This window comes from Dendropsophus ebraccatus, chromosome 5 (genome assembly GCF_027789765.1).
Source record: "Dendropsophus ebraccatus isolate aDenEbr1 chromosome 5, aDenEbr1.pat, whole genome shotgun sequence".
In the NCBI taxonomy this organism is placed as follows: domain Eukaryota; kingdom Metazoa; phylum Chordata; class Amphibia; order Anura; family Hylidae; genus Dendropsophus; species Dendropsophus ebraccatus.
Genome location: NC_091458.1, coordinates 95,076,155 through 95,148,243, shown reverse-complemented (window position 1 = coordinate 95,148,243; position 72,089 = coordinate 95,076,155). Strand labels below are relative to the sequence as shown.

General features: G+C 40.2%; 1 long non-coding RNA gene across 2 annotated transcripts; it reads left to right on the top strand.

Annotated features, from left to right (window-relative positions):
- The first annotated feature begins 15,119 nt into the window (after positions 1 to 15,119).
- On the top strand, positions 15,120 to 44,362 carry LOC138793683 (uncharacterized). 2 transcript variants are annotated; one of them, XR_011363316.1, is made up of 5 exons: positions 15,120 to 15,181; positions 23,198 to 23,322; positions 38,686 to 38,722; positions 41,854 to 41,927; positions 44,173 to 44,362. It is a non-coding gene; the product is annotated as an uncharacterized lncRNA (long non-coding RNA). The 2 variants fall into 2 exon arrangements; XR_011363315.1 differs by having other exon boundaries at positions 41,854 to 41,976.
- The last annotated feature ends 27,727 nt before the right edge of the window (positions 44,363 to 72,089 follow it).

Here is a 72,089-nt window from a genome sequence, read left to right as displayed (position 1 = left end):
GTAGCACATAAATTAGTTACTAAGTCACATTACCAATATGTCTTCTTTATTCTGGCATAATTTGGAAAACATATTTTACTTTTTTAGGGTGTTATGGGGCTTAGAAATTTATCAGCAAATTATCACATTTTCGTGAAAGTTTCCAAAACTGATTTTTTTAGGGACCAGTTCTTTTTTTAAATGGATTTAGAAGTCTGGTATCCTGAAAACCCCCATAAGTGACCCCATTTTGGAAACTACACACCTTAAAGAATTAATCTAGGGGTATAATGAGCATTTTAACCCTACAGGGGCTGGAGGAAAGTATTCACAATTAGGCAGTAAAAAAATTGAAAATTAAAATTTTCCAAAAATATATATGTTTAGATTAAAGTTTCTCATTTTCAAAAGGACATGAGACAAGCACCGCAAAATTTGTAATGCAGGTTCTCTTGAGTACAACGGTACCCCATATGTGGGCGTAAACCACTGTATGGGCACACAGCGGGGCTCAGAAGGGAAGGAGCGCCAATTAGCTTTTCCAATGCAAATTTTGCTGAAGAAGTTTCTGAGCGCCAGCTGCGTTTGCAGTGCCCCTGTAGTGTCAGCAGACAGAAAACCCCCCATAAGTCACCCAATTTTGGAAAGTGCACCCCTCAAAGAATTCATCTTCTGCTTCTAAAAAAAAGAACGTCGTAGCACATAAATTAGTTACTAAGTCACATTACCAATATGTCTTCTTTATTCTGGCATAATTTGGTAAACATATTTTACTTTTTTAGGGTGTTATGGGGCTTAGAAATTTATCAGCAAATTATCACATTTTCGTGAAAGTTTCCAAAACTGATTTTTTTTAGGGACCAGTTCTTTTTTTAAATGGATTTAGAAGTCTGGTATCCTGAAAACCCCCATAAGTGACCCCATTTTGGAAACTACACACCTTAAAGAATTAATCTAGGGGTATAATGAGCATTTTAACCCTACAGGGGCTGGAGGAATGTATTCACAATTAGGCAGTAAAAAAATGGAAAATTAAAATTTTCCAAAAATATATATGTTTAGATTAAAGTTTCTCATTTTCAAAAGGACATGAGACAAGCACCGCAAAATTTGTAATGCAGGTTCTCTTGAGTACAACGGTACCCCATATGTGGGCGTAAACCACTGTATGGGCACACAGCGGGGCTCAGAAGGGAAGGAGCGCCAATTAGCTTTTCCAATGCAAATTTTGCTGAAGAATTTTCTGAGCGCCAGCTGCGTTTGCAGTGCCCCTGTAGTGTCAGCAGACAGAAAACCCCCCATAAGTCACCCAATTTTGGAAAGTGCACCCCTCAAAGAATTCATCTTGGTGTGTGGTGACCATTTTGACCCCACAGGTATTACAGGAAAGTATTCAAAAGAAGACAGTAAAAATGAAAAACTCGATTTCTTCCAATAATATGTTCGTTTAGTTTGAAATTTCTCAATTTCACGAGGAACAATAGGAAAAAAGTACCCCAAAATTTGTAACGCAGGTTCTCCTGAGTACAATGGTACCCCATATGTGGGTGTAAACCACTGTATGGGCACACAGGAGGGCTCAGAAGGAAAGGAGCGCCAATTAGCTTTTTCAATGCAGATTTTGCTGAAGAAGTTTCCGAGCGCCAGGTGCGTTTGCAGTGCCCCTGTAATGCCAGCGGAGTAAAATCTCCCAATAAGTCACTCCATTTTGGAAAGTGCACCCCTCAAAGAATTCATTTTGGGGTGTGGTGAGCATTTTGACCCCACAGGTATTAGAGGAAAGTATTCAAAAGTAGACAGTAAAAATGAAAAACTCGAATTTTTCCAATAATATGTTCCTTTAGTTTGAAATTTCTCAATTTCACGAGGAACAGGAGAGAAATGTCACCCCAATATATGTAAAGCAGGTTCTCCTGAGTAGAACGGTACCCCATTTGTGGGCATAAACCACTGCATGGGCAAACAGCCGGGCTCAGAAGGGAAGGAGCGCCAATTAGCATTTTCAGTGCAGATTTTTCTGAAGAAGTTTCTGAGCGCCAGGTGCGTTTGCAGAGCCCCTGTACTGTCAGCAGAATAGATTCCCCCCAAAAGTCACCCCATTTTGGAAAGTACACCCCTCAAAGAATTCCTCTTGGGGTGTGGTGACCATTTTTACCCCACAGGTATTAGAGGAAAGTATTCAAAATTGGCCAGTAAAACTGAAAAACTCGAATTTTTCCAATAATATGTTGGTTTAGTTTGAAATTTCTCAATTTGACGAGGAACAGGAGAGAAAACTTACCCAAAAATCTGTAACACAGCTTCTCCTGAGTACAACGGTACCCCATATGTGGGCATAAACCACTGTATGGGCACACAGCAGGGCTCAGAAGGGAAGGAGCGCCAATTTACTAGCAAAACTGCAGCTAGTAATGGTTATTAGAATAGCGCAGTTACTAAAATAAAATAAAAAAAATTAGATTACAGGCAACGTGGGGTGGTTACGGGCAACGTGTGGTGGTTATGGGCAACGTGTGGTGGTCACGGGCAACCTGCTGTGGTTACGACAACGTGGGGTGGTTACAGGCAACATGGGGTGGTTACAGGCAACGTGGGCTGGTTACGGGCAACGTGGGCTGGTTACGGGCAACCTGCTGTGCTTACAGACAATCTGGGGTGGTTACGGGAAACGTGGGGTGGTTATGGGCAACCTGCAGTGCTTACAGACAATCTGGGGTGGATACGGGCAACGTGAGGTGGTTACGGGCAACCTGCAGTGCTTACAGACAATCTGGGGTGGTTACAGGCAACGTGGGGTGGTTACGGGCAACCTGCAGTGCTTACAGACAATCTGGGGTGGTTACGGGCAACGTGGGGTGGTTACGGGCAATGTGGGGTGGTTACGGATAAACTGAAGTTCTTATAGGCAATCTGGGGTGGGTACCTGTAATCTGGCATGGGCAAAGCAATCTGGAGGGGGTCATTGGCAATTTGGGGTGGTCAGAGGCGCCGTGGAGTGGTCAGAGGCGACGTGTGGTGGTCAGAGGCGACGTGTGGTGGTCAGAGGCGACGTGGCGTGGTCAGAGGCGACGTGTGGTGGTCAGAGGCAACGTGCGGTGGTCAGAGGCGACGTGCGGTGGTTAGAGGCGACGTGCGGTGGTTACGTGCAATCTGGGGGGTTACATGTAATCTGGCGTGATTATGGGGAACCTCGGGGGGTTATGTGCAACCTGGAAGGGTTACAGACAATCTGGGATTGTTACTGATAAACTGAAGTGCTTATAGGTAATCTGGGGTGGGTAAATGTAATTTGGGGTGGTTACGGGCAATCTGGAGGGGGTCACTGGCAATTTGGGGTGGTTACGGGCAATGTGCGGTGGTTACGGGCAACGTGCGGTGGTTACAGGCAACGTGCGGTGGTTACAGGCAACGTGCGGTGGTTACGGGCAACGTGCGGTGGTTACGGGTAATCTGGGGAGGGGTTAGGGGTAATTTGGGAGTAAACTGCAATTATTACTATAATAAAAAGTGTGTGTTTTATTTTTTTGTATGTTTGTCTCTTTTTGTACTTTACACATTCATTTTCACTGTATTACTATGATTACTGTGATATTTTCTATCACAGTAATCATAGTTCAGTGACAGAGACCAAATTGGTCTCTGTCACTTTAAATTTTCAGAGTTGGCTGGTTGTGGAGCGGATGCGCACTTCATAACCAGCCAGGACGCCGAAGAGGAAGGAGCTCCAGGATCAGGTAACGTATAAGGGGTAGGGGAGGTGACTGGGGGATGGGGGTGACAAGGGGGGTGGGGGGCGACTTGGGGGGTGGGGGGACATCACTTTTTATCCCCTGTCACCAATCATTCATGGTGACAGGGGATAAAAAGTGCCGGCGGCACATGGTACAAGCGCGCAGCGGTATATAGTATATACCGCTGATCGCTTGTACCGGGACCCCACAGGGGGGGTCCCGATGACTGCCCCATGCTCTCCGCTACCTCCGGTGGCGGAGAGCATGGGGCTTTCATTCATTTTAACTTTTCCATCGCTGTGAACAGACATTAATCGGTTCACAGCGATGGCGGCGGCCATCTTAGAAATGATGGCCGCCGGGGGAGGGAGGTTAGTGATCGCCCTACTAGGGGGGGCTGATCTGAGGTCTGGGGGACACTTATTTCATCTCCCCCCCTGCCGTAGATTCACGGCGGGGGGAGATGAAAGGCGGCGGCCGCACCGGTAATCCCCTTTACCGACGGCCGCCGCTATAACGTTATACGCTATAGCGGCGATCGTCGGTTGGGGGGGGGGGGGCCGGGACGGACCCCACACACTGCCCCAACCCCTCAGCTACCTCCGGTAGCTGGGGGGATGGGGTGGGGGCCGTCCCGGCCCCGCAGCCTTATTCTCTGCCATCGCCGTAAAAAGCTGATGGCAGCAGAATAAGGACCCTTAGTGACCGCCGTAAAAAGCCGTATCGGCGGTCACTAAGGGGTTGACCATTAGGGGAGTCGGCTCGGCATTATTTCTGATTTGCCGGCTATTTTTTTTTCACCATTTTTGCACTTTGATTTTTTCCACTTTTTTCATTGTAATAGCAACTGCAACTACACGAAACTATACCCTATCACACTCCCACTATTGTAGCTGCAATTATTCAGACGTTATTGCAAGTTCGTTTTCGGTTTTGGTTCGTCAGAACCCGAACTTCAGGAAAGTTCGGGGGATCGAACCGAACCGAACTTTTCAAAAGTTCGCTCATCCCTACTCACAAGTAAACCCCCACTCTGTTTAGATTGATGGTCTTTTGTATCTCAGTGGAGTGCTTCATGTCCTTTGTATAAAACTTCAAAAGCATATATGTTAGCACTGGAGTTATACTTTCTGATGGAGGATAAAAAGCCCATATAGTACACTACTTTTACTTTAGTCAACTTTAATTGCCCAAGTGAGGTCAACTAGTAATTATGTTGGAGTTATTTCGCACATGTATACCTTTAGCAGGAAAAGTGTTGCTTAACCTGCTAAATAAACATATATGTGCATAAAATGGCCCGAATGTAGTAAAAATTAACTGTGTTCAGGTCATTAAATTGGGGGCCACAGGCAGTATGCCTTAGCATACCTTTTTAAAGGTTTGTGATGTATACCAGCAGCATATTGGTATAATGTGGTATGGATGCAGTTTATGATATGTGCCAGTGTGGCTTTTCATCTCTGAAGCTATCCCAGCACAGGGAAAGTCCACTCCTGTGCAGACTCCAGAAGCTTCTGCTAATTAATCATACAGAGGGATTCTGAATTTCTCCGTCCGATCATAGAATAAACTAGCCCTTTTTACAGATGCAGCTGCAAAGCCTATTCTATCCCATAAATGAACTTATCTCTTATCACTGCAGGAAGGGAACAGGAAACACAGCCAGGGTGATGCTGGTACCGAGAGAGATAAGTAACCATTGGACCCTGGGAATGCATCATTAACCTTTGGTTAATGATGGTGCCATTCACCATAAATCCTAAAATTTAACATTTTTCTTACCTATAATAGGTAATCAGGGACCTTGACACTAACATTTTCACTTCCCTATACCACTAGGAATACTAGAATTAACCATTTCATTGCCCGAGACCATCAAGTTATATGAACTCCTTGATTGGCATCAACAACCCACTGGCATAGAGCAGTAAGAAACTGTTTCAAGACCTAGACCACTAGACATGCAACCAGATGACCAGGATTAGACAATCATTTTTGTGACATGGAGAGAGAAAAGAGTGCAGCGGCTCCTTTCTCTTTTTGTCCGTTTTTTACATTTCTCTCTTTTCTGAGTGCTAGCACTCCTCCTAGTAAGACCCATGCGACCAATTAGCAGGAAGCACCTGTGCACACATGACAAGTACCTCCTATTTTTCCCATTCTACCTGCAGGAGCAATGGTGAGTAGTAAGACCATGTTAGCGCTTGTGTTTCTTGGTGGCCTCTTTCTCCACTGGCGGTGCCTGCTGGGTCTGGGGGGCTCTTGGGGTTTGGTCCTGTGACAGTGGGGTTGCAGGGCCATTCTATGGCCTCCCTTGCCTGTTTGCGCTCACTTTGCAGGGTAAGCGGTCGTTGAGTGACAGTTTTGAGTTAGTGTAGGGACTCATGTGAACCAGGGGACCTGCCCATGGTACATGAGGCAATATGGTTTGATGAAATTATATATCAACATCCTGGCGTTCATTTTTAGATGTAGCCAAGAGGCATAAGTGTCGGCCATAGGTGTGAGGTGCAGCGGCTCCTTTCTCTTTTGTCCGTATTTTACGTTTCTCTTTTTTCTGAGTGCTAGCACTCCTCCTGGTAAGACCCATGTGACCCCAATTAGCAGGAGACACCTGTGCACACATGACAAGTACCTGCTAATTTTCCCATTCTACCTGCAGGAGCAATGGTGAGTAGTAAGACCATGTTAACACTTGTGTTTCTTGGTGGCCTCTTTCTCCGCTGGCGGTGCCTGCTGGGTCTGGGGGGCCCTTGGGGTTTGGTCCTGTGACAGTGGGGTTACAGGGCCATTCTATGGCCTCCCTTTCCTTTTTGCACTCGCTTTGCGGGGTTAGCGGTCGTTGACTGACACAGTGAGTTAGTGTAAGGACTCATGTGAACCAGGGGACCTGCACGTAGTACATGGGGCAATATGGTTTGATCAAATTATATACCATCATCTGGTGTTGGTATTTAGATGTAGCCGTGAGGCATTAGTGTTGGCCATAGGTGTGAGGTCCTTTCTCTTTTTGTCCAGACAATTACTTTTACTGCCCTAGACCTGGATGCTGTTCAGCACTTTTTTCCTGGATGTGGTCCTGTATAAGGGCTCTGTATATTAATATTTATTTGATGTTATTATGTGCCTGAGTTAGAGAAAATGTAAAAAAACAGAAAATCGCTACAACCATATACATGCCTGTAATGCAGGTCTGAACCTTCTCCTAGATGCAAGCGTGGTATAGGAGGCGTCGCTAGTGCCCTGGAACTCACAGGGCTGGTCAGAATGCAATGTCCAGAAAGTATTCCAGCGAGACAGCCATGTGTTCCTAACTGCCCCGTCCCTCTAATTCTGAATCAAACTGACTAATACACATGATATATGATACAGATTATACCTTTTTACTTAGCATGTTGTCCACAAAACATTAAACTAAAAAACATTTATCATTATGATGTGCTGTAAATATGGTTAGGATGGGCTTATACGTAGTAATTGTCTCTGTAAATCTGAAAAAAAAAAAAAAAAACAGCAGATGCTATGTGTAAATCCTAATGGCTGAACATAAACCAAATTGCATAACATTTCTGACAGTCCGACATTATTGTTTTTAGAATAGCTGCTTTTATCCTACATCCCCCAATAAATCAATCTGTCTATCCTATCAAAACACATGGGTCTTGTCTTTAATGTGAGTGTGTGACAGCCTGAGACAGTAGTATTCATAAGAACAGACAAGGCTTCCAGAGATGAAGGGGAATATTTAATATGGTACAGTGCGCCCGGCATGCCTTAATATAAGGAATTCCGCAGGCAATAGCTAACACATCATATAATACATTGTTCAATTTCAATTTTCCTTTACTGTATTCATGCTACTTGAATTTTTATCCCTCTACTACTCAGTAGTGGAATTCTCTGCAGCTTGTCTGATTTTATTCTTTCTCTGGCTCTGTCTATATATAGTTGTCATGAAAGTAACCTTATTGCAAATGCAGTGCTTTGCTTTGAGAACAAGACTTTTATTAACAATAATTCATTTTCATATTTTTAAAGACAAATCTGTGCTTAAACTTTACATTTAAAACGTCTAAATTAAAATTTCACACCCATTTCTTACAAGCAGTATTTGTTTCTTTTTACTAGATTACAGGAATATGGATAGCTCAGAAACGGTTAAACAGTCTGGCGGGGATGACCTCTTTTTTCTTTCAGTGGTGTCTAAAATTCCTGTGAAACTATATAAAATGGAGATGGGAGTGATTGGGGGACAGTTGCTGAATTATTCAATATTTGTTTTTTTGTTTTTTTTTTCAATATAAAAATGTGGAGACTTAAGTTACATTATTCATCCTCCTACCTAAGGCTATGTCCACATGTAGCAGATGTGCAGAAGAGTTTCTGTGCTGTTTTCTGTACATTTATACTGAATGGCAAAGTGGATGGGATTTATTTTGAAAATCTCTCCTATACACAGTTAAAAAAAAAGGGAGCTTAAATTGAACCGCACTATAAATTTCAAGGTGAAAACACACCATCTGGCTTTGCACAGTTGTATTCCAGTCTCCAGTTCTGTAATGAGATTCCAGTACTGAAGTGTTACAGTTACAAACCACAATGTGTCTACAATGCATCTACAATGCAGCCTGATCACAAGTTTTCACTTACCAAAATCTGCAGCAGATTAGTTGTCATATCTGCTGCAGATTTCCCCCATAGACAATGAGCTTCATACATCTCTACAGCATATCTGCAGCAACAGACACAATTTGCTGCAAATTATTGAAAACACTGTAGATTCATGTAAACATATTGTTATATGTCATACTGATTGATATATATATATATATATATATATATATATATACCAAATCTATTACGGATGTTACATTATTTCAAGTACCTGAAGCCTAAATTCAATATCTTTAAGGCTGCGTTCACGCTACGTATATTTCAGTCAGTATATGCATATTTCAGTCAGTATATTTCAGTCAGTATTGCAACCAAAACCAGGAGTGGATTAAAAACACAGAAAGGATCTGTTCACACAGTGTTGAAATTGAGTGGATGGCCGCCATTTAATGGCAAGTATTTGCTGTTATTTTAAAACAACGGCTGTTGTATTGAAATAATGGCAGTTATTTGCTGTTATATGGCGGCCATCCACTCAATTTCAACATTGTGTGAACAGATCCTTTCTGTGTTTTTAATCCACTCCTGGTTTTGGTTGCAATACTGACTGAAATATACGTAGTGTGAACGCAGCCTTAAAGGGTTATCCAGCACTGAAAAACATAGCCACTTTCTTGCAGACACAGCACCACTCAGGTGTGGTTTGCAAATAAACTCAGCTCACTTCCATGGAACTGATGGTGCGTTTACACAGAAAGATTATCTGACAGATTACCTGCCAAAGATTTGAAGCCAAAACCAGGAACAGACTATAAACAGAGATCAGGTCATAAAGGAAAGCCTGAGATTTCTCCTCTTTTCAAATCCACTCCTGGCTTTGGCTTCAAATCTCTGTCAGATAATCTTTCTGTGCAAACGTACCATAAGTTGCAAAACCCCACCCAAACTGGAGACAAGAGTGGTGCTGTCTCTGAAAGTGGACGTTTTTGTAGTGCTGTTTTTGTATCCCTTTAAGGCCTCAATCTAATGGTGCTTTTAGACGGAGCGATAATTCGCCCGATCGCACGATTAACGATTTTGAATGAACTATGTGTATTTTATAACGATCAGTGATTAGACAGAACGATACATCGTACGGATCGTTTTGCGATCGCTTAAGCCTGTCTTACACATAGGTTAAATCGGTGAACGACTGTTTAGACGGAACGATCTGCGATTTTTTTTGCAAAGGACAATTTAAAGGGGTTGTCCAGCGAACATCTTTTTCTTTCAAATCAACTGATATCAGAAAGTTATATAGATTTGTAATTTACTTCTATTAAAAAATCTCAAGTCTTCCCATACTTATCAGCTGCTGTATGTCATGCAGGAAATGTTATTTTATTTTTAGTCTGACACTGCGCTCTCTGCTGACATCTCTGGCCAAGACAGAAACTGTCCAGAGCAGGAAAGGTTTTCCATGGGGATTCCCATAGCAAGCCTCTCCTGCTCTAGACAGTTCCTGTCTCGGCCAGAGATGTCAGCAGAGAGCACTGTGTCAGACTGAAAATAAAATAACATTTCCTGCGTGACATACAGCAGCTGATAAGTATGGGAAGACTTGAGATTTTTTAATAGAAGTAAATTACAAATCTTTATAACTTTCTGATATCAGTTGATTTAAAAGAAAAAGATTTTCGTTGGACAACCCCTTTAAGAACATGTTGAAAGATCAAAATGAACGATTTCTCGCTCGTTGCTTGATCGTTCGCAGCATTTACACGTACGATTATCGTTCAAATCCGATCGTTATCGTGCAAATTCAAACTATAATCATTCCGTCTAAAAGCACCATAACATCTCTCCGTAAGGGTGCCTTAACTCGTACCGTATCGCTGTGTATTTATCGCTGCGAGTTTTTCGCACATAAATCCACAGTGATACTGATTGCTATCAAGCCAATGTATGTGTATTCTCACTGCGTGTTTGGTGAGATTTTTACATGTGAGTCTTGAATTTCACCGGATTTTCCCAGGCGAGTTAAACACCACAAAAACGCAGCTACTTTCATGCGAGTTCGAGAAATACGAGAAATAAGCAGCGATACGGTACGTGTGAATGCACCCTAACCGTGGATTCGCAACAACAGACAGGATTACAGATGCGTATCCATAACCGCCCACATTTGCACTGACCCACTGAATCGAATGGGTGGTTCAAATTATGACATGCCACAGTTTTTTTGGCATGGTTCAAGGCCCCAATATGCATGCGTACCAACCATGGGTGTGTATGGGGCCATGGAAATCAACAGGTTAATAAATAGACAGATCAACAATTGGTTATATATACAATAGGTTAATAAATAGGCTAATAAGCAATTGTGGACAGAATATATGAGTTAAAGGGACCTAATAGGGCTAATAGGCTCTACCTGTAATTGTGGATTCTTCTTACAGGAAAGTGGGCTCTTCTGACCCTTCAGGCACGATGTGGGTATGACTACTACCTTTGCACCCCTATACCTAAGCCCTTGATTATCAACCAGTATGCAATAATGTTTAAAAAGGTCAAAATCCTTATACATGGAACTAAAAGTATATACTGTAGACATAAGAAAAAAAACGAATGCACCTGAGAACAGTTAACTACAAAAAAAGGAGCCATGGCATTGTTCTGTGTACTCCACATACGGTAGGCAGAGAGAGGACTAAATAAATAAATATTGCAGACCTGCTGTTATCTCCATGACACTAGATGACAGGACATTTCATTCAGGTTATCAGGTAAGACAGAATCAAGATGTCCAGTGGTATCTGATAACCAAAGACACTGTCGGATAAAAGCAACAACAGGACAGCATGACACATGTTCAACAAATGGCGGTGTCATTAGCGGCAGATGGACAGATGAGTGATGCCTTCTAAGTTGTCAACTTGGGGAATACTTTTCCCATAGTTGACATCACATTTCAGATGCTACTTGTAAATTCCTAATAAAATATTTCACAATGAAAGCTTTAAAGTAACAATAAGCATAGAATATGCAAAATACAATAAAAACCCAGTGCTTCTTTCTTTAGTCTTTGTTCACATGTGATGTATGCAAGTCTAAAACTATTGTTTCTGCTGTAGACATGCTGAGTGGTCCACGTGAAAATTAGCCGTTAATTAACCGGAATAATCTATATTTTTCCTCTGCAAAATCTGCAACAATAATGGACATGTTGTGAATTTTAAAATTCAAGGAATTCATTAGTCTACATGTGACTGGGAAATAAAATACCCATTCACTTTTATTAACAGGAGAATGTTTGCAGACTTGCAGTTTGCAGAGACTGTTAGAATTGAAATTCAAAATCTGCACCTAAATTTTGACAGTATCCTGAATGTGTCAATATGGCTTAACATTCCACCTTTATTGAATTAATATTATAACCACTTGCCTTATATAGTATCATCCCAACACATGCCATCAAAACACCTGGGATGCATTGAGGCATTGACCTTGCATGAACCAATTTTGATGGGTGTAATCCACTGCATACCAAAAACATCCCACATTACTTTATGGAGAAGCACAAGCCGAGTTGTCTAAAAATTACAATTTCTCCATTGTTGTAGTTCTCCTTCCCATAAATCAACTTCAAGAACTAAGGGGGAAATTTGCAACTTTTCTAAAGTTTGCACACTCACATCTGTCCTCAGAATAGTTCTATTGCTACGCACATTTTCAGTGCCACTTCTAGTTTATAAATTGAAACTTCTTTAAAAAAAAGTGCAAAGCCTGACCATACTTACATACTTGGGGGGATCAAGTGAATGAAACGGCACAAATTATGCCTTAAAGTGGCGCGAATGCAAAGATGCACCATGTGTGTGCGATTTTGATAAATTTGGTGTCGCAAAAGGCATAATATAGACCACTTTCTATTTAACCCTTCCCGTCAGCAATCTCTATATATACGTTCCTACTGCACATACCCCATGCAGTAGGAATGTATTTATACGTTCCTGAGCTGACGGGGCTTCTGATGTGTGTCGGACCGCTGCAGTGAGAGCGGTCATGCGCACATCAATGTCCGGGGCCGGAGGTAATGAGAGGCAGCTGCGTTTCATTAACCCCTTAAATGCAGCAATCTAAGCGTTTAAGATATTCAGTGACAAATCAAACATCTGGTCCCAATCGCATGTACCGACAGGTGGGGGTAAGCCTCTTATCTCCGTCCTGTCGGTTCGGCGATCTGTGTATAAAGTCTGCTCTCAGGCAGGCTCTATACATAGATCGCCGATAACACTGATCTATACTATGCTATAGCATAGATCAGTATATGCAATCTAATGATTGCATAATTTATAGTGAAAAAAGTGTATTAAAAAAGCTTATAAAAGTATTAAAAAATCCATTATAAACCCCCCTCCCAATAAAAGTTTAATATACCCCCTTGTCCATTATAAAAAGAAAAATACTTAAAAAAATTAAAATAAATAAACAAATTACATATCTGTCAGGGCAGGACAGTATGGACAAGACAAGTAAGTGGGCCCTAGGTCTTAACCCACCCACTGTCCCTACCTACTTGCCTCAGTCGGCCCTAGGCCGCCGCAGACAACCACAAAGGTGTTCCCTACGCTGTATATGTGAAACACAAAACAGGACAGACAGACAAACACAATATAGAATAGTGAGCAAGCCAAGTCAGAACCAAACGAACAACACAGTACAAAACCAGCAACCAAATCAGATAGTCAAAAGTCAGGCAGAAGGTCAGAAAACAAGTCGAGCAATCAGAGGGAATTAGGAAGGGAAGCTCGGATCCAGGTATGAACCGAAATAGCCATCAGAGAAGTGAGCAGCTAGCTGTTATTTATCCAAGATCAGAGGCTAGGTCCAGCAGCTGATTGGACCAGCCCTGATCCCAGCATCAAGTTCAGCTGAAACATTCAAATCCTGCAGAGCTCTGGTTAACTCCTGCATTGCTGGATGAAAAGCGGGTGGGGGGGGTTGCCGGCGCACTTACGTGCAATGCTGATCAGCACTCAGCGGCGTTAGGGCGCAAAAAAAGAAAAAAAATAGGAAAAAAAAATCAATAAATCTTTTTAACCCAAAGCAACTGATGAGTGAATGATATTCACTGATCAGCTGCTAGGGGGCAGTAGAGCAGTATGATCGCTGTGATGGGCCGGCCGGTACTGGCCGGCCTATCAAGGCGATCGCGGGGGTGGCATCGGCGCCATCTTTCTTGGGGACACTTATGGCGATTGGTGCTATCTCGGACAGCACCAATCGCCATTGCTTTCCGGGTCACCGGGTCACCGATGACCCGGAAAGCTGTTTTCAGCTGCTATATGCTGATCTGTATTGATCAGCATATAGCAGCGATCGTCGGCACGGGAGGGGTTAATCACCCCCTGTGCCGACAAGCAGAGATGGCCTGCTATACATTATACATCGGGCGTAAGTATACGCCCATTTGCGTTGAAGCCCATCCTGCAGGGGCGTATACTTACGCCTGATGTCGTTAAGGGGTTAAAGTCAAAATTTAGAGAAAATGGTGTTGAGCATAAAGGTAAGAAAATTACCTTCGTCCTCAGCATTTCGAATGCTATAGAAAATAACAGCAAGTTAGAGTCTTAGGCCGCATTCACACGTCTTGTAAAGTTGTGTGTAATTGAGGATCCATAATTACGGTTCAACTTAGAGCATATTGATTTATATTGGGCCATTCACACAGTCTGTGTTAATTTTTTGATCCGTAATCCGTTCCTTAAAAAAAAAGGACATAGCCTAGTACAGATTGTGATTGCAGTGCAGATTATTAATTGAAGTGATCCGTATGGATCCGTATTTTTTATGGACAGCACGGATGTCACATCCGTGACGTCCGTAAAAAAACATAGATCAAATCTATGCAAACTAGTACTATTCACATTTTACAGAAACGGATACAGAAGCAGGTGCAATTACGGATGCAAATACAGATGATTTTCCACTGATCACAGAAAAAAAGTAGCAGGATGTTTTGCGGCCCAGAAAAATCACTGAATGTTTGAATGAAGCCTTAGAATTTTCCATTAATAGGGACATACCATTCTTTTTCATGGCATTTGATGCAGTTTTTAGTGTGGTTTTGTCTCTGTGTAGCAGTACTAATTTTTCCTATTCCATAGCTTTTAAATGGTTGCTCAAGAAAAAAAAGGAAACTATAGATAAATATTTGTTAACTGAGAAGCAATATTGACAGCAGTCTTCAGCAATTCATGGTGAATGTTGGCTGAAATGTGATATTGTAAAGTCTAAAATGTCAGTATGCCGTTCCATAAAAATATGCTATTATAAATATATCATTAAAGTGACATAAGTAATGGACTGAATACTTCTATCATCAAACACTGAACTGAAGTCTTACATTTAAACACATACTCATGTTCAATATGTAATTTCTTTAAACATGTCCAGACAGCCGCAAGGTGGTTGATAAGACGCAGATGTGAGCAAGATCCAAGCAGAGCGGCTTGTGCCAAGCAGAGTTGAATCAGATGTCAGTGTTCCCTGTCTTCATACCACATCTTCATGTTTGGAGCTCTTCATGTCATATGATAAAGGAAGAGGAGGGAATGTTTAAATAAACACATGTTCAATGCTGGAAGAATGGATAGGTAGCAGAATGAGGACATGAGTCAGTGGCACATATTTTAGACAAATGCAAATAAAGTGTCGGGTGCAAAGTTCAGTGCAGAAAATGATGACTTTTATCTTTACCAGATGAATCACCAAAGTACATGTTGTAACAATTCAGCATTACATAAAGTAAGTGATGAAGGAAACTATTCAGTACCTAACATGAGGGAAATTCCACAATCCCCTTCTGTGAGGTAAGACTATTAAGGATCTATCTATCTATCTATCTATCTATCTATCTATCTATCTATCTATCTATCAAAAGAAATTTCCGCAGCACACCAGCATGTAGTAAAAAAAGGAGTGGTATTTATTGCATGTGGCAAAAAACACAAAACAGGGATCCCTGCTTTGTGTTTTTTGCCACATGCAATAAATACCACTCCTTTTTTTACTACATGCTGGTGTGCTGCGGAAATTTCTTTTGATACGTGTTGGGATCCCGAGCCAAGGGACTTACTCCGTACAGCACCCGCTATCTGGAATCGGAGGTGCGGCTTCTCCCCTTTTTCTATCTATCTATCTATCTATCTATCTATCTATCTATCTATCTATCTATCTATCTATCTTACTGCTGATGAGGTGAGTAATTTTTGAGGGGTCGCAGACATGCACTGTACTGCATGACCAGTAAGGGGGACATTTAATAAGTCCAGCATTTTTTGTGTTAGGCTTAATAATGTCCCCACGTGGCAGAGGCTCACAGCATTTATGTATGCCTCTACATAAATCCTATGCACACCCAGAGCCTCTCCGTTCACACACAGCTCTGAGCTGGCGTAGGTTTCACAGACATTTTACTGGCATAAAAATGTTGCATGCAGTGAACACAAAGTTTGCACTCTCTGTGAGCAGCCGCATCCCCAGTTAAGCCCCCCCCTATGGCACAAGTGGCACAGTGGGGCCCGATGCAAATAAATATTCATAGAACCAGTGTTTGTGAAGATATTTACATGAATTGAGACTATCTACACCATAAAATGGAATTTCCAGCAGATAACTGCCCCCCCCCAGGTGTTTTACTTTAAAATATAAAGGGGGAGGTCCATTTGCTATTTTGTAATAAGGTTCCCATTACACTGAAGAGTACTTACACACAATACATAAAGCAAATAGTCGTACTGGCTTTAAAAAAAAGTCACATATGCATAAATGTATGCCTTGGCTGAGTTCACACTACGTATATTTCAGTTAGTATTGTGGTCCTCATATTGCAACCAAAACCAGGAGTGGATTAAAAACACAGAAAGGATCTGTTCACACAATGTTGAAATTGAGTGGATGGCCGCCATATAACAGTAAATAACTGCCATTATTTCAATGCAACAGCCGTTGTTAAAATAACAGCAAATATTTGCCAAGCCTTAGGCTATGTTCACACTGCGTGGAGATTTACGCCACCTGCGGCCGGCTACGTACGGACCGCGAACTTATGCCTGTAGTCTACTTATGCTTCCCGAGCGCCCTACGTAGCGATCTGACAGCGGTCTTTTACTTGGAAAACTTTGCCTAGCCCCAGACACCCCACAGAACCTTTTGGATCGGCACAAAAAGCTGCAAAAATGAAGAAATCACCACTACGTAAGGGACCGCATGTAACGCTACGGGCGTAAGTTACGGCATTTTCGTCCTCAAACAATGGTCTGGTTCATTTTTTATGGCGCCGCGTACGATCCGGGCGTAAGTTCGTACGTAGTGTGAACTGTGCAGCCGTACACCGTATACTTTCCATTGTATGCAAACTACATAAGTCTCCGGCCGCTTATTCACGGAACGCGTTACGGCCGGAAACTTACGTAGTGTGAACATAGCCTTAAGTTGTAAGTTCCTTACAAGTTATGTAGCAAATACAATCTTATTCAGAGCTGCTAAAACCATGGCAAACATTTTTGGTAATAACTTAAAAAAAAAGTTATTGTGTTAAACTAATATCTGTGTAACTCCTGTAGATTATATGACCTGGCATGCAGGGTCCTCTATCCCTATGTACCAGTCTGTACATGTCATGAACTATTCTTTAACCCCAAAATAAAAAAAAATAAATATGTGCCATAACACATGTATCACTTAACAAAATAGGAATCTTTATTTGTAATTTCATAAGCAATAAATCCCTATAAAACCTCAATATAATGAGTATGTACATGATTTAGGGAATAAACACCTGGAGGCAGAACAAACTAGCAGCATGGGAGAGTCATGGACAACATTGAATAAATACTGTATCATATACAGTATGTCCCATCTATATTGCACCCAGACCCTTTTAACATAGGATTTATAGCATAACCCCGGTTCTAATGTGTCTTGCAGTAACCTATTGCATTTTTGTTCCAATTTTTGTTTCTTTCTTCCCTTGAAAGGATGTGTAAAAAAATATACAAAAGTTTAAGTTAATATTTAAACAGTTCCGGTGCTCTTGGCATAATAACAAAGGATGATGCTGAGAGCCCCAAAGTGTTTTATAATTTGTGCTACCACTCTGTGTCAGTACTGTAGGGCAAATATTTAAACAGCACCCCGAGCATCAAGCTAGATCAAGCACCCCAATGCTCGATCGAGCAACTAGTGACAGGTCCTCTTTAAGTAAAAGTGCAACTTAGCGTAAATGTAACCACTAAGCATTCGAGCCTATTGTATTTAGTATTCATGAATGTGATCCTGCTAAATTAACAGTCTCGGAGAGGGCAAAGAGTGAAATGTGACAGAAGAATGAGTTTTCCTATTTTAGAACTTTTTATTTACTTTTACATTTTAAACACCAAAACTTTGATCATTTTTTCACATGTCGACAGAAACGTTTTTGAATTCTTCAGCACCAATGAATTCTTCAGGCTATGCATTAAAAATTACATTACAAGCTGCAAAGCTTGCCAAAAGTTAGATTAGAAACATAGTGAAACTATGCATTTAATCTGCAAAACAACTGTCTGAAATAGATAATAGTAGGTTTTTTCCGACTCTATTGGCTTAAAACTCCATGACTCTAAAACTAAGAACTATCTGGGGACTCTGTATATCTTACAAGGTATTGCTATAGTCAGAAAACCAAACAAGTACAGGAAATATCTAAGCTAATATTCTCTTATAAAGAACCTGGTTCTAGAATTCCTGCCACAAAGGAATATAGTTTCTTAATGGTAATCTTCCGACTGCTTGTCTCCATCCACATATGCTACTAGTTTCTGACTAATTCAGTAGGATTACTTACTGCAGAGTATAAAGTCTGTTTCAAATTATCTTACAACATAAGGAGTTCAAGATTCACTCGAATTTGTGTATACTGAGCAGCGTTTTTATTCAGTGAAAGAGATGAAGGTGACAACTCGTGGCCTGAGTGTGAACGATTGAACATAAGTCATTATAGTTCTCGGAAATGAGATGTGAAATGCTATAATGCTCTAGAACTGAAACAAATGAAATTTATTGATTTGATATCTCCAAGACTTATTACACTTTACAGATACTACAGTGGCCAGTAAAAAATACACCTTTTTATGTATTACCTGTAGAGTGTAAATATATAATTTCACAGCTTTCTAGCACATTACAGCCATATCCATTTGCCATGTAGTCAAATCTAATTTAGAATCGAGCTAAATATATCTAGGATTTCAAATCCACTGCGCAAAAAACAATCAAGGGAAATAAGAGAAACATGGACAAAGAGCATCTGTGTTTCAATATCCACTCTCATATCATTATATAATGACAGCTCTAAGTGACAGAGCGAATATTGTACGCCCCATGGTGGGTGTGATGCTTGTACAGCAAATAAAAGTCACATTCAATACTGAAGCGAGGAGCCATTACCCACTTTTACCCTGTCTGATGTTTTTCATTATGAATTTTAAGGCCGTCTCCACCTGTGAATAGTCTGCTTCGATTACTGTTATATTTCATATATTTTCTTTTCAGAATGGAAATTATTACATTTTGCTAACTTGTGTATTACTTTACAAAATGGAAAGACCCAAGCTAGCAAAACAGTGACCTTTTCAGGGTGATTTTTCTTATTCATATAGTATATGCAAAGACATGTAGGAAGTGGTTTCAACTATATGGAATGTGTCTAATATTTTTCAGGGTCTGAACATTGCAAATTTCATGAAATTCCTATTTTGACAGAGTGGGATTGAGAAAGTCGGAATAACTAATGGCAAACATAGATGTAATGATATCTTACCCAATTGCGCCAGTTCAGTATTTACACAACCTCAGACTACAACCAATAGCATCTTTACTAGTATGAATGGTTGGAGTTAATTTTTTATTGTCCTTAACAAGATATTCTCATGTCTGCTAAAATAGATCAACAATATTGATGAAATTAGTGCAATGGATGTAACCTATGTTGTCTCACATTTCCCGCTGATTATAAAAGTAACCCCTTGTTATTACAATTGTATGCAATGCAATACACTCCCAGTGAAGTATCCCTTTATCCCACAACCTAACTTACACTACTGCAATCATCCAGAAAAGCAGTTACTCCTTCAAGCCTAGGATTAACTATAAGTAGCAATTGCTCAACAAACAATGATACTTTCTTGTTTGTGATCAAGCAGCCACTTCTGTATGGCTACGTTCACATGACTTCTTTTTTTCTGGCTGTAGTTTGATACTCAAAACAATGGGCAATGTTTTGAGTATTAAATAGAGTCTGTGGTTTAGCATCTTTCAGTGGCTGCTGGAACATTATTCTTGTTCAAGTGGACAAGTGCTATTTGGGAATGTCTTTAATTGAAAAGTCAATTTAAAAGAGAAGTTCGGCAAAAATTTTTTATTAAAGTATTGTATCACCAAATCACCAATATACACTTTTTATGGGAAATGCACATGAAGTGCTTTCTTCCCTGCACTTACTACTGCATCAAGGCTTCACTTCCTGGATAGAATGGTGATGTCATGACCTGACTCCCAGAGCTGTGTGGGCTGTGGCTGCTAGAGAGGATGATGACAGGGGGATGCTTAGTGTCTCTCCAGTGCCCTGTGTCCCTCAGTGTCCCCCTGCTATCATCCTCTCCAGCAGCCACAGCCCGCACAGCTCTGGGAGTTGGGTTGTGACATCACCATTTTATCCAGGAAGTGATGCCTTGATGCAGTAGTAAGTGCACAGAAAAAAAAACATTTTATGTACATTTCCTGTAATAAATGTATATTGGTGATTTGTATAGCTTTTGTAGAGCAATACAATACTTTAATAAAAATTTTCGCCGGACTTCTCCTTTAATTTAATACAAAGAATGGGGAAAAGAACAGTGAAATCAATGGGGGAGATTTATCAAAGGGTGCAAAATTTAGACTGGTGCAAACTAGCCACAGCAACCAATCACAGCTCACCTTCCAGCTCTGGTGAAAGAAAAGAGGAGCTGTGATTGGTTGCTGTGGCCAGTTTGCCCCCGTCTAAATTTTACACCCTTTATTAAATCTCCCCCAATGTACTTTGTATGAACTACTTTAAATAACACACGCACAATAATGGCCCCGATTAAATGGCGTGAACATTATTTTGATGGCCGCTGCAAACAACAGCTATTAGGGCCCTTTCACACTACGGATTCGGCGCAGAGATTCCAGCGGAGACCTCTGTCTGCAGACTCCACGCCGAATCCTTCCTGCTATCTCTTTGAATGGGAGGGCTCTGGCACCTCCGTTCAAAGATTTGACCTGTCAATTCTCTTCCATTTAAAGATATAGCAGGAGGGAATCGGCACAGAGTCTTCGGACGGAGGTTCCCATTGAAATCTCTGTGCCGAATCTGTAGTGTGAACAGGCCCTTTTTATTCACTATATGGGAGCTATATCAAGCCAATCAGATTCCACCTTTCATTTTTCATAAAATCTGTGGGGCATGAAAGGTGGAATCTGATTGGTTGCTAGGGGCAACTAAGACCATTCTATATTACACCAGTTTGAGAAATCTCCCCCTATGTGTATTGGGCGGCCATCATACCCCTAGTAACATTGTTGCTTGCCTCCATCTGTGATGGCCCTGTCACCACCCACCAATCATTTGTGACATTACCTCTTATTTTGGGCCATAAAGAAGGCTCATCAACCATTGATCCTGATACTGAGAATAGTAGTATTATTCCTGTGCCATAGTTATGTGCACTGCTATGCTACAAACATCCTACAAACTAAAGTCTTCCAGTAGGGACATCACCAATGTAATTTAATTATGGGGAAAATTATTTGTTTTGCTGTCTTTCAAATAACCCAGGTATGGACAAACATTACCAGTGAAGAACCTGAAAAGCTTGGGTTACAGTACCGGTAGTTCATACACTTTTTACAGTACAATATATTGCGCAAACAGCATGCACATAACACCAATACTAACTAGCCCCTGCTCAGGACAGATGCACAGATATTCAGCGCATAGGTGGCCCTGTCATTTTTGCTTAATAATTTGTGACAGGAATGAGATATCTTTAATTTTGATAACATTCTCTGATTTAGTATCATGAATTGGGTGTTTTGACATATTTATATCGCATGTTGTATGTATTGATTATTGGCTTGTTACAATGTATAATTTGTGATCTAATCTCCTAGTATTATGACATAGCAGAGCTATAATTTTGGATTATAAAGATACAGTTGGAAATTAATGATGGGTGTAGTATAAAACTGATAGCAGGTTGGAATTTCAAGTGGTGCCTTGTTATTTCAACCATGGCTTTAACCCAAGTGATTGTCATCACTACATTTTTGATTATAGTATATCTTTAGAAGTCATTAAAGATTAGGTAATGTATTTCTGGCTGCTGTTCTTCCATCAGACTCTAAATTATAAATTAGTCAAAACTTATGGATGTGTCCACCCTTCCCTTCCCTAGAATTTAGTTCAGGATCCCAGTTTCTCATGATACAGATTCAATAACATATTGTGACATACTAGCAAAACCCTCGAAAGGATGAAATAACATTACCATCATTGGGTGGCCACACATAGACACCTAAAACATAAATCACCTTACAGAGTATCAATGATTCATGTTTTTGTTCTAAGCTGTTCATCTCATAATACACATCTTAGGAAATGTTAAACCAGAGTGAAAGGAAATTTTCATATCTGTACTCCTATAAAGTTTTTTTTCTTTGTCATCCAACGTTTTATCCTTCATTTGTTAGACATAGCATTAGTTTGTAAAAGAGATAGTTAACAGAGATATGGAGAAGGAAATGATCCTTTTCTCCTTGCCAGTTAGTTGAATGAATCCACTTAGTCACAGCTTTACCCATGAAGAAATAAAAGGAATACTTAAAAGGGCAAACTACTAAAAAGGGTCAGGATATTAGAGGAGTGACTAATTTAAAATTTCAATTTGCTATGTTTGTGAATTTTTAACACAAAATTTGTGAACTTCATGAATTGAACTTAAAGGGGTTATCCAGTGCTATAAAAACATTGCCACTTTCTTCCAGAGACAGCCCCACTCTTGTCTCCAGCGTAGGCGGGGTTTTGTTGCTCAGTTCCATTGAATTTAATGGAGCTTAATTGCAAACCGCACCTGAACTGGAGACCAGAGTCGTGTTGTCTCTGAAAGAAAGTGGCCATGTTTTTGTAGCACTAGATAACCCCTTTTACTAATCTATACATACCTGTCCGTGTTGCCCCAGTGTCTTCTTCCATGTTTTCAGCCAAATTCTGACTAAGGGACAGCAGCACAGCCACTGACTGGCTGAGCAGGTTATCACTCTCAAGACACAAAGTGACAGCCCGCTCAGCCAATCACTGGCCGTGGTGCTGATAACCTGCTCAGCCAGTCAGTGATTGGCTGAGCGAGCTATCACTATTGTGTTAGCCAATCACTGGTTGTGATGCTCTCCCTTAGTCACTGATTACTTGAGCAGGCGGCTGAAGACATGGAAGATGACACTGGGGGAGTGTGGACAGGTGGATTAACCTTTTTTTTTTTTTTTGCTAATTTTGATAACAAATTTATCAATAGTTCGTTTTCTCAACAAAATAAAATGTTTGCTAAATGTGCTTTGCTCATCTCTAGTCAGGATGCTTTAGCAAGTGAAAGCAGGATTGAGGGGTATAGTGACATCCAACATTATGTGGCTATAGAGAATGATTCTCCCTATGTCATCCATGTTGGCATGCGTCCTGTATATCAGTATGAAGTTGATTATTTATTCAAGTGTACAGCTCAATATATTGTATTGTTTGACATACTGACATTTTCTTGTTACAGGATATGAATATGTGACACTTCTATATGACCACATTGTGAAAAGTTCTAAACTGCATACAAGCTTCTGGAAGAATCACAAATCACAATGTTTGATTTTCTGTTAACTTTCAGCCGCAATGTCACAGGTGAGGATGAAATAACACAGCTGACAATTCTAAACATCTCTAGGTTTAAAAGAAAAAGCTATGAGGAAAATGTATTCATAATAAGCATGTTCAGACAGATGTATAAAGGTCACTAAATCAATAGGAATAGTAAATCCAGCTGTAAACCATTGCAATAGAATCAGGCAGTAAAAGGAGAAGAAAAGTTACATGAATTACAATTGTAATAGATTAAGCACCACAATACAATATTACTCACAGTATTTACAGTCCAATAAAATATATGGCTTTCCTATTTGGCCTGCACATTATCTTTGTCAGGACATGTCAAACACATTTAAAGGAAGCAATGGAAAAGATCACCATTCACTCAGATCTGTGACTCCTGTTAATCAGAATTTCTCCAGAACCAGGGGTATATCTATATTAGTTCAAAGGGTTGCATCTCTGCCACATAAGAAGACACAGGTTTTACAAATGTCACATGGTAGATGGGCTTATAAATGGGAATGAATAGGTCAAAAGTTTGTTCATTTAAAAAAAAAACATCTGAAGCACATGTGGTCAAATTAAAATAAAAATGGCCCGTCGCATACTTATTGCCAGCGACGTTATGCATGCGGTCCTACCAAATATCTGTAATTTTTTTTCTTCATTTATTATTTGCATGGAGGGATATAGGGATTTTGGGGGAGATTTATCAAACATGGTGTAAAGTGAAACTGGCTCTGTTGCCCCTAGCAACCAATCAGATTCCACCTTTCATTCCTCACAAATGAAAAGTGGAATCTGATTGGTTGCTAGGGGCAACTGAGCCAGTTTCACTTTACACCTTGTTTGATAAATACCCCCCTTTGTGTTTATTTCACTGTACTTTTTTTTTTTTTTTACATATTATTTTACTGTCCCACATTGGGACTTCACTGTCGGGTTGCCTGATGACAAGCATAATACATTGCAGTGTATTATACCTGTCACAGGTATAGCCTTAGGGCAGAGTCTAATTGGCTTCTGTAGCTACCAAGGAGGCCGCTAGTTGTCATAGCTACCACTGGGACTCTGCGATCACTTTGAAGGGCTCAGATGGGGAATTCTCCCTCTTATCTTTATAGATGCTGAAGCATCTATAGGGTTAACTGCAGGGATCCGAGTGTGGCTTGGGTTTCTGCAGTTGCATCGGGTGCCCACCTATCACTGATAGCCACTCAGCACAGGCAAAGCTTCTGTATCATCACGGTCAAATATGGTATGTCAGCTCAACCATATGCACTGTCCCTGGCTGGAAAACAGATGTATGTCATAAACCACCAGGCACACAACTATAATAAAAGTATATAAACATCATTTTTATTAGTATATTACTAGAAACAAAAAGCAACCCTACCCAAGTCCCCAAAAAACATTAAAAACACTTAAAATACTCAAAGAAATATCCAGGAGCGACCCATAAACAATACATGGGATCCCTACCTCCCCACACTCAGCTCAAAATACATGAACACACACTCTACCAGATAAATATAAATAATGTAAAAAACACAAAGATGAAACAGATCACAATGTACCAAAGTGCAAGTGCAAGAGGTCTACAAAATACAATATACAATGTGAAAAAATATGAATTAAAGGTATATGTCAAAGTGACTAACTAAACCAGAGTACACAAAATGAGATGTCACCAAATAGAGTGTGGTCAGCTGAGTGGGGTCCAAAGCCCCCTATGCGTTACAACCCGAACCCGGAACTTCGTCAGGGGTACGCTCTGGTTGTCTAGGGTTGCTTCTATATCCAAAACAATAAATTATAATACTGTACACATGGACATATTAACTTACAAGTGGAGGAGAGTCTAAATCCGCGTACCTGCAGGTCCGTACACACTAAAGATGGTGCCCGTGGCGTGCTCACATCTGCTCTGCTCATGCGCCAGTATCAAGCAGTCTCGCCAGCACCAAAGATGGCCGTGTGATGCCAGGCTTAGCTATGTGCACGCGTCAAACGCGTTCTTCAATACATAGTATCTCACCAATACCACATATGGCCGCGTGATGCCAGGCTTAGCTATGTGCATGCGCCAAACACGTTTTACAATACATGGCCCCTCATTCGTCACCAAGATGGCGTCCATACCCATCATAGACACTCCGCGCATGCGGGCATATCACATTTGATAACAAGACCTTACTACATATAAAAGATGAATATAACCACATTAGAACAGCATATCGGCGCAGAGAAGTTACTCATACTGTGTCATTAATCAATCTATGAAATAGCCAAAGTATAATTGGTTGAATCTACACTTATGCGCAATGTCAGCCCCAAAGGACATAGTTCACTTGTAGAAAAGCAGCTACACATACACTTATCAGGAACCTAGACATGATCTACACAAGTATCTCCCATAGAGACTATACACCAACAATAATAGGCATTGATATGCCAATCGCTGCATTACAACAAGGCATCTAGAAAGATCCCCATACACACTGTTCAATGTGTCCTGATGGAAAGATTAATATCCTGTATGTACACATCTAATCAGGATCTACATCAATAACTGGTGTGGAGAATCTGCATCATAAATAGTAGACGACTGTACAAGGATCTATACGTTATAACATCACCCGCTTGCGCTTTTCTGGGTGGAACACCATATACACACATTGTGACCTGAGGGGTAAAGTCAGAATTGCGACGCCTATGACAAAAAAATAAAGTTCTTTTAGCATAGAGCTGTCAGTTTTGACAGCGGCATTTAAAAGTATAATTAGCGGGTGCAGCTATCGGGCCGCCCCTTGCTAAAAGCCACGGCCCTGGGCTACACATGGTACCCGGGATCAGAAGGCAGGGGGGTCACCGTGTGGCCCCCCTCTGAACGCCCTGAAGCGGGAAGGGGTTAAAACAACGGGAAGGGGTTAAAACAACGGCCATTATTAATGATCAATATAAAAAAAAAACCCGCATGTTATTTGCCCATATTTTTATGTTGTGGAAACACAGCCTTAAGGTGCCTTTACACCTACCAAATCCGCAGTGGATTTGCAGCATAATCCGCTGTGGATCCAGTGTCATTCAACAATATTGACAATACATACTCGCAGCGGGACTGATATCCCACTGTGAGTATGTAAATTAACCCCCCAGCGGCCGGAGCATAACACTGACAGCGGCCGGAACGTACTGACAGAGGCACCCATCCTCCTGCACAGACCGATCGCGCAGGCTCCCCTCCGCTGTGCTGCTGCTGTTGCTGGGCATGGCTCTCTCCTCACGGCTCGGGACGTTAAGAGCCGTGCCCGACAGCAGCAGCACTATGGAGGGGAGCCTGCACGATCGGTCTGTGCAGGAGGATGGGTGCCTCTGGCAGTATGCTCAGGCCGCTGTAGGGTTAATTTACATACTCACAGCGGGATGTCAATCCCGCTGCGAGTATGTATTGTCAATAGGGTTAAATGACACTTGATCTGCATCGTATTTTGCTGCAAATTCGCAGCGTGAAATCCGCTGCGGATCCGGTACATGTGAAGGTACCCTAAAAGTAGAAATTAAGCATTAATAGGTTGTTCATGCTTTGAGGATAAGCTGGTACTAGACATAATGGGTTGGATTTCTCATGCAGCCCAGCAGGTGCAGATGACACACACAAAAAAAAAAAAAAAAAACTATTGCTCAAGCATTTGTAAATTTTGTTGCCATTTGCAGAATTCAGAAGCCATAACGTAGTATTTGATGGTGGGGTTATAAAGCAGACAGTGACAGTGCCTTAAACTATAATTTGTTTTAGCTGAGGACAATTGTTTTTTTTTCCAGCTGCGCAAACAGGTGAGAAAAACAGCCTCTTTATTTTATTTTTTTGCAAAAGCAGGTGGTAAATAATGAGCATGTTAATTTTTTGGATGATCGGAATCAGTTTCCATTGCTATTCTATACATTGTGTACACTGCTGACTAATTCCCCTTTGACTTCAATGAAGCACATTTATATATTCAAAATATGCCTGTATTTTTACCTCACATTTACAGCTGTTGTCTGATATTATTTTACAGTGTGTGAACATAGCCTAAATGGAAATTAAATGGATAAGAGTTAAATGACAAATTATTTGTATTTAAGTAGTTTAAGGCTGCAAGCATATGTTTAGTTACTTAAAGGAAAAGATTCATTGAAGATTAATGTCTTAGGTAACCTTACGTTTACTAATGTAAATTCCAGTGAAAGTGTGTGTCTGATCACTGTCATTTAGAAGGTCCTGACCAGGGGACAGGCTGACAAGCTTCATCATGATGTTTGAGTGCTACGTGAAACTTAATGTAAAGCAGACATATATTTTTCTTGATTTGCTTTAGTTTATTTGTTATTTGTTAGTTTAGATTTATTATTTTTATACATTAAATATATTCCACATTAACAAAAGGAACTCCCCACAAAATATTAGCAAAATGAAGCACAATGAGGAAGCCTGTCGGTGACTGAAATCACAAAGAAATATAACGCACAGAGCTGAAACTATAATGCTGAGCACTGCTGTAAAGTTTTACAGTTCTGTCTGAAATGGAGGGCAGAACAGGACAACTGGGTGAGGTGTGAGAAAGCATATAACACATAGTGGAATTCAGTCTACTGAAAGTATAGGCCCACGCCCAGGCTAGTACACCCATGATACTCATGACAAATCTTTATCAGCCAGTTAACACAAATCAGCTGTTTATACAGCACGTTGCGTATGCTTCCTGTATGACCTGTACCAAAACGGACAGCCCATTTGCTTTTATTGTTCATGCTATTCCTGCTGCCGTCACAGGTAGAGAATGACAGCTGCCATAACACAGAAGGAATGATTACAGAAAGTATCATTCACATTCTTCTCTAACCTGCTCTACTGGTTACAGGAACTGATTACTTTGCAGATTCTGGAGTTTTCACTTTAGCATCTAGGTTTATCATCCGGCTGCATTGTATTGTATGAAACAGCATATTCTCTGTTTGTTAGTAACCCTTGTTTGTTAGATTTGGCACAGGGGTGGACATTACATATAAAACTTAATTCAAAGAATTGTGTGAATGTATGGTTAGTTTGTAGTTGTGCTTGTTTGCCTATTGTAGCCAATGCAGAGTAAACTATAGATGTTCTCAATTTATAAATGAAATTTTATAACAATACTATAAACAATTCAATAGTCACACAGACTCTGTATTATCATTTGTACAAAATCAAAAACCATGCTGTCCAGACAGGGGCGGTCTTGGTATTTCTGGGGCCCCAAGCGAAGTTATGTGTGGGGCCCCCCCCTCGACACACGTTCCAAAACAATAGACCGCTGTGTGTTGCCCCCAGTAGTATATACCCCTTGTGCGCTACCGCCAGTAGTATATAGACCCCTGTGTGTTCCCCGTTATATATAGCCCCCCCCGTGTGCTCCCCCAGAAGTATATAGACCTCCTGTGTGCTGCCCCAGTTGTATATAGACCCCCTGTGTGCTGCCACCAGTTGTATATACCCCTGTGTGCTCCCCCACTAGTATATAGGCCCCCTGTGTGCTCCCCCACTTGGATATAGACCTCCTGTGTGCTCCCCCACTTGGATATAGACCCCTGTGTGCTCCTCCAGTAGTATATAAACCCCCTGTGTGGTTCCCCCGGTAGTATATAGACCCCCTGTGTGCCCCACCAGTATTATATAGACCCATTTTGTGCTGCCCCAGTTGTATACAGACCCCTGTGTGCTCCCCCAGTTATATATAGACCACCCGTGTGCCTCACAAGTAGTATATAGACCCCCTGTATGTTCCCCCAGTAGTATATAGACCCCCTATGTGCCCCACCAGTAGTATATAGACCCCTGTGTGCTCCCCCAGTAGTATATAGCCCCCCCCTGTGTGTTCTCCCACTTGGATATAGATCTCCTGTGTGCTCTCCAAGTTGTATATAGACCCCATTCTGCTGTCCCAGTAGTATATAGACCCCTCTGTGAAGCCCCAGTAGTCTATAGCCCCCCTGTGTGCTCCCCCTGTTATATAGCCCCCCTGTGTGCTCCCCCTAATTATATAGACCCCCGATGTGCGCTCCCCAGTTAAACAGACCCCTGTGTGCTCCCCCTTCCATATAGTATATAACACAATAAAACAAACACTTATACTCACCTAGGTCCGGGCGTCTCCTCTTCTCTTCACTCTTGTGGCCACAGGAAGGGTTTTCCCTGCGATCACAAGAGGCCGCACTCGCCTTGTCCTGGCGCCGTTGCTCCAGTGATGTCACTGGAGCGCCGGCACCACAAGGACAAAGCTGCCCTTTCTGCGGCCACAAGAGTGACTGACAGGAAGGGGGCCAATGTCTCCCGCCCTGTCAGTGCTGCTGCATGTAACTATGAGCGCTCATTACGAGTGCTCATAGTTACAGTTCAGATGGCAGCAGCAAGCGCGGCAGCGGCCCTGTCCAGCGGTCTTGAGCACAAGAGGGGGACGTGGGGGCCCCCCTGGATGTTGGGGGCCCCAAGCGATCGCTTGGGGTGCTTGGTGCCAAAGACCGCCACTGTGTCCAGAGGACTGTGATGAGGACTAACACTTAGCACAGAGATGCATATGGGTTAGATTTGCTGCAAATATTTTTGTTGAAAATCTGACCTTCGATCCACAGGGAAATCCACCCCCCAAAAAATTGGACCAACTAGTTCAATTTGGCTCCAGCATTGATAAGTTATCATACGTGACTGTGAAAGCCTGTGATTGCCTGCAGATTGGATTGGTGATTTCCATTAAAGTCAATGGGGAAACTCTGCAACAAATTTATGTTCGTTCGGCTGCTAAAATTGACTTGATTTGGGTTTAAATATCTGTATCAATTTCTATCTTATGCTGCGTTTACACTGAACGATTATTTCGCGAATTTTCGCAATAATTATCGCATTTGAACGATAATCGTTCTGTGTAAACACAGCAAACGATCAAGGAATGAGCGAAAAATTGTTCATTTTGATCGTTATTGCGATCGTTTTTAAGATCGCTTAAGCCCATCTTTTACATAGGGTAAATCGGTGAAAGACTGTTTACACAAAGCGATCTGCGAATTTTCAGCGAACGACTATTTAAGAACATGTTAAAAGATCAAAATGAACGATTTCTCGCTTGTCGTTTCATCGTTTGTTGTGTTTACACGGAACGATTATTGCTCAAATGCAATCATTTATGCAAAAATTTGAACGATAATCGTTCCTGTAAACGCAGCATAATAGTGATGTGTAGCTGACAGCTGATGACTGGGTATAAAAACAAATAATATTTATACGTACCTAACAGAGCTCCCTGGTGTACAGTACTTTCTGCTTCTTCCTGATTTGCCAAGCTCACCACAGTTGATAGTCTGAGTGGCCTGTCATTTCAAAGACAGCTTCAGACCTGCCAGCAGCGGCTGCCATGAGGGGGGTGAAGACAGCACGACTCCGTGGAGCGCAGACAGGTAACTTAAATTTTATTATTTTACACTTTCAAAGCAAGGGCTGCACAGACATTGATAATCACATATCATTGGGGGAACCCACTAAAATCATACAGAAAAGTTTCAGTATGCAACTCTCCTGACACTCCTTTGTTTCTGGATGAAATACAATATTCATCACTGATGAGACTATATTAATCTATGAGTTGTCAGATCTTTAATTACAAAGCACACACACCCTGCTGGACTGTCGATACGAGACACAACACAGGAAATTTAGCAATAAAGTTTTGGCCTTTCATGAGGAGCTTGTATGTCATGGTGGATGGACTTCAGAATAGTCTGACCATAATTCTATGAAGCACCAAAATGTAAATGACTATAAGTAGTAATAAAATGTATGTGGCTGTGACGGTAGATGAAGAAACCTTTACTCTAAAATAAGCATAGTTCATATATAAGGGTTCTGTACAATAGTTTATCCTTATCTAGATATTGATTTATAATGAAACCTATACCAATAAATATGTAAGCCCTATTTCCAAATAATTATTATATCTCAAAATACACTGCATAATACAGTTCTGCACTTACTAACAGCATCTTACAAGGGGGAAAAAAACTATACATACCAGCACCACATAGACTGTATCTACTTTAGATACCAATATAACCAATATTCCTCCCATTTAGTGGTAGATACTAGTATTATATAGGTGCACTGCAGTTTGTATAACTTACATCCAGTGACACACATTTAATTTCTTTTCTGATTGGAGGTGTTCTCTTTCTGTCTTCTTCACCATCTGATGACCATGATGATTTCCAACTGTGACTCGACTTTGAAGAGTGTGGTGCCCCTATTAATGTGCCGTATGCTGTAGTAAAAAGGCTCTTACTAATAATGGACCCACCAGTGCACCCTCTCATTAACAATGCAGAACTGCACGCCCAACACTGATTGATAATGCCCCCAGTGCCCCTTGGAATGGCCTTACTGTGCCCTCATACAATTTAAATACCCCTTGTACTCCGATGCAGTAATAATGTCCCACCTACTAATAGTTCCTCATACTGACATAATGCCCCATGCCTCCATATTGTTATAATACCCCCTGTTCCCTCAATAGTATTAATGCCCCCACTGTGCCCTATAAATTATTAATTCCCCCACTATGCCCCTGTGCCATCGTATGGTAATAATGCCCCCTGTGATTCCATATGTTAATTATGTCCCTGCACCTTCACATAATAATGCACCGGTTCCCCATATAGTATTAATAAACCTTGTGCCTTCATATAGTGATAATAACTCTCCTAAGCTCTCCATACCTCATGCAGTAATAATGTCCCTCTGGGCCTCCATACAGTTATTCTAACCCCATGGTTTTCATAATGCATAGAGCACTGACCTATTTTCTGGCCTCCAGCCTGTGAGACACAGAGTGGCAGGATACCCAGGCGTCCGTCATGACATTATATCATTGTACTTGCATTCCAGCTGCTCACAGGTTGGAAGCCTGAGGTTCCTGCAGTCTGTGAGTGAATGGCAAAGCAGGTAACTTAAAGTTCTCTGCTCCTCTGTTCTACTTCCTTGTACCTGGAGATGCAGTGAAGGGAGACAGCGGCCCAGAAAAACGAATATTTTATTAGTAGAAATAAAATATAGGGTGTTTTTCATAAAGAAATAAGACACAAATAACTGTATCTACTGGGCTCTTGTTACATTAGGTGTTCCAGAAAGTGTATTTAAATTTCTCTTTCAGTTTATTATTTTTATGTACATTTGCTAGTTAAATTTAGTTTTTCTAGTGTGTCATAGTTCTTATTTACATCTGACAGACTTTAGTCTGCTTTAACTTACATTTCTTCCTTTGATGTTCCCAGAGAGCATCAATTAATGGTTGAATGTTTGAGAGCTATTCAGCTTTATCTTTCATCAAAAAATTCAACATTACAGTAGATACACAATGCAAAATCACTTTTATTGCGAGATGTAATGATTTAGCTTCTCCAAACACAAGCACCTGGATTGCGTCTTTTTCTCCCCTAGGTCTAGAGCTCCTAAATCCTTCTTCTGAATGCCTGCTTGGAGAATTGTAAATTGAGAATTAAGACACAAGGTGAACAGGAAGTGGTGTCAGCAGGAATTCTTATTTTCACAGGAAATACTTGTTAGCTAAAATAATCTCCATAGTACAGTTTATTTTTAAGGTCAGAGTACACGATTATAAGGATGTAAAGAGGGTGAACATTAAACAGAAAGAGAAAAGCTAGATATTCTCACGGACATAGTCTACTTCCACAATATTACAGTAGAACACTCCTTTAAGTTCTGGTTTATATATATATATATATATATATATATATATATATATATATATATATGTAAACAATACATGTATATAACAATATGGGGCTCCAAGATGGGATCAGATAAGGGTTTGCTAGTTTAGTAGGTGACCACACACACGCAGGTCACCAGAAGGTATGTGTTAAATGTATTTATAGGAATTTCATAATTATCTATATATCGTGGATTTTAAACCAGTCACAGAGCCGTTATTTCCCTCAGGCCCCATACACACAAATGGGCAATAGCTCAGCACAATTGGAACTGCATGGAGCTGTAATACAACAGAATCCCGATTGGACCGGCTTCTGGCTCCAAACAAAAACACCTGAGTCAGTGAGCAGAGAAACAGCTGAAGGGAGATGCTAACAGTGTGGTTCAAGAAGTGGGCCTAGGGATATAATGTATGATAAATGTCTTTCCTCAAGAGACTCTTTAACCTTGGACAAGGTACAGAGGCTGCTTCACCTTCTGACCTTCTGACCCATTGTCAGAAACAGAAAGGGCTTGTTTAACTGTTAACATAAATCACTTAAACTGTTAACATAAATCTTTGGATATAAGATCTAAATTGTCATCTAGAGACAGGAACAGGTGTGCTTATGGTGGCCTACACTTTCATTCACTGCACAATGTTTTTGTAGGCTTTAGGACATTCGAACATACCCACATTAAAGCTCTCCTTTCAATGTTTATAAAATTACATTTTATATTCTGCTATGTTAGGCTATGTTCACACTGCGTATGAATCCGTCCATAGATCGTACGCCGCTGTACATGTGCGGCTGAAACTACGGGCGTGGGAAAAATAGACATGCGGCCGGATGAACCGCAAACATACGGCCGTAGTAAAGTTATGCTTCCCTAGCTTGTTTCGAAGCGATCTGAGGCAGGTCATTTACTTGGAAATCTTCGCCCAGCCCCATAAACCACACAGAACCTTTTGGATCGAAAAATCAAGTTCAATTTGGCTGAAATAAGTACTTCGTACGGGACCGCATGGAAACAATGGTCTTGTTCAATTTTCACGGCGCCGTATACGATCCGGCCGTAAGCTCATACGTAGTGTGCACTGTGCGGGCGTATATCGTATACTTTCAAGCGAACGCATCAACCTCAAAACTACCTGCGTATATTCGCGGTTCGCACTACGGACGGATTCATACGCAGTGTGAACATAGCCTAAAGTTACATGAATCTTTGCATTTTGGTACACCTACCAATGAAGACTTCTTTTTTTTTTTTTTAAATAGGTGGGTATAATTTTATATTCCCTTAAAGGGAACCTGTCAACAAGACAATGTTATGTAATCTTTCATCATCATGTTATAGAGCAAGAAGAACTGAGCAGGTTGATATATTCCTTGTGGGAAAAGAGTCAGTATAACTTATAATTCATTGATGGAATTTCCTGATGTTGCTGGGCTAAGGAGTCCTCTGGATAGTGTCACTCAATGGACTGGACTCTTTAGCATGGAAACATCAGAGATTTAAGTCAATATATTACCAGTTATACTGAATCTTTTCTATATATATATATATATATATATATATATATATATATACATATATATATATATATCAATTTACTTAGCTTCTTCTGCTCTATAACATGATCCTAATAGCTTAAGTAGCTATTTTAATGGTGACAGGCTCCCTTTAATCACTTAAAGGGGTACTCCGGGCTGGGGGGCTATTTTTTCCTATGGCAGGGGAGGAGGTGGATGAGGGCAATGATGTCCCCTTACCCCCCCCCCCCCCCCCGGTTGCAGTGGAGTGTCCCGGATCGCGCCTTTCCGATCTGCGCTGCCCGACCGCTTCTTGGTCTCTGCAGGGGTTTGAGACGTCATTTTTAAACATTGAGGCTAGGAAAACTGTAATAAGGGAGTAGTCTTCCACAGCTCTATAGTGGCAGGAGAATCTGGCTCTGTAATCTAACTCTCTGAGAAATCCTGCAGTATCATATGCTTCCCCCATACCCAGTCAGAGAATGCTTGAAAACCTAATACTTAATACATTAAGCATAAATGCAATGAATTGTGTTCCTGTAATCATAAAGTGTGCTGTGTATTAGTATTTTGCAGTTACTAAGAATTTTTGCTACTATAGTGAAAGGATGTAAACTCAATTGCTTAACAGTTACATGTGAATATTCAGAAAGGACCCCTTACAAATTATATTACAATGGAAGAGTTTTCATCCTGTACATGCCTCCATTTTTTTCTTTTTAGCGGGATATTACCGAGGCCAGAGCATTATGAATGTCAGAAAAAGAAATAATATACTCCAGATTTTTGGCACATTATTAAATCCAACGCCTTTAAAAAGTATTATATTTGTCTGCATCATATTAACAATAGTTTATTATTTCATGTAATGTAATTGGTAGAACAATAGCGATACACAACTGTGTCTCATTTTGAGAACATAAACCCAATATGATAAACAAGTTAGAAACTTACAATTACAGTTTCAAATCTACATTTATTTTAAGTATATTGTTGCTTAAGAGTTTCTGAAGTCTTAAGAGTTTGTTAGATTTTTGTGTGAATCTGGTAGGGACAAGAACTAAATCAAACAAGTATTTGAACCTACGTATCTGGTATGATCCTTTTGTGCAGCAATCACTGCATCTAAAAATTTCTGGCATTTGTTGATTGGTCCTCGGCCTGAATATTTTGGGGTATCATATGTCAGAAAACATGGTGAATTGTTTAGGATTCCTTTCAGTGCCTATTCTGGTTTCTTAAGATTGTATATTAACACAAATAACACATGTATAAGAAATGATAAATCCCCCACCCCATGTTTTTAGATGTATTGTAAAACAGCATATTCATACTATATAACATTTTTTGTTGGAGGTTGGAGGTCTCAGCGTGGCAACAAGAGGCAGTAGACTCACTGTATTATGGCAACCACCATGTATTGGTAGATTACCTAAAAAAAAAAAATTTAGACGATTAACCCCTTCACATCAGCAATACGTAGCTATACGTTCCTGCTGCACATAACAAGTGCAGCAGGAGCGTATAAGCACTTTCCTGACACTGAAGGGGTTTGATGTGTGCGAGACCGCTGCAATGAGAGCAGTCCCGCACACATCAGTGTCTGGAGGGCCAAGGTAATGAGAGTCAGCTGCGATCCTGCAGCTGCATCTCATTAATCCCTTAAACACCACAATCTATAGCTATTGCGACGTTTAAGGTACTCAGTGACAGAACAAGCATCTGTCACTGAGTTATCGGGACTCCCGAAGCCATGCTGTGGGGGTCCCTATGGCATGTACCGATGGGCGGGGGTAAGCCTCTTACCTCTGTCCTGTGGGTTCGGCATTCTATGCATAGAGTCTGCTCCCAGGCAGGCTCTATGCATAGACTGCCGATAACACTGATCTATGCTATGCTAATGATTGCATGTTTTACTGTGAAAAAAGTGTAAAAAAAAGTGTAATAAAAGCCCATTATAAAAATATTTTTAAAAATAAAATAAACATTATATATCGTAGTGTGCAAAGCTGTCCGATCTATTAAGATATTACATTATTGTACCCGCACGGTGAGTGGCGGGGAAAAAAATACCAGGATTGCTGATTTTTTAAAATAAAAAATCTGATTTTTTTTTTAATATAAAAAGCTATCAGAATTTTTCTGTTACACCAATATGATATTAATAAAAACTAGAGATCATGGTGGAAAAAATGACACCCCAACCAGCCCTGTAGATAGAAAAATTAAAGCGCTATGGCTCTTAGAAGGCAAGGAGAAACTTTGCATTAATTTGACCCGGACTTTTGTGCATCAAAGGGCTCTGTCTTGAAGGGGTTAACAATAAATTATCTTAAAAAACCACTATAGCGGATGACCTGAAATCGTTCACCCAATTACACAGAAAGATGATCGTTACTTATGATGGTTCCTGCAGTCGTCCTGTCATCTCTACTGCGAACGACCGAACAACATGTTATTACACCGAACAATGCACAAACGATTCGCAAATGATCAACGATAAAAATAGGTCCAAATTCTATCAAACGTCTGCTATTACACGATTATCATTCAATTGTGAATGATAATCCAGGATTATCGGAAACATCTGGGTGAATACTCAAAACAGGCAGATTTAAAAAAAAAAAAGTTACATCTAAAAAATATTTGCCCATTGAATACTGGTTCTTAAATAGGACTTGGGTCAAAAATGCAATTATTCACTTAAAAATAGGTTCAAAGTCCTTGATAAATTTCCCCCATTGTTTTTCAATGGCCCATTCACGCATCTGTAGGTGTGTACAGGGCTGTGATCCATGCCGGAAAAAAAAAAAAAAAAAAGACAAGCCCTAGTGCGGACCGAAATTCCTCTACAGACACACTAATAGAACCCTATGGGAATCCATATTTTTTGGGATGTCATCTGCAAAAATAAGGATCCGCAATCTGCAAATAGTAATTTTTGCAAATCAGCAAAAAATTCAGATGCAATACGAATGGAAATTTGCGGATTGCTGATGAAAAATATTACACTGAAATTCGCGGAGTGACTGGACCGTTAAACAAAAATTGTGAATTATCCTGAGCTTCCTCTCATGAAATTCTCATATTTCAGTATCCAACTATGTTAAATTTATCAATAGATGACCAAGAATTTTGAGGGTTTTTTAACTGATCCCTATTTCCTCCAGTATTTTCTTCTTTCTTTCCCTCGCGTTTCATCAGTGATGAGAAACGACAACACGGAAAGGATACATGGCTTAATGTTCAAGAAAGGAAATGAAAATGAGACTTTCCTCATTTTCAGATTAAGTTATAACGGGGAGGAATTTCCCATTGGCCTCTTCTTTCCTCTAAACCTTAAACCAATAGATTAATATGAAACTTTAATAGGTCTCAGCACAATTTCTGTTTGAAATAATCATTGTCCAGACAAGCATATATGGAAGACCCTAATTTAGGAGGTATTAATGGCACAGTCTATAATAGAGACTAGATTCTTACCTTATGACTAATTATAATTATTGAAAAGGGTGATGAGGTTAATGTGATCCAGGGAATTTATCTGACTGCCATTTTGGGGTCAGGGAGGATTTTGTTCCCATGAGGTAACACTGACCTCTATCATCCAGGGATTTTTTGCTTTGACATCATCTGGACCAAGTATAAACTGTGAGATTGTACTTGATGGACAGTATTATTATCAAGTATTATTTCAAGGTGAAACTTATGTGTCTATATGACTGTGGTCATCAATATTGTCAATGCTCAAATGTATATAACAGATTAACATTTTAGCATATACTGTAGTTATAATAATATATTACTTGTCAGTCTGTTAAGACATTGAATTGTTTTCCTGTTATAACCTTAAGTCTTCTTAAGGTCTTATGTGACCTTTAGCTTTTACATGAACTTTTCCATAGACACAAGCTAAATAAAACTCATGTCAATATTTCTTTTTTACTTAAATAGGAACAGAGACGGGGCATAGTTCAGCTGGGTCAAAGTGGCAAGTTCGTCCAGGTGGCCTGTATATATGAACATGACACAAACACACCATTGCAAATGCCTAATTTTTTTTTAACATGAATTCCAATTCTTTTTTAGGTTGATGTGATGTAAGGTGATGTGATCAGTTGTCAAAGTGAGTATACTACCTACACATTTAATTATTTCATCAGATTGTTTGGACAATTTAAAGAAAGTGAATGCAAATGTGACCATCAATTCTGATCAACATCTAATTGGACTCCAATTAATGTTAAGCAGGATTCAAAGAAAACACAATTAAGTGTTTAGCCATGAAGAGCTGTTCTCAATGAGTCCTTAGCCAGCTCATTGAACAACATTTGGGATTTTTTGTCACATGCACATATACACATTTTTTCCTTAATAAATCAATCAAAAAGTTCTCTTTATTTACCCTTAGGACTTGATTTAGGTCAAATTTATATTTGCTTGATATTTGCTGCTATATTGTTGCCTCAATTCAAGTTCTAGTCTGACCTTCTAAAAAGGTCATGTGTAGTACACGTGTTCATTTCGTAAGCTTTGTTTTCATACTACCCTCCAAAACATAGTTATGCTAATTAGACTTTAAGATTGGTTCTGTAATACCTTTTTTTTCCCACAAAAACAAAAAACAAAACTTGATTTAGGTTGCCTCTATTTCAAAGTGTGTGCTTTTTGTGTGTGTCTGATTCAGGCAACAGGTATCAATACATTTTTCCAATTGGCTTAGTTAGAATCCTATTAGAAAGACTGATGGTGGTCCAATCAACAATATAAACCAGTGGCTCGATTGTCACTTAGCCAGAGCTGTAGCTGTTAGTGATGTCTGTGCAGCCCTTGCCCTAAACTGTTCATACATTACCTGTCCATACATTACCATATTTGTGGTCTACTCCTGCCCTCTGCTTGCTCCCTGGCACCGCACTGCAGCTTCTCTACAGGCCGCTCAGCCAATCACTGTCTGTGGCTGTCCTAGACAGTGATAGGCTAAACAACCTGTCAGCTCAGGTCTGCACCTAAAAAAATGATCAGCCGATGATCATTCAAGCTAATCGTTGTCTTTATAACTTGGATTGATAATCATCCGAATTGCCCCATTATTGCTCTGTGTAATAGGGCCCTTAGTTACAAAGTCAGGAATGGAAGAAATGGATTTGAAGGGGTTATCCAGCGTAAAAAAACATGACTACTTTCTTCCAGAAACAGCACAACTCTTATGTCAGGTTTGGGTGGGTTTTGCAACTCGTTCGATTGAAGGGAACAGAGCTTAATTTCAAACCACACGTGAACAGGACACAAGAGTCGTGGTGTCTCTGGAAAAGATTGGCCATGCTTTTATAATGCTGGATAATCCATTTAAAGAGAGGTAAATTCTCAGTCGCTCCTTAATATGTGTCCTCCTTTCATCATCTGTTTCTAACTTTGCATTCAATAATTGCAATTAGAAAATCTGAATGTGTGAACACGTTTAACCCCTAGACGACCCTGGACGTACAGTTATGCCATGGAAGTCTGTCACCAGACAACCCTGGACGTAACTGTACGTCTTGGGTGTTTCTCCAGCTATGGAGCGCGCTCCAGAGCGGAGCGCGCTTCATAGGAGGTGGGGGCCAGCTGCAGTCAGCAGCCGGCACCTCACCGTTAATGACAGGCTACAGCAATCACGCTGCAGCGTGTCATTAACTCCTTAAAGTCCCCTGTCACTTACCAATCGGGACCCCCGCAGTGTGACTGCGGGGGTCCCGATCGCTGTATTGAACAACTGGAGGTCTCTTACCTTCCTCTGTGTGGTCCGATCGGCGATCTGCTCACTGAGCCTGCACAGGCATGGCATAGCAATGATCAGTGAAGAAATCAAACTAATGAATGTAAAAGTCTCCCAAAGGGACTTCAAATGTGTAAAAAAAAAAAAAAAGTTAAAAACACCAATACACTACCCCAAAGCCCCTCCCCCGATAAAGGTTGAAATCACCCCCCTTTCCCATTATATAAATAAAACATATAAAATAAATAATTAAATAAACATATAATATACCGTAGCGTGCGTAATTGTCCGATCTATTAAAACATAACAATCGTCATTGCGAACGGCGTACATGAAAAGAGGGGAAAAAGTGCGCAGATTACCGATTTGATGTTACATTATATATATAAAAAAAATATATAAAAAGTGATCAAAATGTCCGATCTTCACAAATATGAAATTAATAAAAAATAGAGATCATGGCGGAAAAAATTACACCCCATACAGCCCCGTAGATGAAAAAAATAAGACCATTATAAGCGTCACAATAGGCCCATTTTATTAATAATTAATTGCCAAAGAAAAGGATTTCATTAAAAAAAATATATATATATATATATATAACATTAGAGAATCTGTGTAAACCTGCTTATGGTTGTGTTCGGGCTGACCTATAGAATAGTGATATCATGTTGCTTTTACCATATAGTGCATTACGTAGACACAGGAACCCCCCAAACGTTACCATATTGCATTCTTTTTTACGATTTCACCTATTTATATCTTCATAAATAATAATTTTGGAATTCCGTCATACATGTTATGGTAAAAAGAAAGACACCATTACACAGTACACCTATTCCTGTAAAAAAAAAAAAACACTTACATGGCCCTGTAGATAGAAAACTGAAAGTGCTAGAGCTCTTAGAAAGGGAGGAGGGAAAAACAAAAACACTAAGATCAAAATTTGCACGGACCACTGGGTCATTTTGGGCCTGGTCCTCAAAGGGTTAAGGTAAAAAAAAGTTGGCATGCCTGTGTATGTTGGGTATAAGCTATAAAGATTTGCTAATGGATGTGTTGATCTGTGACCAACATGGTGCACTTCTGAACTCTAATGTATATCTAAGCAGTATATCTAAATTCACCAAAGCAGAAGTTTAGTTCAGACATATAGATAACACAATCTAATGTTTACATCAGTGTCTTTTCCAGCATCAGGTTAATAAAACGATAAAACAAGTTTATCTTATAAACAAATCCTGCAGATAACTATGAGACACAGGTTTTTCTTTGGATAACATTATTTAACTTGTAAAAAGATGTGCAAATGAGATAAATCAGCACTGCAAAACAAAACTGTGTGCCTCACACCAATCTCGTATAGGTATGTGATCTTAATATTTAAAGTTCTGCATAAAATATTTTTTTAACAATTCTTATTCGACATCATTAGATACACCTAGCTTATAAGCATATTGAAATCTTTATTTACATCTTAAGCATTTATGGATCCACAGGAGAACAGAGGTCCCACAACTCCCATTAGGCAATTCACAGCCTTCATATTCAATGAAGAGGTGTCCCTACTCATGTGAGTTCATCTTCATTAAAGTGTTTGGGATTTCCATACAGCTGTGCAAGTATGTGATCACTATGTCTATAATTCCTACGGTAGAAAAGTTACTAGAGATGAGCGAACAGGGTTCGGGTTCGAGTCCATCCAAACCCAAACCATCTGCATTTGATTAGCTGGGGCTGCTGAACTTGGATAAAGCTCTAAGGTTATCTGAAAAAGATGGATACAGCCAATGACTATATCCATGTTTTCCACATAGCCTTAGGGCTTTATCCAACTTCAGCAGCCACCGCTAATTAAATGCCAAAAGTTCGGGTTCGGATGGACTCGAGCATGCTCCAGGTTCGCTCATCTCTAAAATTTACCTTTTCTTTGAATTCAATGGCAGAAATGACTGATGTGAACTGAAAAACCGAGGTCACAAAATTTCTGCTTTCCCAGCAGATGACAGACCAACTCAAAACTAGATTGACACACTAAAACAAGAGTCCAGAGAATAGTCAGAAAACAAACCAGCGGTCAGACCCAGATAGCATCACAACAGAACCAGAATCAGAGTTTATACAAGCATTGTCAAACCATGAGTGAATGCCAATGTCCAACACAGCAGGCAAAGTCTAGACAAAAGGGTCAATTCCAATCAGCGAGCCAAATAAACTATATGGGCACAACAATTGTGTTATTTCTCTTGTTATTTCTACTAGGCTACAACTTATAAAGGTAATGTTTTCATGGCAAAAGCCTCTAAATAGCTTATCTGGAGAGCAAAAAAGGCAAAACCACGTCTGCACAAAGGGGGAGATTTATCAAAGGGTGTAAAATTTAGACTGGTGCAAACTGCCTACAGAAACCAATCGCAGCTCAGCTTCCAGCTCTGGTGAAAGGAAAGCGGAGCTGTGATTGGTTGCTGTGGCCAGTTTGCACCAGTCAAAATTTTACACCCTTTGATAAATCTCCCCCAAAATGTCCAATAGCAGCCCAATGTGTGCCTAGCCTTGGTTTATCCCTTGTCATTACATTGACTTATAGGGCCACTTTATATGGTGATTTTGGTGGTTTCGTAACAGGAACTGCCCCCTGGCTTGGTCCTTCCCAGAGGGATATCTGGCTAGTCCTGTGTTTTGAGACTCCACGGGCTCCTCTTTTGCATGTTCATGTTTCCCAGGGGGAAATGCACCTAGGACTTTACTGCATTGAGCGATTTCACTAGCAGCCGGCAGTGTTGTCGTTTGGCTGGTCTCCTTGAGTTCAGCAATCTGTTTCTCCAATGTGTGCCACGGCATTGGTAAAATCGAACAGCTATTAATCAGCTGTCCACAATATAGCTCCTCTTGAGTCAGAAATTATCATCAGAAATTGTCATAGGGAGGCATTGGAGTGCCCGAAAGCAGAAGTAGGACCTTTTCTGCTCTTTGCATAAACCCTTTAACAACTATCAGAAATTAGGTTTGAATGAGCCTTCTGGGAGTTACCTCTATTTTCCCTCCATTTATTGGTTAGGTAAGTTATAGAAATTCTTTCTTTTTTATGAAAATATACATTTCTTCTTCTTAGAGGACAAGTACATATTTGTTATAGGCTTCAATTATCTAAATTATTCACCATCCAAAACCTATGTGTAATGTATTTTTTTTATTACCCGTCACATTTTCTAAAAAGGTATGAGTTTGCATAAATCAAATTATTGTGCTGAAGACAAAGTTCCCAGTAAATATTGTAACCTATTCGGAAACCACTTAAAAGAATATTACAGGATCTATTTTCTTCTCATAAACAAAGCAAATTTCTTAAATTTCTTTGCTTAAAAATGTCATGTTTCAAGAGTGCTTTACGAATTAGGTTTGCAGAGCATATGTAAATACATTAATCCCCATAAGCAATTCCAGCTCCTTTTTACAGAGCATATCTCCTGTGTAGCATATTAAGTTAACGATTCACATAAAATTGACTGTACTTATGAGTTCTGAATACTTTTTATAGTGGATTTGGGAAAAGTACAACATTATGCTATGTAGTATACTTAGCCAATAAAATTTTATATATTCAATGGATCTAACAAGTTTACCATGTTAACTTATTTCTGTATAATGGCTGCTTTCCTGCCCCCTTAAGCTGTGAAAATGCAAATATGGTGCATTTTTAAATACAAGCCATTGCGATTTTATTAGTGCTTTTATCCTCTAATATGCCTTTTGAAAGTAAATCTGCTCATGGAAGACTGACAGATGTTTATATCTTTAATTATATTTTGTTCCTAGAGGTAGACAAAGGAAAGAAACAAGCCTTCAGTACTGTATATTTTTACAAGCTTGACATAGCTTTAGTGACGTGAGCTTTGCTGCTGGGTGATGAGAACGAGAATGTAGCAGACTGACACTGTCTGAAAGAAATAAAACTATGCATACAATTTACATCCAAATTATAAATAAATAATCACATTTGGAACTGAATTTCTCGTTTCTCGTCGTCTGATTTCTCGTTGGTAATTTAATTTTTGCCTGCAATTACACAAAACGATTATCGTTCTTTTCCAAACAATCTAACGATTTTTCGAACTATAATTATCCTGTGTAATATGGCTCTAACTTTTTCCATCAAATACTCTTTTACCTAGTTGGCTCTCAAATGTCCCTTTTGACAAAATTGTTAGTTTTTCTCTGATCAATAGACCACTTTGTCTTTTTCAGGGGCACAACCGGAAACTTAGGGGAAGAAGGGGGAACTCTAAGCTACCTGCTGCTAATCTCCCAAAACATCTAGTGTATTTCCAGTTCCTAATATAATTGCTAGCACTGAGAACCACTGACAATTTTCTTTCTCTTATTTATTAAGGTAGTTAGGCTGAGGAAGAGAGAAGCAGGTGCAGGGCGGGATTCACATTTCTATTAATAGGTTTCTTACTTGGAAAACTCCTTTAACTAAATTAAATGATTACAATATCCAAAAACAATTTTGTCTATCTGTGTACCGTCTCGCTGTAAGGCTGACTGTCCTCATTTTGGGCAAATTTATTATTCTAATGCACATCACTGATTAAATCTGTCCTATTCTCCAATTGAATAATGTGATTCCGAATTCTAACATGTGCCAGAAATCTGTCTGTGTGCCACAATTCTGTCCAGCTGTGGGAAGTGATTACACAACTTTCTATTTGTGGCCTACTGTGGGACAAAAAACTAATACAGAACTGAGGTTTTACTGGATGATGAAAGTGCCTGAAACTTAGGGCACCATTACGCTTTGTGTAATAGTGATGCGCAGCTGATGGCTGATGACAATATAAAGAAAGTAATAAAGTTAATACGTACCTGTTCAGGCTCCCCCGATGTTCCCTGTGCAACACTCTACATACTGTATTGTCAAACATGTTGGAATTTATCATAGCAAATTCTATGTTAAAGTGGGAAAGAGGCAAACACTAAAAGAGTAAGAAAATGGTTTATCCCCCCTCTCCCTTCCAAAATAAATATGCCCAATAAGTTGAGTCAGCCTGAGCATGTTTGTTTAGAGTGGAATTAAGGAAAATAGCTATTGGTTGGTTTTTGCAAGCTTCGGGTGATTTCATGTAAAGAACTGGTTTAAGTTTTTATTTTATTTTTCTGGAAAATTCCAAATCAAACAAAATCACAAAGAGAGCACTTTTCAGATCAGCAAAACATCTAAACAGCACTTTCAGACTGTGTCCTAGTTTCAACATCAGTATGTGTGACCAAGGTGAGGCTCAACCTGTTTAATCCACCCTATAATTAAGATAAAAAATGAAGTGTTATTTATAATATGACTTGCATTCATATGCACATTCATTGTTCAGAAACTTTGTTATATCTTCTTTAGGCTTCTCTTAAAAAAAAAAAAAAAGTTAAATAGTAGGGGGGATACAGCAAGTAAGTTGCTAACTAAGTAGATTTGGAAAAAGATAAGTAATAATAATAATGCTTTATTTGCATAGAGCACAAAGATTCTGCAGCACTTTACATAGTTTGCCAATTATTGCGTACTGTACTTAAAAAAGCTGTTTTGCAGCCCCCCCCCCCCCTTAAGCAGCAGTAGAAGATTATCTGTGTCCATTATGGTCTATAAAGGGGGAGGGGCCAAAGGGGGATGAGTGAGCACGAAGAGGAGAAAAGAAGGCTCTGCAAAGCATATCATCCTGCAATCCAGGAATGGAACTACCGTCTTAGCAGCCAAAACGGCTGCTACAGGGCCCATCACATCAGGGGACCTGCTGGCTGCTCAGCCCTGTAATGCCCCTGGTTAGTCATTCAAGACCTTTGTCCTGAATCTAGCTAACCAGGGAATCTTGTGTACTGTAGCCGGGCACCTTTCTACACTATGAGGCCTAGCACTTCAGACTTCCCTCTCCCCGGCTCCTGTAATGCTGGTGTGTCGGTACAGCAGAGGCAGCACAGAGAAAGAGGAGAAGGACCTGATCACATGATCTGCCTGTAACTGCTGTTTGTTGGTGAGTATATGTGTCTATCTGTGTGTGTCAGCCAGTGTGTGTATGTGTGTGTTAGTGGAGTGTGTGTTTGTGTCTGCGTCAGTGGAGTGTGTGTATTAGTGGAGTGTGTGTACAGTATATGTCAGTGGAGTGTGCATGTATGTATCAGCTACTGTGTTAATAATGTTGGTCTGCTATTTGTTTTCCACTATATATAATCACAATGAAAGTAATTTAACCAGCACCTGGTATAAGCTAGTTAGAAACTGTCTTCATGATCTTACTCAATTGACAATTCCTACAACAAATGTTCAGCTTCTGTTTATTTTCCACTTGCAATATGCTGGTAAATAATATCTTTCCTATAACTATCTGTCCTAAGACTCATGATCGTGCGGATTTGGAATTCAAACAAGATATTACGAGTGGGGACTTGGAGTAATTTGGAAAAACAGTATGTCAAGTATGAAAAGGTATGGGAAAGAGGGAGAGAATAGTAGAGGAAGACAGTTGGAGTGAATTACAGTATATGAAGAGTTGGTTCTTCTTTGTCTAAGGTCCACCTGGGGAAGGGGGGGGGGAGGGGAAAAGATGGGAAAATTTTGTAAAGGAAAAATGTGATAACTTGTTTTTGTATGAAAATTTTCAATTTGCTCATAAAGACTTTTTGAAAAGAAAAAAAAAATCTGTCCTATAATTAAAGAACATACCTCCCTGAAGAGGAAAGTTAGCTGACTATACTAGTGTACTGAAAATGGGATGTGAACAGATTTCTCAAAAAGTATTCTATAGCTTATAAATGCAACATGACTATATGGAAAGGTCTATGTTTGCACATTTTTTAACATACAATTTGTCTGCTGACCATAATATTAATGATTAGAACCCACTTAGCACAGGGCTCAGCAACTCTCCTTTAAGAAGCATCCTAAGACAATGGCCAATACCTTTACATTTACAAAAACAAAAAAACACATCATGGAAGACTAACAATGTTGTGTTTCAAGCTATAAGCCTGCACTTACTCAAAGCAATATGTGCAACATTTAAAACACAAAGGTCATTTTTTATTATATTAACTAGAATTATTAGTATAAAAGAGGAAACAAGAAACAAAATTCTCCTTTGTTCTACAAATCTCTAAGCAAACAAACAAACACCCATTCAAAGTATACTTTTTTGTCAGAAACAAATGGTAATTATGCTGAGAGAATATGTTTTGAAAGGTTCATTCATCAACCTAATAGCTAAAGTAGGGAAACAAAAATCACAACAAAAGTGGTGACAATGAATATATATGTATTTCTTGCAAGACAAAACTAAGTACCCTTTTCTTCCAACTGCATGTGTCAGCTAATTAGTTATTTTAAACAAAACAACAATGAAGTGAGGAGAACTTACAGGGACAAACAAGTCTCCAGCTGTTTGTCTTTCATTCTGTAAATTGGCCGTGATGATGTATACATCACTAACTAAGCAACAAGATTTACACTGCACCAATTCTGACATGGGATGTTGATTGACATCAGATAGTTGGTGTACATTTCAACACTTAATTTTCCCAACAAACAGCCTCATAAGCATTTAGTTCTTTGCAAATTCTTACAGAAATTTGAACAATAATATGAGATTGTACAATAATAAACTGTATAAAGATATTATGCGAATATTAAGCTGCATAGGACACAGTTTCATTGCATGTCCCTTTACAGACAGCAAGATTCAAACTTAATCTAATCAGCTTTGAGATATTTTTCTTACATTATGTTGCCTCGGTTATAAAGCAGCCAGATTCAAAATGCAGAAGTGATAACAAATGTCTTCATTTCCTATTGTTACTTTTACAAGAATTAAATATGACTGCTACTATAGGCTTATTTACTAAAAAATAAATAAAAAAAAAAAAAAAAAAAATATATATATATATATATATATATATATATATGCAACTCAGCGTACAGATGTGTCATTGTGTTTGGAGGAAACATTGTAGCAAGGATGACAGTTGTCCTAGTCCAACATGATTTTACTAATACAGAACAACTTAGGACATCACAGGTCCTAGGGACTAGCTTATAGCTTTTATATGATCTCTCCCAGTAGTGAACATGCAATGTGCATGGTATACCTGTCATCATGATGTAATAAAGAGAGGGGCCAGGCCCAAATCCTTACAATAAAGGGTACCTACTTTTTAAAGTGTTGCTGTCATTTGAAATATCTATAGGAATTTAAAGTGTTATCTCAAGATGTTGTTCCCATGCCCCACCAGCACACACACTGTTGAAGTATCTACTAGGCATTTCTGTAAATTCCAAAGACAAATGTCCTCTGTGTACTCTGCTCACAGTCCATAGAATTTTTCTTTCCCACCAGTCAATCTCACGGGGGCAGAACCAGGCAAGTGAACTCATAGCAGGTCACGATTAGTGCAGAGTAGACTTGGTCAGAGTTACACTTCCAATGTAAGGGCCATAGTGCAATACTGCCATTGCAGCTCTTCATCCTCCCAGCTGGGGGGGAAAAAAGACTGCCTTGAATCCAGAGATGAAATATGTTTGCAGCATCCTTGCTCACAGCAGGCTGCCGGACAAAGATTACAGCCAAACTTTAAAGACAAAAACATTACTAAAACAACAGGTGGGAGGACATGAATACACAGAAAAGAGAGAGACACAGATACTGTTTGCTAAGGTGATAACACCTGCTCACCCCCACAAGTGTACACTGTCAATCACATAGATACATGATTTATATTGCTCCATGCTCATTTTTATAAGTTTTAAGAGCCTTCTTAACATGATCCTTTGAAAAATCTATGGTGTTGTAGGTACGATTATGAGAATTTATAGTATATACAGTACGTGACCTATATAACATATCTCACTCAGCATATTAGTCACATTGCTATATTCTCTCTATTTATTGCACTTTAAGATGGCCATACATATTGGAACCAATCAGCCCTAATGGGCTGATATGGTTCCCTGGAGCAATGTCTAAAGCTCTTGCAGCAGCTGCGGAACATTCCGGCCGCAGCTGGAGCAGGAGCTTTATATTGGGGAAAAATGACTTTTATTCCCCAGGCTCGTGACAGACATGAATGGTAAAGCAGTTATCTGGGCGGCTCCACGCCTGTGTCTAGTCACAGCGCTCTGCCTCTCAGCACTCTCCGTGGGAATGATTGACAGGCAGCAAGGCCAGTAACGGACCTCTCTGCCTGCCATTCATCCTCTCTGAGGCTGCTAGGCAGAGCATGGTGACTAGACATGGGCCGGGAGCCACCCAGATGACTACTTCTCTGTTCTTGTCTGTCACGAGTCGGGGGAATAAAAGTCATTTTTCCCTGGTATAAAGCTCCTGCTGCAGCCGTAGCCGGTATGTTCCGCGGCTGCTACAGGAGCTCTATACATTGCTCCAGGGAACCATATCAGCCCAATAGGGCTGATTGGTTCCCTTTATCATGAAAAGACAAACCACCCAAGTTTCACCTATACACTAGAAATGTTCAAAGTGCTTTTCATTGGTGACACAGCAGATATTCAGACAAGTGCTAGCATATCCTTGGACATTGAATCCATTGTGTCAGTGATTCAAGTTACTCAGATCTGGATCCTTGATGAAGCCCAACAAAATAAGTCACATTACGTTGGATGTGGTGTTCCAGGAGGCAAGTCCAACTTAGCTGAATTATTTCCGACAACCAGTGGCTGCAATAGGAATGATTTACTGTTCTGGCCACCACGATCACCAGATGCAACACCCGAAACTTCTTTCTGTGGGTTCATATCAATGATTCAGTACTGCTCAACCCACTGCCAACCCACCTCCAGCAACAGGATCTAAATGACCTGAGACAGCACATTACTGAAACAATAAAGTCGATGTCTAAGGATATGGTGTCTATACAGAAGTGGACTATGATGACCTAGATTTTGCCATGTGACCGATGAAAATCACTTTGAACATTGGTAGTTTATAGATAAAACTTGGATTGGTAGCTGTCAGCTTGATATGTTCCCCTCATTTGTAATTTTGAGGGTTCAGAGACATAATTTTTATTGATTAAAGCATACCTGACATTAAAAAAAACATTTGATATGTCTCTCTGTCTCTTGGGGTCTGAGTGTTTAGATGTGACCGATAAAGAGAACTAGTCAGGAAAAGTCTGAGCTTAGTGTGTTTACTCCCAACTAATGTTGGGACTAAGGTTACTATTTCACAAAGCGATTTTTCGACGATCAATGATAAACGACCTCAAACGACCGCTATGACGAACAACCTGAAATTGTTCATCCAATTACACAGAACGATGATCGTTACTCAAATCGTTTTTGCGGTCGTCCTGTCATCACTACTGCGTTCATTTCTGCTGGGAACGACCGAACTAAGTCTTATTATATGCTAACGATTTGCTAACAATCAAAAATAAAAATAGGTCAAATGACCAACGATTTCTCGTTGATTGTTTAATCGTTGTCTGCTATTACACTAAACTATTTTTTTCTTCAAAATTGAACAATCTAACGATGATAATGATATTCGTCCCGTGTAATACCACCCTAACTCCCAATGCAAGTCAATGGGGCTGTCCAGGTGTCATAGACACAGAGTGGGTAAAGGAGCATCCGGTAGTGCGATTGGCTCCCTTCTCATTGTACTTATTGGTCAGGCTCTGACTGATAAAGACTTCACTTATCACTAGGACATGTCAAAAGTTTTTACTAGTGACTTGTACATGTTGAAATTATTTGACAAAGACTATTGTTTTGTTACTCATGGTGACATGATAAAGATGAATAGTATCATAAACACAGTATATAGTATATTGCTTTATTTTATATAAGAGAATAGGAAAGTCTTATTATACCTGAGCTTAGTCAATACATTTCAGAAGTTTGGAATTCCTATTATTGCTATTTTTAGAGTTTATGGAGGATGCACACTGTGGGTGTCACTTTGATATATGTTTATTCATGCAGGTGATAGACTGTGTGACAAATAGCTGAAAAATGTGACAGTAGACAAAGGTAAGATCAACTCTGCTTACATTCCTTTGAAGTTAGATCTGTAGATCACACATGTACTTTAGAGATTTTGCTTGGCTCTATCACAACAGTTTCACCTAGTGACGTTACTGCTGTTCGGAAAGGATTGTGCAATATGTCTGCTGACTCATATGGTGCTAGGGAAGGTAGTTTTTATTTCACTTGGGAAGGCACCTGTGAGGAAACATTTCTCTTGAACTCTTTTTGGTCCTCTTCATCTGTCACAACACAATAACTCCACCCTGAGTTGAAAAGAAAACCTCATTAACAGACCAAAGGCCATTGCTTGTGATCCCATAGGGAGCCTGATGAAAAAAGGCTCTGCAGCACTAACAACAAACTTTTTTTGTTTCCCAAAGTATTAGTGAGTAGAAGTGAATTGTGATGATGGTATCTAGGCTTGCCATATGCTCTCAAGCACTGCAGGGAGCTCCAGCCAAAAACACTACAGTCCGAAGCAAAGCTGTGAAAACAAACCTTTTCCAGATTAGTGGCGTGCACTGCTGCACAGGTCATCTGTTAAGTCATAATTTATTCTCTGATGCTGCTCATCTAAAACATCCAAGATTGTTTTATGTATTTTTTCCACTTCCTAAAGCACACAGATATAATTCATGTTTAGTATAACTACATCACCTAAAACTACCTGAAACGTGTGAAAGGAAAAGTGCATTTTTCACTGGGTTCAGTGCTCTCTAATCATTGTATGATGTATCATCAGATGTCATTTGCAGTACACAAGGTTTACATTTATGGTTCAAGGCGTCTAAGGTGTCATCACACACTTAAAGGGAATTATTGTGTCTAGTCTTTAAGTAAGGAGCATGTATCTGCACCTGCTAAAGGTGGCAGAAGTTATTCTTTGCCAGGAGCAGATGACAAACACATGTTCCCTTGTCTAACTCTGTAAATGAGATTTTGTAGAATTAGCTTGTTAAAGGACAGCTCCAGCCATATATAACAATTTAGCTTAGTGCAATATCCAATAGCATTTTAAATCTATTCTTAATTAACTGATAAATTAAAATCTAGGAAGTTGCTCTGTGGGATTTTCCCTGGTTAACACAAAAAATTACTAATACCAGTCATTTTTTATTTTTATTTTATTTGCTAAACAAGAACTTGGGAACTTTGTTTTTAATTGATTATGACTTTTTAGTTTTAGTAACATTGTTTTAATAAAGTTATATTATTTTGTAATATCATTTAATTAAAATAAGCATATACTTGATACAGAACAGGACCCCCCAACACACACACACACACACACACACACACACTTTTTATTGGAATGTTCAGTACCTGTGGGGAAGCTGCCTATCATTATTGCTTAGCATGGCAGCCTATTTTGCAGTAAGTGGTGGTTAGAGATGAGAAAACCTTTCAAAGTTTGGTTCAGCAGGTTCACCTTTTTACAGCGGTCACTAAGGGGCCTTATTCTGATACATCTGCCTTTGTACAACAGATGCATTGGAAGGTTGCGGTGCTGCCTCCTAGTCAGCCAGTGATTGGCTGAGCAGGCCTTCACCAAAGAAAACATGGGGACAGGACACGAGAGCCACCAAGAGACACAGGGGGACTGCAGACAAGTGAGAATATGTTTATTTATTTATTTTTTCACATGAGCGCCGCCATCTTCCTGAACCCCTCTGAACTTTGCAGAAAGTTTGGTTCGATAGCAAACCAGATTGAATCTGGGTTCAGGTGACTTGGTTTGCTCATTTCTAGTGGTGATAGCTATTAATGGTTACACTGCTAGAGTCACTAGACTATGATAAGGCCGTTATGCTCAGCTATAGTGGTGGGCAGCCTTACCCAAGGTACTGAATATTCTAGTAAGAACACTGGGATAACCCTACTCTTAATCCAAGCAGGGCTCCAGGGAATGCAGGACTTAAACAGCCCTACAGTTCTCAAAAGCAATGTTGGTGGCAGCTGAAGGGTCCATGTCAACTTTTACTGCTGCCACTCGACAGAAGTTGAGGGGCAAAGAAGAACATATACATTAATTTTAATAAGGGTATATTACAAAGTAATTAACTTTTTTTAAAATCCAAGCCCACTAGCACTTATCATTTGCTCTATGACACAGAGGAAGTCAGGGAAGTCCTTTAAAATCTGACATAGTTGTCATAGTTGCTTCCACCTCTGTCTGTGTTGAGGACTAAGGGCCAGTTCACACTGAGCAAACACGGCGCAATTCCGCAACGGAGCTTTCCGCCGCAGAATCCCGCTACGCTCAGTGTCCTGCTTTGAGTGAATGAGAGAGCGCACGCTCGTCCGCTTCCTCTCTGCTCAAAGAATGAACATGTTATTTCTTCGAGCGGAGAGCGGTGGCAGCAGACGAGCGCGCGCCCCCTCCCTCACTTACAGCAGCACACTGAGCACGGCGGGATTCGGCGGCGGAAATCTGACGGAATTCTGACGATCTTGCTCAGTGTGAACTTGCCCTAAGAGCTAAAGCAATCCCCCATACTCCTGCCATGGACAATTCCTGATATGGGCAAAGTTGACATCAGGGAGCATTGTTTCACATTGGAAAGAGCTATGGGGGACATTCATCAAGACTCGCATATTCATACTTCAGTATAAAATAAAGCCCCACTCCTTTTTTCCAGACGGATTTACTAAAAGGCACACACCTCTTAGGAAAGCTGGGGCGACCCTGGTGTGGCCTTGCCGTGTACCCTGCCAAGCCCCCATATTAAGGCTATGTTCTCACTACGTAAGTTTCCGGCCGTAGCGCGTTCCGTGAATAAGCGGCCGGAGACTTACGTAGTTTGCGTATAATGGAAAGTATACGAAGTACGGCTGCACAGTTCACACTACGTACGAACTTACGCCCGGATCGTACGTGGCGGCGTAAAAAATGAACCAGACCATTGTTTGCGGCCGAAAATGCCGTAACTTACGCCCGTATCGTTACATGCGGTCCCGTACGTAGTGGTGATTTCTTCATTTTTGCAAGTAGCGTAAATCTCTGCCCGTAGTTTACCGCGTATATGTCCGGCCGCGAAAACGTATAACATATACGCAGTGTGAACATAGCCTAAAAATGTACTAAATGCACAAAAATTAGTGGGAGCAATAAAACCTCAGGTCGTCTCTAAGAGTTTTCCTTGAAATTAACACAGTATAGTTGAGAAAGCAATGTAACTGAAAATATTAAATTGGAAGAACAGACACATGAATGAAATCCAATTCCCATTACTGCGCTGAATTGTTTAATCAGAATAAGTAAGTGAAATGTGCTGTTAAATGAACGTTGTTTTAATAAAGGGGGAGGCTCATAGGACCACTTCTGAAATATGACTGCATTCTATGACCGTAAATTGAAACTTCTGACCCAGAGATTTTGTCAATGTATTATAATAGCCAAACAGAGGCAGGGATTTATATCAAAGTAATTAATGGCACCCAGAGGGGCAGGAATTGTAATGACGACAGGTAATAAATGAATTAAAGCTTAAAACAAATGTCCCACCTATAAACTAATGGTTGTTCATTAAATTCATGTTGCTTCTTGTCTCATTTCTAGGTATGGTAAATGCTTGTTGTTGCAACTGGCCATCTACAAGCATAAGCTAAGCAGCACAGGAGATTTTAACCCTCTTTACTGGTTTAGTGGGTGTCTTGGTGGATGGAACCTGCATCAGAATGAAGTGAACAGCCTGTGCAATCCTACAAATAGTGCTGATATTATATGTGAGACAGCATTACAGTCATTTCAGTAGTCTCATTGTCAAACATTATGCTATTCAATACAATTCAGTGAGGTTTTTTTTTTCATAGCCACCAGTGTAACCACATTGTTTCCTGAGAGCTCACAAGGCAAACTGACAATAGAAAGGGATCATTTAAAGGATCATCATATGTGTACAGTGTCTTTTATGTTTCTGAATGACTCCTGATGTGAGGAATTATTTAGCTGCTCCTAGGAATCTTGACTCCACTGAAAGTGCTGTGAAGTGTATTGTGAGGTTTGGTGGCAGGCAGCTCATCATATTGATCCTAGAAAGCAGAGCAAACAAAAGTATTGTGTTGAATACATCTCTAAAGGCTACAAAGGCTTTTTTCCCCCCCTATCACATATGAAATGTCGATAGCTGATTAAGGATAATGCAGCAATTTAATGAAACGTTGATCCTTTAGAGACATCTTGGTTTCTAACAAAGTTGGTAAGTCACTAGGCAAGTAGAATATTTTATAGGTGTATACATGCATTTAGAGCAGTGACAATGGTTATATACATTGGCTTAAATTGTAAAAAGACAATATACACATTCACCTGGTTACTGTAGACATTGCTTTTCTGCAACACTATAAACTAAAATAAATACTGATCTTCTTTAAGAAAAAAAAAAGGCCACAGCAATAACTTGTATTTCTAATGCTTTAATCCAGTATGGACACAGATACAACCCCTAAACAGCAACTTTTTTTTCTGATTTAACCTCTTAAAGGGAATCTGTCAGCTCACTTTGGCTCGCTTCACCACTCCCCCTCCCAGCTTGTATTGAATATTCATTGCACTCACCTGGCCTTCTGGCGATGGCATCTGTAGCTTCCTGGGTCAGCGTAGTGTGTGCACGCTCCCGCAGCGATTTGCGCATGCGCCGTAGTGCATTGGAGCGGCACTAAGCGAAGCCATTGAGGGCATAGGCTTTGGCCCTCAGTGCACCTGAGCCGCTTCGACACACTTCTACCTATGCTTCTACCTATCTGGCCGATTCTGAGAATGTTTTCTTGTGACACATGGTACTTTACATTTCTGGTAAACTGTATTCGATACTTATAACGAATCTTTATTTAAAAGAAAAAATAAATAAATAACGTGAAAAATAGCATTTTCCCAACTTTGAAACTTTTCTGCTTATACAGAAAATGGTTATGCCACATAAATTAGATATTAAATAGCACTAGCAACATGTCTACTTTATGTTGGCGGCATTTATTAACCCCTTAACGACATAGGGCGTATATTTACGCCCTGATGCCGTTAGGGACGTTCAGAGCGGGGCTGCGCGGCGACCCCGCTCTGAACCGCGGCGGTCCCGGGTGCCGCTTGTAGCCCGGGACCGCAGGTATTAGCGGGCACGGTCCGATCGCCGTGCCCGCTAATACAGTAATCAGATGCAGCTGTCAAAGTTGACAGCTGCATCTGATTACCGGACGCAGCGTCATCCCTGGTGTCTAGTGGGGAGATCGCTCCTCCGGGATGTTATCCCGGAGGAGCAATCTCCTTAACTGAAGCCGGCCGGGGACTGCTCCAAGATGGCGCTGTCCCCGACTCGGCACTCATTTACTTCCGGCTGCAGCAGCCGGAAGTAAACGAGTGCCTATCTCATGGATCTCTGCAGCATATCTATGCTGCAGAGATCTCTATGAGACATCAGAGCACTTATACTAGAAGTCCCCCAGGGGGGCTTCTAGTATAAGTGTAAAAGTTTAAAAAAAAGTGTTGGTAATAGTAAAAATCCCCCTCCCCTAATAAAAGTCTGAATCACCCCCCTTTTCCCAGGTTATTAATAAAAGTAAATAAATAAATAAACAAACATGTTTGCTATCGCTGCGTGCGTAATCGCCTGAACTATTAATCACATTCCTGATCTCGCACGGTAAATGGCGTCAGCGCAAAAAAATCCCAAAGTGCAAAATTGCGCATTTTTGGTCGCATCAAATCCAGAAAAATTGTAATAAAAAGCGATCAAAAAGTCATATATTTGCGCAATCAAGGTACCGATAGAAAGAACACATCATGGCGCAAAAAATGACACCTGACACAGCCCCATAGACCAAAGGATAAAAGCGTTATAAGCCTGGGAATGGAGCGATTTTAAGTGACGTATATTTGTTGACAATGGTTTGAATTTTTTACAGGCCATCAGATACAATAAAAGTTATACATGTTATATATCGTTGTAATTGTAACGACTTGAGGAACATGCATAACAAGTCAGTTTTACCCCAGGGCGAATGGCGTAAAAACACATTTCCCCCAAATAAACAAAATGCGTTTTTTTTTTTTTTTTTCAATTTCACCACACTTTGAATTTTTTTCTGGTTTCGCAGTGTACTTTATGCAAAAATTCAGCCTGTCATTGCAAAGTACAATTAGTGACGCAAAAAATAAGGGCTCATGCGGGTTTCTAGGTGGAAAAATGCAAGTGCTATGGCCTTTAAAGCACAAGGAGGAAAAAACGAAAACGCAAAAATCGAAATTGGCTCTGTCTTTAAGGGGGTAAACTATCTTTAATTTTTTTAGCCAATAGAAAGCTTAAAACATTAGCAGTACACTTCCAAATTTTCTGTAAAATTTCAAAATCAGATTTTTTTAGGGACCTGTTCAGGTTTAAGTGTATTTGAGGGGACTTTATGTTAGAAAGCCCCACAAAGCACCCCATTTCAGAAACTGCACACCCCAAACTCTACAAAAACACAACCAGATAGTTTTTTTAACCCTTTAGGTGAATCAAAGAAATAAAAGCTAAGTGTGTAAGAAATTTGAATTTTTGTGCATTTCGCAGCTGGCACCCGCCGGCAGACTGATGCAGGCGCGCGTCTCTGCACATGTCATAGACTCCAATTTATGCATGGGCAAATTCCACCCTCCGTCCAAGGAATGAACGTGTTCACAGAGTTTGTAGAATTTTACGCCATACTGTGATGTCTTGTTGAGAAGGTACTGGCCAAAAAGACGTGTCTGGGGGGCAGCATATGCTACGCTACCCCCAGATACATCACTGGATGATGAGGAGGAAGATGAATGGAGGAAAAAAGGATCCCCCCATTCATCATCACTGGCTGTTTTGGTGTCGGAGGCAGCGTAAATAGCGTATGCCTCCTCCATCAAAAACATCCTTTGGGCCATCTTTATACGGGGATTAGTATATGGGGTCTGTAAATGTGTAATGTAGTGTAGTGTAAAACTTTATTTCATGTAGTGTAGTGTAATGTAGTGTTTTTTTATGTTTTCTTAACAGTAAGAAAAAAAAACCTACACCAAGAAAGGAGTTGCTGATAAACGCCGCACTTATGTGCGGTACTTATCAGCAGACAGTGGTGGTAGGGAGAAAGGGGGGGGGGCAATCACCAAAAAGGAGGAGTTTCTGATCAGCGCTGCACTTACATGCAATGCACTGGGGGCATAAAAAGAGGAAAAATTAGGGAAAAAAACACTCATTTTATCCCAAAGCAACTGATCAGTGTATAATATACACTGATAAGCTGCTAGAGGGCAGTAGAGCGAAGCTGCCGAAGATTGCTAGACGGGAAGCCGAAGAGAGCCGAAGTTAGATGTCAGGAACAAGAGGGCGCTGCGGGACCGCCGATCTTCGCTACGGACACCTGGATCAGGTGAGGAAAGCTTTTTTTTAACACTGTAATCGCCGTGATGGGCAGGCTGGTACTGGCCGGCCTATCACGGTGATTGTGGGGGTGGCAATAGTGCCATCTTTTCACAGTACACTTATGGCGATTTGTGCTATCTCGGACAGTACCAATCGCCATTGCTTTCTGGGTCACCGATGACCCAGAAAGCTGTTTTCAGCTGCTATTGGCTGATCTGAGTTGATCAGCCAATAGCAGTGATCATCGGCACAGGAGATGGCCTGCTATACATTAGCAGGCCATCTTCCCTGATCGCAGTGTGTGTACACACAGCGATCAGGGAGACCGCGGGCGTAAAGGTACGCCCGTTTGCATTAAGGCACGGGCTTCGGGGGTGAACATTTATGCCACCGGTCGTTAAGGGGTTAAAGACACAGTGGGGGAGATTTATCAAACATGACATAAAGTTAAACAGGCTCAGCTCTCCCAGCATCCAATCAGATTCCACCTTTCATTCCACACAAGAAAATGAAAGGTGCAATCTGATTGGTTGCTATGGGCAACTGAGCCAGTTTCACTTTACACCATGTTTTATAAATCTCCCCCAATATCCTTATATCTAAGATACATTGATGACGCCTTGATTGTTTGATCACGTTGTGAATCTACTTTCATAGAGTTTATGTGGTACATAAATAACAATTCTGCAAATATGCATTTTACTGATCGCTATGGAGGTGACAAGCTGGAATTAATTGATGTCAGTATTACAGTGGTTGATGGCACACTGCAGTTGGCAAGCTATAGGAAGCCCTACTAATTCTTTGCTGTAGTTTGATAGTTATCATCCACATCATGTGAAAGAGGCTGTTCCGTATGGACAATTTGTTTATTGTTTCTATGTGCTTCTCCACTTGGTTCACTGACATCAATGCACGAGGCAATCTCCATAGATTTATAATAGTTGTTGTCTCATGCTGTGAGGTGGAGATTGCATGGTGGGCATCTAAACCCATCCAATCATAACTTTTTTGTTGTTTTAATGTCAGGAACACGTTAACTCCTTAACACTCCATACATGTATGGAACATGAGCAGTGGAGCAGTGTGATGTGGGCTGAGGAGCTACACTTGCATCATACCCTGTGAGTACAGTTACTATAAGAAGCAAACAATTATTGCCAAGTAATTACTACTAATATCACCAATCATCCCAATGTCAGTCATTTAACCACTTAAATCCTGTGATGAATTACCATTTAATGCCTCACTGACTCACTGTTACAGGTGAAGAAGCACTGAGCTGCGAAACAGCCAGTGCCTGAGAAGCATTCTTTGATTTTATTACCCACTGCTTTAATAGAGTTAAGATTATGAGTGGGGTTTCTGTGGGGTGGAGGGGCCCAGAGCTGGCTAGGTCTGGCAGCAGTGGGGTTGCTGGACTACAGGCTCACTCCCTCCTACTCTGCTCTGCTGTTGTGGTGTGGTGGTCACCATGCAGCACCACATTATTGATGACCAGATGTGAGGCATTTGAATGTGCAGCCATGTCAGCTTTTTCTCCTCATGGAATTACCTATGCGTTGGTGGTTTCAGTTCAATTTTTTATTAGGCACATATAAACTTGGCGGTCCAGCTGAGCACCACCATTCCAAAGCACTGTGAAACGTTCTATAAAATACTTCGGAATAGTATACAATATCTTTATTTGCACAAAATTCTTGTAACAGAGATATTATATACCATGTTTATTAGACAAAATAATGATAAAGCAACATATTGGTTGTCTAATAAATACAAAAAATACCACTAGGATATATTTATTTCTTCTACACCATCAGCTGTCATGATCTTTTTTATCATCATTTATAATTATCCATTTATGATAGAGATTGAGACTTTTAACGTTAGGTTAGAAGAAAAAATAATAATTAATAAGTAATTTTGCACAGATGCTGAGCTGTCTTTAATCTCAAGTAAAGAGACGTTGATTTAGAATCAAATGTTGCAGAATTGTCTTTGCATTGAGTAACTTGAATCCAGTGATGTAAACCGCCCATTGGGACTAATTATTTTCAAATAATTGTACATAACTCTGCTTCACAGAATTACAGAATGTTTACCAGTAAAGTTCAAACAGTAATTCTACAAATGGACAACAATTACTAATCAATAAATATTAACAAGAGGTTAATTCTCCATTGTGGTGCTACGTATTTCTGTTTCTTATGAGGATGGCCTTCATTACTAAGCATACATTCTACTCTAAATCAGATCATCTGTTTTAGTATCATTGTTAATAATTACCAACTAAAGACAAAAAGAAATAAGCCTTGGTTTTTAGAAGAATTTATTTTACTGCACCATGCAAGAACAAAGGTAAGTTTTATTATTCTCAAAAACGACAGAACTCCTTGTATCTCCTGTCTCTGAGTTTATCTCAGACAAATGTTTATCGATGCTAGAACAACTTAGTAACCCAGCTTGAGCTAAAGTTAATAAAACAAGGATCAAGTATTTTATAACTAGTCTGTTTTATGAAGATGTTTATTTAGTTGTCCTGTCATAAAACAATATCTTTAAAACACATAGCCATGGATCTAGGCTGAAAAATATTTAAATATGAGTTGCAGAGGGTAAAATATTTTTTTTTTTAGTTGTCTAGATTTTATACCCAAATGACATATAAGTTGCTTGGTCTATGAATTTCAAACAATAGAGCGTGTATTCTAAGTTTAAATCTTACAAAAGGAAATGCAGAAAAGAATGGTGATTTCCCTGAACTTAAGAAGCCACTGAATTGTATAAACAAGAGTTTGCCAAGATTATTTGGCCTAGACAACCCTTAAAAAATGAAAAAACTGTGTCACCCTTGAAATTCACCATCTTTTAAGGGGAACTCCAGTGGGGATTTGGTTTTGTTTTTGTTTTTTTATTTAAGTGGTGCCATAAATAAAGTTATGCAGATATGTAAATTACTTATATTAAAATTCTCAAGTTTTCAGGTAATTGTCAGCTGCTGTATGTCCTGCAGGAAGTGTAGTTTTTTTTTCTAGTGTAACAGGGTGATCTCTGCTGCCACTTCTGTCCATGTCAGAAACCGTCCAAAGCAGGAAAGGTCTTTTATGGGAATTTACTACTGCTCTGGACAGTTCCTGTCACTGCCTGAGGTAGAAGCAAAGAGCACCTCATCAGAGTGGAAAGAAAACTACATTTCCTGTAGGGCATACAGAAGATGACACGCAGAAGAAGGCTTGAGATCTTTAAATAGAAGTAATTTACAATCTATATAATTTTATGACACCATTACTGAGCTACCCCTTTAACCCCTTCCCCCAATATGACGTCCAGGGACGTCATGAAAAGCAGTGGCAGAACGCATCATGACGTCCCTGGACGTCATGGTTTCCCTGCCTCCCCCCTCTGTCTCTATCTAAGATCGAGCAGCAAGAGGAGGCTGTGTGACACAGCCACCTCCTGCTGCCAATGCCCGGAGGGGAGCCGTGCTCCCCCCAGGCAGTTAACCCCATAAACACAGCGGTCAGTGTGACCGCAGCGTCTATGGGGAGATTCTGTGCAGCAGGATGATCGGGCGGCAGGAGGAGGCTGCAGCACATTGCCTCCCCCTGTCGCCACTGCTGTAATCCTCCCCCAGGCCCCCCTCCCCCCCCCCCCCCGTTCTCCTCTCTTACCCTGTTCTCCTCTCCCTCCCCTTGTCCCCCTGCTCGCGCTTCCCTCCCCCGTACTTGTGCTCCCTGCCTCCGGGCTCATGCTCCCCTGTACTTCTGCTCCCCATGCTCGTAATCCCCCGTGCTTCTGTTCCCCTGTGCTCCCCTGTGTTCGTGCTCCCCCTCCTCCGTGCTCCACTCCAGTCCCGCCCCTTGCCCCCCCCCTCCGGATTCGGCTCCCCCCGTTCTGAACAATCAGGTCCCTGCACTGATCGTTTGAATCAGCTGCAGGGACCTGATCGTTGGAATGAGTGTCAGTGTGTAACACTGACACTCATTCTCTATATAATGCATTACAGCACAACTTATGTGCTGTAATGCATTATATATACACCTGCAAAAGTAAAAAAAAAACACACACAAATACATAAATAAAACAAATAAATGAAATAAATAAATAAATACATAAATAAATAAAAAATAAATAATTAAAATAAATATACACATTTCCTATCCCCCTTTATAAATGATCCCCTATAAATAAGATACACATATTTGGTATCACCTTGTCCATAATGACCCCATCTATTAACCCGTTACATTAATTATACCGCCAGATTAACGCCATTTAAAAAATAAATAAAAAACTAACCAAAATGGTTTTTGTTAATACCGCCCCCTAAAAAATATAGAAAAAAGCTATCAAAACGTCACATGTACCCAAAAGGTGTACCACTAAGAACGTCAGCTTATGCCGCAAAAAAAAGCCCTCACATAACCCCATTGGCGAAAAAATTAAAATATTACTGCTCTTTTAATATGCAAGACACAAACAGTTTTTATAGTATAAATGCCATAAACTATAGCAAAAGCTATATAATATGGATATCACTGTAATCGTACCGACCTGACAAATAAAAATATGTCATTTGTGACGTATAGTAATCGGCATACAAAAGTATGGTGAAAAACAGCTGCTAAATTGTGTTTTTTATTCATACCACCTCATAAAAAATGTTATAAAAAATGATCAGGGTGTCACATGTCCCCCTGAATGGTACTGATGGAAACGTCAACTTGTCTTACACAAATATTTTGGCACCGCAAGACCCTGTGACATAGTGTAATGGCTCTAAAAAAACCTGAGAGGACGCACTGCGGCCACATATGGGGGATTTCTAGAAACATTGGAATATGGGGAATAAATACTGAGTTCCATTTCTCAGTTAGTATTTGCTGTGTTAGAGGAAAAAAAATTATTAAAATGGAATATCTGCCAAAAAAAAGAAAATTTTAAATTCCCCCTCCAACTTGCTTAAATTTCTGCGAAACATCCAAAGGGTTAACAAACTTATAAAATGTTACTTTGAATACTTTGAGAGGTGCAGTTTTTACAGTGGAGAGATTTATGGTGGTAACTAACATACAAGGTCCACAAATCCACTTCAGAACTGGACTGGTCCCTAAAAAAAAAAATCAGAATTTGACATTTTCCTGATATTTAAAAATTGCTGCAGAATTTCGAAGCCCTCTAACATCCTAACAAGTAAAAGGACGTTCACCAAATGATGTCACCATCATCTGGTGACATCATTCTCAGAAAAAGAGAATTTTGAATATAAAGAAAAAGAGAATTTTCTCAGAAAAAGAGAATTTTGAATATAAAGGATAGTAAATTTTTCTAATTTTTGCGCAAATGTTGTGTTTTTTTTTTTACAAAAAAATACTTAGTGTATCAACCAAAGTATACCACAAACATAAAGAGGAATATGTCACGAAAAAACTATCTCAGAATAACGCGATAGGTAAAAGCATCGCAAAGTTATAACTACATAAAGAGAGACAGGTCAGATTTGAAAAATAGGCCCTGGTCATTAAGGCCAAAACAGCCTGCTGAAGCAAGGGGTTAAACAACGAAGGTTATGCAAAGCAGCTTTTATTTTAAATCAATATACAACCTTACTGGAGGTTTAAAATATTTCTGTCAAAAGACATGTCATATCAAATGCTTTTATTGCACTGGGCATCAGTCCTGAGACCTGCTGCAACTTAAGTATTAGCAAGGTAAAGCGTCCGGCTTTAGAGCTCTACTCTCAGGCCAGCCCCCGAATCAGACTCTACAGGATTTACAGGATTTGTACTATATTAGGCTGGATTCACACGCTGTAACTGTGCGGCTGTATTTTTTATGCGGCTGTAAATGTGTGGGTGAAACTCCGGCCGTGGGAAAAAATAGACATGCGGCTCAAAACATACGGTCATTTACTTGGAAATCTGGTTCAACTAAAAATATCAAATAAAATGTTAAGAAAGTGATGGAAACACCTCTGGATGCATCTGGGAAAGCAGGGAACACAGTTTACATGAATCGCTATTACCGGGGTTTGCGATCCTCTGCACTATAGCCGATGTCTCTCATGGTTAATATATTGAATTAATAAAACACATTTTCTGTCTAATAAAGTCCCTTTTATTGTTCAATAATTAAATGTAAACGATTCCATCATTGTGCAATTAAATATACTGTTAAAATAAATATATATATAAATAAATGTATATTTATATATATATTTATTTTTTGACAGTATATTTAATTGCACAATGATGGATTCGTTAGAATTAAATTATTGACCAACGAAACTGAATTTATTTAAACGAAAATGTGTTTTCTTAATTAAATATTAATTAGTACAGGAAACTCCATAAGCCGGTAATTCATATGCCGGCAATAGAGCATTCTGTACTAATCATCACTTTACTTTAATGAAAACATCAAATGTTTCTTCTAATTATGTTATCACAATAGCATTATTAGAAGAAACATTTAGAATTATATGTGCGCTCAGCTGATTGGCTGATCGGCTCAGCGCACATATAATGAGCCGGTCCACAGTACAGTGACTTCATTGTGCTGCGGACCAGCGAAGAGGACGCATCGGGGTGAGTATAGAGCTCTCCCCACCCCCTCCCCAGCACTGCACCCCTCCCAGCAAGGAAGGGGGGTCACTTAACCCCTTCCTTGCTGGGATGGGTGCAGTCTGACATCAGTCTGGCCCCCAGGGGGTTAAGGGGGATACGATACATCCTCCCTTAACCCCTTGGGGGCCAGACTGTAAGCAGCGATCTGTAAAGATGCTGCATACTGTAAGGTGCACAACACCGCTCACAATGATGGGTGTTGTGCTCCTGTTTGTGTGTTTTTGTGTGTTTCTCCCTTTTTGTTTTTCAGATATCGGTATCCTGGGGATTACGTCGGATTCCATGGACTACGTGGATGACCAGCGTTTTTTTTATGTTTTTTTTAATAAAATGGTCAATGAGGGGTGTGGGGGTGTTTTTATTTGAATAAAAAAATTTGTAAACTTGTGTCTTGTCTTTATTTCTTTACTTTATAGACTTAGTAGTGGAAGCCGTCTAATAGACGGAATCCATTACTAAGTCGGGGCCTAGTGTTAGCCGGTAAAAAATGGCTAACACTAACCCCCTATTATTACCCCAGTACCCAATGCCACCAGGGGTACTGGGAAGAGCCGGGTGCCAGTGGTCCTGGAGCGTCAAAATTGGCGCTCCTGGACCGGGCGGCAGCAGGCTGGTAAGATTTAGGCTGGGGAGGGCCTAAACCAATGGCTCTTCCCACCCTGGTGTTACCAGGCTGCTGTCGTTTGGTTTTTAACCCGGCTGGTTATAAAAATAGGGGGGACCCTATGCGTTTTTTTTAATTATTTATTTATTTAAAAAAAAAACACGCATAGGGTCTCCCCTATTTTTATAACCAGCCGGGTTAAAAACCAAACGACAGCAGCCTGGTAACACCAGGGTGGGAAGAGCCATTGGTTTAGGCCCTCCCCAGCCTAAATCTTACCAGCCTGCTGCCGCCCGATCCAGGAGCGCCAATTTTGACGCTCCGGGACCACTGGCACCCGGCTCTTCCCAGTACCCCTGGTGGCATTGGGTACTGGGGTAATAATAGGGGGTTAGTGTTAGCCATTTTATACCGGCTAACACTAGGCCCCGACTTAGTAATGGATTCCGTCTATTAGACGGCTTCCACTACTAAGTCTATAAAGTAAAGAAATAAAGACAAGGCACAAGTTTACAAATTTTTTTATTCAAATAAAAACACCCCCACACCCCTCATTGACCATTTTATTTAAAAAAACATTAAAAAAACGCTGGTCATCGACGTAGTCCATGGAATCCGACGTAATCCCCAGGATACCGATATCTGAAAAACAAAAAGGGAGAAACACACAAAAACACACAAACAGGAGCACAACACCCATCATTGTGAGCGGTGTTGTGCACCTTACAGTATGCAGCATCTTTACAGATCGCTGCTTACAGTCTGGCCCCCAAGGGGTTAAGGGAGGATGTATCGTATCCCCCTTAACCCCTTGGGGGCCAGACTGATGTCAGACTGCACCCATCCCAGCAAGGAAGGGGTTAACTGACCCCCCCTTCCTTGCTGGGATGGGTGCAGTGCTGGGGAGGGGGTGGGGAGAGCTCTATACTCACCCCGATGTGTCCTCTTCGCTGGTCCGCAGCACAATGAAGTCACTGTGCTGCGGACCGGCTCATTATATGTGCGCTCAGCCGAACAGCCAATCAGCTGAGCGCACATATAATTCTAAATGTTTCTTCTAATAATGCTATTGTCATAACATAATTAGAAGAAACATTTGATGTTTTCATTAAAGTAAAGTGATGATTAGTACAGAATGCTCTATTGCCGACATATGAATTACCGGCTTATAGAGCTTCCTGTACTAATTAATATTTAATTAAGAAAACACATTTTCGTTGAAATAAATACAGTTTCGTTGGTCAATAATTTATTTCTAACGAATCCATCATTGTGCAATTCAATATACTGTCAAAAAATAAATATATAGATAAATATACATTTATTTATATATCTATTTTTTTTAACAGTATATTTAATTGCAAAATGATGGATTCGTTAGAAATAAATTATTGATCAACGAAAGTGTCTTGATTACAAAGAAAATGTGTTTGATTAATTTAATATATTAACTATTAGAGGCATCGGCATTCGGCATCATTGCCGGCTATTTTTGAAGTACTCCGTACGGACCGCCTGTCAATCCACGGCCGCATATTCAGCCGCAAACAATGGTCTTGTTCATTTTTTACGGGTCCGTTTACGATAGGGCCGTAGATTCATACATAGTGTGCACTGTGCAGCCGCATATCCTATACTTCCAAGCATACACACGAACCACCAAAAATACCGCCGCACAATTACAGCCGCAAATACAGCCGCACTCTTACAACGTGTGAATCGAGCCTTATAGTGTGTAGGGCCCGACTCCTGTAATTAGTCAGATTTGACAGCTACCAAGGGATTTGGCCCTAAAAATTTAATTTCTTCTATTGACAAAAACAGAAGGGGGAAAAGTAACACAAACTGCATTGTGGAGGATAAAAAAAAGTTGCATTTTTTACTTTTCTCCCTCTGTTTTGTCAATAGAAGTAATGTGCTTTTATGTTTTTTTTTTATGAGGAGTAATTGTCAAGACAGTGTGGCACAGAGTTTTTGCATATTACCACAAATGGCTAAGCACAAACTATGTAAGAATCAGCCCTTTGTACCGTTTGATAAATTGATATAAAATCCCCAAATGTTTTCTTTTTCCAACCTATATAGTAGGGATGAGAGAACCGAACCGTTGTAAATAACAGCGACGCAAAATTGTACTTTTTCACAGAGTAGAACAGGATACAAGGGATTATTACTTCTATATTGCCTTGTATCCTGTTTTTCTGTCAATATCAAGATGTGTGACTTCACCCCTGTTAGGGTGAGACCTTAAATTAGTCTCCCCAGATATACCTGGGTGCTGCCTAATCAAAAATGTAATGTGACAGCTGTCTGTGAGTATCAACCAAGACACATTAAAGCAACTTCAGTGTTCAAGCTTATCGAATTTATTAAGGGAAAATCTCAGTTTATATCTTTACAATAAAGGTTAAAAAAAAGGAGCACCCTGTTTAGCCGCAACAAAAAAAAGTAAAAAAAAAAAAAAGTTCCATCACTGTCCCAGAAAAAAAAGTCTCATCAGCTGTCCCATCACTGCACAGTTTTAAAGAAAAATGTTGGCGACTCTTGGTGTCCAAGACCGTGCACCCCAGTGCTGATGTCTGGTCGTTTAATTATGGGCAAGGGCAGTACATGTCTGTTACTGCCCATTGGGTCAACATTCCCCCAGAAGACCACCAGAAAGTTAGCCCATTCTTGCCACTGTCACCTCCCCGGTGCTTTAGGGGGCCAGTTCTGCAAAAGTTCTGCCTCCACCAGCTTGCAACCATCCACTGCTTTGACTGCAGTCCAACCTGCCCTGGTGTCTTACCAACGATGTCAGGCCCGGCGCTCTCAGGCTGTCCTCCATTTGGTGAGCCTGGGTGAACGGAGCCACAGTGGGCAGGAGCTCCTCTCTACCATCAGGGAGGAGAAGGAGATATATGAATGGCTGACCCCAGGTCAACTAACGGTGGGAAGTGTTGTACCCTACAAAGGGAGGAACATTGTCTCTGCAGTGCAGCAGGGAGGGCTGAGTCATACACCTTGTATGGCACATGTGGTAAACCTCATAGTGCACAGATTTGATTGAACATTTTCTCCCAATTGTTAATCCCATTTAAGGACGCGACTCTGTTTGTGAGAAGGCATGACTATGGGATCAACGACATCATCCTACTTGTCCGTGTTCTGGAAAATGCACTGAACAACATCATCAGAGAGTATTCCCAGGCCACCACTCCAAGGCTGAACATACTCCTTCTCTTTGAATTGTCTGTTCTCAAGAATACTGGCCTGGGTGCAATCAGGTACTGCCTCCTCCTTCTCCTTCTCAAATAATCTGTTCTCAATAATACTGGGCTGGGTGCAATCAAGTGGTGCCGCCTCCTCCAATAGTCTCTTTTCAACCATACGGGGCTGGGTGCAATCAAGTGCTACTGCCTCCTCCTCCGTCAATTGTCTGTTCTCAACCATACTGGCCTGGGTGCAATCAGGTACTGCCTCCTCCTTCTCCTTTTCAAATAGTCTGTTCTCAATAATACTGGGCTGGGTGCAATCAAGTGGTGCCGCCTCCTCCAATAGTCTCTTTTCAACCATAAGGGGCTGGGTGCAATCAAGTGCTACTGCCTCCTCCTCTTCCTCCTCCATCAATTGTCTGTTCTCAACCTCACTGGTTCCAATACAGTAGTATTACTGCTGCTGGTTCCACTGTGAAATGTTTGTTTTCTACCTTACTGGGTCCAAGGAACTTTGTGTCCTATGTCCCGTGTAATCACTTACAGAATTATGTAATATATCTTCCCATTGTCATTACCCTTTAAGTTTCAAAAATAGGAATTTCCAAAACATTTTGATCCAGCAAAGCAGAGTATTTGAAAATCTCATAAATTCCAGTTTTTACTAATGTAAGAAATTGCACAATTGCAACGTCTTGTTCCTCTAAAACTAAATATGTATGTGAACTGCTTGAAAACAGAGACAATGATCCAAACAAATTAGATATAGTTAGATAGACCCACAAAGGCACCCATACTTTCTTTTCTAAAGTCTAGACATTATTGAGAAATGGCCAGATTAAGGCACATTTATAATCTTCAATAGGTCAATCACATTTAACAGGACATTCTATAATACATTATAATTGCTGCTTTCTTGTACTAAATGCTCATTTCTGCTAATATGCTTCAAGTGACTTTGAAAGCATAACTGCCTGCAATTTTAAATATAATGTCAATTTGCAACAGAGACGAGACTTTGACATCCAAAGAATGGCTAAATCTTAATGCTGTACTGAAGTGGATAATTTCCAAACAGATGGTTGAAAAAGATTTATTAACTTTATCATTTTTATCTCATTTTATTAAATGATAGATACTAAAAAGTAAGACATCTCGTATAAATATAAAGACAGAGTTCTAATAGTCATTGAGTGATTTATCAATTCTTTTACAGGCTAAATGCTACTTTGATGGTAAACTAATTAGGATCTGTTTGTGACCGTATATATTTTCTAATTTAAAGGGTTGTGTCACAATGCTAAAAAAATATGCCTTCTGTCAATATATATTTCAAATGTACATGCACTTCTAAAAATGTACTATTTGAGAGGTAGAAGCGAGATGAGAGAAACAAATCACACTGTAAAAATGAAGCAAATTTTGTGTGATTCATTAACAAATTGGATAAATATGGTGGCCGCGATGGTGGATGTACATGTTTAGATACAGTATTGTCACTTAGCATTAGGAAAGGATTATCCATAATCCATTGTGGCAGTCCAATCACCTGTAAGCCCTTTCTTTCATGTCAGCACCTCCTATAGTGTGAGGCACTTCCTGGGGGTAGGCAGTTGGCTGTGTGCAGAGAAGAGAAGGATCACAGCAGACAATTAGAGCAAGGTTCTTTTATAAAGTGTCAACAAAATAGTCAAAATTTTAACCTATAGAACCTTAAAAGCTGAGCTTTCCATACTTGGTTTTCTGAAGGGGTGGGCGGGGGGGGGGGGGGGGGGGGGAGACTAACTTAGTCTTTTCTATCATGTTAGTGTTTTTTGCTTTTTTCTTTAAGCTGCTGGTGAAAAGGATCCATTAAACATTGGAAGATGAACAAATGGAGTAGTGGCTAAAAAGAAATAAACAAAGGAGAGTGTGTTCAGCAATTAAACTATGTTTCAAAGTTGGCTGCATACCTTGCAAACTGTAACCAAAACATGAGTGCTATCTTGTGAAACTAGTCTGGTATGCAAGATATCTTCTTCTATTAACCTCAATGTTTTAATGGTTGGGGAAGACCCAGATCATATTACATAATATGTTGTCATATATTTTGGTTACAGAATACAATGTCACACTGTCTGGCACCTTGATATAAACAGATTTTTTTGTGGAAAACGGACATTAAAGAAATAATGCTTAAGACTAGAGATGAGCGAACCTCGAGCATGCTTGAGTCGATCCGAACCCAAACTTTCGGCATTTGATTAGCGGTGGCTGCTGAACTTGGATAAACCCCTAAGGCTATGTGGAAAACATGGATATAGTCATTGGCTGTATCCATGTTTTCCAGACAACCTTAGAGCTTTATCTAAGTTCAGCAGCACCAGCTAATCAAATACCAAACGTTCGGGTTCGGATCGACTTGAACCCGAACCCGGTTCGCTCACCTCTACTTAAGACCAATACCATAATTAACAACTAGAAATATTTCATCTTTACATTTTTTTAGTAAGTCAAAAGGCCAAAGAGAGCAACTCATCATGCTTCATTGAGATAGATAATTATTAACCCCTTCGCCAGATATGATACACATGTACGACATGGCCACCTAGCCATAATGACATATGTCATAGATGTACATCATAATGTTGCAGGGGCCTAGATCACTTCAAAGATGGGGAGTACTGGTTTGCTATCAGAAGCCAATACTCAAAGTCAATGATAAATGACAATGATCACACAGATGGCAGTCATTTAACCCCTTAAGCATAGCAATCAATAGTGATTGCAGCACTGAAGAGGTTCACTGACAGGTGTCATCCAGTTTCAGTATAATGCTGAATCAAAATTAATTTGTATAGGTGGAGTGAGTTGGGAGGTGAGACAGTTCATCACATGCCGGTCGGGTTACGTAGTGTATGCAATAGTATGTCCCT